The 72,089-nt window shown below is 41.4% G+C and overlaps 1 protein-coding gene and 1 long non-coding RNA gene across 2 annotated transcripts; one reads left to right on the top strand and one right to left on the bottom strand.

Annotated features, from left to right (window-relative positions):
* Positions 1 to 18,994: 18,994 nt before the first annotated feature.
* LOC134643519 (uncharacterized) lies at positions 18,995 to 26,646 on the bottom strand. Its single transcript, XR_010096377.1, has 3 exons — positions 26,426 to 26,646; positions 26,163 to 26,293; positions 18,995 to 19,382 (listed from the first exon to the last, which is right to left on the bottom strand). It is a non-coding gene; the product is annotated as an uncharacterized LOC134643519 (long non-coding RNA).
* A 12,774-nt stretch (positions 26,647 to 39,420) lies between these two features.
* Positions 39,421 to 67,528, top strand: hsf2 (heat shock transcription factor 2). The gene is made up of 12 exons (XM_063494973.1): positions 39,421 to 39,630; positions 40,023 to 40,131; positions 42,741 to 42,868; positions 44,974 to 45,098; positions 45,848 to 45,923; positions 46,265 to 46,326; positions 48,835 to 48,913; positions 50,264 to 50,394; positions 53,360 to 53,647; positions 56,771 to 56,873; positions 65,446 to 65,512; positions 66,188 to 67,528. The coding sequence occupies exons 1-12, from the start codon at positions 39,538 to 39,540 to the stop codon at positions 66,511 to 66,513; spliced, it is 1,587 nt and encodes a 528-aa protein (XP_063351043.1). The 5' UTR covers positions 39,421 to 39,537; the 3' UTR covers positions 66,514 to 67,528.
* Positions 67,529 to 72,089: the final 4,561 nt, after the last annotated feature.

Below are 72,089 nucleotides of genomic sequence, written 5' to 3'. Positions count from 1 at the left end.
ATTCTCTAGCCATCGATCACTGCAAAAGCAGCAGGGAACCCTTGTGACTTCAGGATGTCAGTTCTCTGCCATCTATCATTTGTAAATATAAAAAAATAAATACATAAAAAATTGCTCAACTACGCCACCTTTGCAATTTGTAGAAGCAATTTTCTGGCACTGGGATGCCAGGTTCTCTTCCCTGTATCCCTCTTTCAGAAATGTACCAGAAAGCTTTCACCACTGGAATGCCAGTTTCCCTGCATCTAACCATCTTTCACAAAATGTAACAGTGCAAATTCAGACAAAAAACATGAAATCTGAGTAGAAAAAAAGTCATATTTTTTACTCTAAAACCACAAACATGTTTAACAAATCAATTTCATAACTTCAAATGCAAATATAAATTGTTAATTTTAAAAACCTACATATCTCCAACCCTTCTGCCTCAGTGTTGCTGACAGCAACAAACCCTGCTACAGTCCTGTCTCAGAGAGATGCTGAAAAACTAGCTTATGCATTTTTTGCTTCTTGGCTGGACTGCTGTAATTCGTTATTATCAGATGTCCTACTACCCAAAGAGAGCCTCATTCACCTGCACAAACACCACCTGGCAAAGCTCCGTCCCCTGGACCAGATGTGGGCTACCCTTTTTGGCTGAGATCCTTTTTGGCTGACCAACTCAGTGGAGTTGGTCAGCTGTGCAAAACCAGGCAGATGGTTTTAACCACCTTGAACTGCAAAGCCAGATACCACACTGGGTGATCCAGGCACTGGTATCCTTCATGGTGTAGAGCCACTGCAGCAGGGCGTGGTCTGAGCATAGAGTGAATAAGCAGCCCAGAAGATAATAACGAAGAGACTAAACTGCTACAGCCACACACTCCTTTTCATCATGCTCTATCTGGTCTCTGTGTTCGACAGCTTCTGGCTGATGTACACAACAGGGCAGTCCCCCCATTACACTTCTTCAGGTTGGCCATGAACCCTGCTTGCCTCAGGGACTCCAGGACTGTGGCCACCTGCTACATATGCTCTGCCCACACATCACTGTGGATGATGACAACATCCAAGTAGGCAGCAGCATATGCAGCGCATGGGCACAGCACCTGGTCCATGAGGCACTGGAAAGTGGCCACGGCTCCATACAAGCTGCATGGAAGCATGACAAACTGTATAGAGTGCAGAAAGCTGTTTTTGCCTTGGTCTCTGCAGACGAGGGAATCTGCCAGTAGCCCTTGGTTAAGTCCAGTGTCGTAAAAAAGCAAGAAGTGCCTAACCGGTCCAAGAGCTTGGCAACCAGGGGCACGGGATAAGCATCAAACTGTGACACTTCATTTACCTTGCGTCAGTACAGAACTCTATAGACCCATGTTTCTTCACTACAAGAACTATGGGGCTACACCACACACTGTGTGTTTCTTCTATTACTCATTGTAGTGGGGGTGTGGTCTGACTACGAAAGTTGAAGAACCTGATCGCTCGGTTTGGCTTTTCCCCAGCACCGACACTGCTCGCTTCTTGGCAAGTAACTTTGGGAGCAAGGGAGCAAATCCTGTGGAGGCCTGGCTACCTCCCGCACTGCAAGTTTCCAAGCTCACCAACCGGTGGCAGCGAACCCACCATGGCACTCCGACATGCCACTCCCTCCAGTTTGTGGAGGAAGCCCCTCCATAAACTGTTTCAAGACCACCTGCCCCAGCATCTGCAATTCCCACTCCTACGGCCCGGGGTGCAGCCACCTCACTGCATCCTCATGGAGCCTCCGTCACTGATGATGGCAGAGGGAGTTGTAGTCGCCCCAACCAGCCCCAAACACACAGGCTTTATTAAAGAAGGACATTCTTTTTTTCAAAATGGGGGGGGGCTTTTTTGCAGTTGGTGTGTGTGTGTGTGTGTGTGTGTGTGTGTGTGTGTGTGTGTGTGTGTGTGTGTGTTTTCTTTTATTGGGTTGGACCTTGGGATGCTTCCGTAGTTCTCAAAAAGTAGCTTCAAAATTGTTAAAGGCTTAAACTGTCTTGATGTATATCTTTGTATCACTTTGGTATTTGTTTTTTGAGCTTGATATGTCTATAAATTCTATATTTATAGACATATTCTATAAATAAAGAGGAAAAAAAGTTATTTATTTACTGAAGTCAGATGTAAAGCCATTAGTTTGTGGAGAAGACGTTGCTGTGTTTAACAATTACATTTGAACAGAGAAATAAAAAACTTATGCAGTAGAAACAGTGATCTGAACCAGACAAGCTTCAAAGCAACAAGGACTTTTTAACAAGCTTCACACATCCAGGAATGGAGCAGTCAAGTCAATTTTGTGATTTCCCACAAAAGACGTACTACTACTTCTACTACTAATAATACTAATAATTTAAAAATTAAAAAAAAAAATCTGCTGTACTCTTCAGCACTACGCCCTAAGAAGTCTGCTTTAAGTATTTCCTAGAAAGCCTTCCTAAGATCTTTCAGACTGTATGGAAGATTTGTTATACTACAAATTGACTTTAAAATTTCTCTGTTTTTCCCTTTTATTCTGTATTTATATGTATATATGCATGTTTCACTAAATACCTGCACTTTTCCCCCATTTACGTAGTAAAATATTCTTGAAACATAAGAGATGTCTCAAGACTTTTGCACAGTACTCTTCTGTCTTTACATATGGACAAGAAGAACTTTTTTTTTGCTCGCAACATCAAATATGTACACTTTCTTTCCTCCCTTCGTAGGTAGGTGTTATTGGGTGCAGGCTGTCGATTGGCCAACATTTCTATGCAGTGAAGGAAGTCTTGCCAGTTATTGCTTTGGCTTGCTGCTAAGTAACACCTGCTTATATTGTACTTCATGTGAATGGAGATATTTTTCAAAATGATTTGTGTGTGGATGTGTGGCTGTCTCGGCACAGAAAAACACAAACACGAGACAAGCTCATGATTAAAAACAGTCATATATGTGCAGACATGGATGCACATATAAGAATATCTAGGACTCTGTATAAATGTGCCCATAAATACCCTTTTGTTCAAATTGTGCAAATGATGCATGTATCCCATGGTGCTAACTGTCTGCCCAGGGTATCAAAATCACAGCCAGAAGGGCCCTTAGCCCCATTACAAATGCAAAACTGATTTATTTATGTTAAGGGAGCTGTCTTTTTGGCCAAATGTTTGGTGGGTTCCCATAGTCTATTATAAAATTATTATTATACTATATAATCAAATATTGATCTCTATTTGTTTTACAATTTAACCCAGATCTGATAACTGAAATTACAGATAAACAAGACAAGAACACATACTTTTCGAGGTATCACAAAGCCAAGAGAGGCCTGGATAGGGTGCAAGTGCCCAGGGCATCACCAGGGAAGTGGCACCGAAACAACCCAGCACAAACACTGCATTGCTTCTGCAGCAAACGATTCAGCTTAGCAACTGCTTTGTCTCTGTCTTGTTGGCCAAACTCAAATAGTACAAAGTGCACTGATCCACAGGGAATATGCACGCACGCACACACGGACAGAGTAATACACATACACACACTATCCATACTCTCAATGATGGGCTTTTCATGTATGCTGGGAAACTTGAGCTGAAAACATGAGGTTACCAAAGAGTGTTACATAACACCAGCTATTTAGAAGAATAAAAGCTCTTTAATAACACTGAATGTCTGCTGCATTCAAATTCAGTGGAGTCCTTTCTAGATATGTAATCATCATTTAACTATCCCAATTGTAACACTAACTGTCTCTCTGGAGTATCAGATTATGGTATTTTTGTTTGATTCTCCCTATCAGGAACGGGGTGTCTCAAAGTGGAGGACCCAAATGTAGACTGCTTAACAGAAAGCAAGCCTTTATTGTGCATTTTAAATGTCCAAAAATAACCTATCCCAAACAAAAGCCAAACAGAATTTTAAAAATGCAGCATAACAAGGATAGAAACATGCTAGGCTCTTGACAGGGCAAGAACACAGTATGGCATAACAAGTGACAAAGGAAGGCTGAGGCAACATATACATATGTTGCCATTTATCTTTTTAAGAGGGAAATAAATCTGGGAGTCATCGGCATAACAATGGAAAGAAATCCCATGTTTCCTGAAGACTGAGTCAAGGGGTAGCACATATAGGGAGAAAAGAAGGGGGCCAAAAACTGAACCCTTTTGGACCCCACATGGAGGAGAAGCAGCAGAGGATACAAAGTTTCACAGAGAAAGTTCACTCTGCCAAATAAGATCTGAACCACTGCACTGCAGTACTCCTAACACCCACCAACTGCTCTAAACGAGAAATTAAAATTTTATGATCCACTGTATCAAAGGCAGCAGTTAAATCTAAAAGCACAATAATAACAGACACCTGAGTCAGTTGCTAAAAACACATCATTAAAAACTCTTAAAAGGGCAGATTCAGCACTGTCTAAAGCTTTAAAACCAGATTGAAAAACCTCTAACATACCATGTTCTTCTAAAAATGACATTAATTGCTCGTAAACTACCTTTTCAAGAATTTTTGAGATAAAAGGCAGTTTGAAAATAGGCCTGTAATTTGCAATAATATCAGGAGTAAAAGCAGGTTGAATTACTACAATACTAGAGGAAAAATACTATTTACAATGGAATGTACAAATGGTGCTATAGTTAGGAAAACTTTGAAAAGTTGAGGAGGAAGAGCATGAGCATGATATGGGGAACCTGAGGGCTTCAGGTGAGAAACCAAGTCCTGCAGGCAGAGCAAAGAAACTGGCTCAAACTTGTCAAAGACAGCAGAGTAATCCATTATTGTAAATTTAATTGTTATTAGGAAATGATCAGAAAAAAGAGGGTTTTCAGAAAATACTGGTAAATGTTCAGTTTCTATGTTATATAGGTGGTTGCTTTTACATTTTGAAAGAAGCCAATTCAGACAGAGGAGTGAAAAGAATTATTAGAAGAGTTTTCCAAGAGCCAAGGACCCCCTGTGGAGAGCTAAATGAAAGGCCTGGAAGAAACAGGTACAATTGTTTCAAAGAAAGCAATAAGTAGTGCACTCGACCGCCATGGCTTGTATGTACACTCACCAGGATTATATCGCTGAAGAAAATGATTGTTGAAGTGCGTTTAGAGTTTGCTGATCAACATTTAGACAAGCCTGTGAAATACTGAGAGAATATATCCTGCTCAGATGACACCAAAATGGAAGTCTTCGGGTGCCATAACTCACACCATGTTTGGAGGGCAAAAGGCACTGCATATCATCTCAAAACAACCATAACAAGAGTGATATCTGAAGGTGAAGTTGTGGGGCTGCTTTTTAGCATACAGCATACACTAGCACACTTCATATAATTGAAGGAAGAATGGATGGCAACATGTAAGAAGCAATTCTTGAAAAAAATCAGCTGACATCCTCCAGGATGATGAAAGTGAAATGAGGATGAATATTTCAGGAAGACAATGACCCCAAACACACACCCAAGTAAACTAGTTGGTTTCAGAGAAAGAACATAAAGCTACTAGACTGGCTGGTCCAATCACCTGACCTGAATCCAAGTGAAAATCTATGGATAAAGAATTGAACCTCAGAGTTCAAAGAAGGGGCCCATGGAACCTTCAAGATCTGAAGAGTCTTCGGGTGGAAGAATAAGCCACAATCACACCTGTGCAATGCGTGTGACTTGACTGTCTCCATACAGGAGGTGTCTTGAAGCTGTAAATGGAAAACAGACAAGCTTTTCTACCCTACCTGAGCACTCAGAGCTCTTTATGTAACGCGCCTCGTTTACTCATTCATACAAGCACTTTTCTTGCCCAAGGAAACTTGGTATGCAGACTGCGAATAGCCAGGGATTGTCATGTTCTCCTTTTGCTGAGAGAAGTTAAGAAGACAATCTACCAGTTCACACTATTTTATTATCAGGCAGTTAAAGATTCGCCTTCCACAGCTGTGGACTTACAAGCACTCAATGTCAGACAGCCTGCGCATGAAGAAGTGAAGTATAATTCATACTTCAAAGTATATATTAGACACAATGAAACAGGAAATATTTGTGACTGGCTATTGATTGAGACATGCTGTGGTTTAGAGTTAGCGCTCTCTGATTTGTTCTGCTTGGGGTCGTTCTGCATGGCAACAGTCATTAACCTCCAGTCAGGGATCTTGTCCTGTGTGAGAAAACTCCTCCCTGCTTACAGTTGTTATCATGATTTTATTTTCATGCTAAAGTCAGCTTTATCTGACACAATGAAGTCTCTATTTCTTGTTGACTAGAGCACCCTGTTATCATACACCAAGGCCAAGCAGCCTGTCCTGTCTGATGCTGTGTTGTGTAAGCATGCAGCAATTTACCTTTTAATGAGCAGTGCATCAACTCTTTTATGAGCATAAATTGCAATCAATGTTGAAAAGAAACTTTAGTTTTTGAAAAAAAAAAAACAACTAAAGTCTAACAGGATCGAACCACCAACCTTGCAGCTCGTGGATGACTTGCTCTACCTACTGAGCTAGAGCCACCCTGTCAACAAAGGCTTTTGTATGAAATGTTTAAAAATGATCAACCTATCTGTAATAATCAGCTATGTACCCCAGGCCTTCAACCGTTGCTTAAAAAGCCATTCCTTGAGCTAGCAGTCTTAGCTAATTATAGGCCAATCTCTAACCTTCCTTTCATATCAAAAATGATTGAAAGAGTAGCTGTTAAACAGCTAACAGATCATCTGCAGAGGAATGGCTTATTTGAAGAGTTTCAGTCAGGTTTCAGAGCTCATCACAGCACAGAAACAGCTTTAGTGAAGGTTACAAATGATCTTCTTATGGCCTCTGACAGTGGACTCATCTCTGTGCTTGTCCTGCTAGACCTCAGTGCTGCGTTCGATACTGTTGATCATAATATCCTATTAGAGCGATTAGAACATGCTGTAGGTATTACAGGTACTGCGCTGCAGTGGTTTGTATCATATCTATCTAATAGATTAGGTTAATTAATTACTCCACAGGATTCAGTGCTAGGACCAGTTCTCTTTACATTATACATTCTTCCCTTAGGCAGTATCATTAGAAGGCATAGCATAAATTTTCACTGCTATGGAGATGACACCCAACTTTATCTATCCATGAAGCCAGGTAACACACACCAATTAGTTAAACTGCAGGAATGTCTTAAAGACATAAAGACTTGGATGGCCACTAACTTTCTGCTTCTTAATTCAGATAAAACTGAGGTTATTGTACTCGGCCCTGAAAATCTTAGAAATATGGTATCTAACCAGATTCTTACTCTGGATGGCATTACCTTGGCCTCCAGTAACACTATGAGGAACCTTGGAGTCATTTTTGACCAGGATATGTCCTTCAATGCACATATTAAACAGGACTGCTTTCTTCCATTTGTGCAAAATTCTAAAATTAGAAATATCCTGTCTCAGAGTGATGCTAGAAAATGAGTTGATGCTTTTATTACTTCTAGGCTGGACTACTGTAATTCATTATTATCAGCATATAGTTAGGGCTGGATCAGGTGAGCCCAAATCCTCCCTTAGTTATGCTGCAATAGGTGTGGGCTGCTGGGGCATTCCCATGATGCATTGAGTATTTCTTCTTCAGTAACCTTTTTCACTCACTATATGTTTATACACCTCTCTGCATTTAATTATTAGTTATTATTAATATGTGGCTCTCTACCAGAGCATGTCTTTTATCCTGTTGTGGTATCGCAAGAAATTAGTTTTTTATATAAATATATTGGTATGCATAATAGTTATTATTCATAGATACATCCATCCTAAGTTCCTGTTATTCATCTGAAGAAACAGATAGAATGAGTGTGTTGTTACACTGGTAATGCCAGGAGAGGCAGTATCGGTTCTGTGTTACATTAATGCTTTGTGAGAAAGTGGAAGAAGAGAGTGTCCTGTAGGAGGCAGTGAACGGGCACTGATATTATGTACATGTGACTAAAAAAGAAGGTTCAGTAAACAAGTCGCAACGATATTCCTGTGTGAGGCTCAGTCATTTCGTTTTTATTTTTTGAAGATGCAACACCTGTCTTCCTTCTCTTTCCCCAAATAGTCGCAGCAGATGGCCGCCCCTCCCTGAGCCTGGTTCTGCCGGAAGTTTCTTCCAGTTAAAAGGGAGTTTTTCCTTCCCACTGTTGCCAAAGTGCTTGCTTATAGGGGGTTATATGATTGTCAAGTTTTTCCTCTGTATGTCAGGATCCTGGGTCATTTGACCCAGCGTTCTTAGTTTTCCTGTGTTCCTGTGTCATGTTAAGTTCATTTGTTATTCTATGGGTCCTAAGTTGTTCAGGTTAATTTACTGGATTTCCCCTCGTGTCTTTATCCCCCTTGTCTCCCTCTGTGTGACCGTGTATATAGTGGTGTGAGTTATTGTGCTTGGTTCATACTCCTTGTGTTCTGTGTTTTCCTCTTTCCGTCATGTTCTCTCTACCTCTCTCTGTGTAATGTTTAAGGTCCGCGTCTTGGTGTCAGCATTTTCAGTTTTATGTCCTCCCCGTGCTGTCATGTGTAATTGTCCTCAGCTGTGTTCCCCGTGTGTTTCCACTTCCCTTATTACCTTCTGTGTATTTATATCAGTCTCCCTTTGTTCCATGTTGCGTTGTCCCTCATGCTGTGTGTTCCCTTGTGTGCCTCACTGTGAAGTTTAGTTTGTATTTTCCCAGTTTAGTTTTGTATCTTTTCCTCGAGCCTGCAATAAAGCAGTGCTTTTGAGTTTATTCCCCGTGTCCCCGTGAATTTGTGTTTGGGTCCTCTCCTGCCTGCACACAGCCGAAACATGACACTGTATGTATTATTGTAGGGTCTACCTTACAATATAAAATGCCTTGAGGCAACTGTTGTTGAGATTTGGTGCTATATAAATAAAATTGAATTAAAGGTAAAATGCCTGAGTCAAATGTACAGGATATTTTTTTTATTCTTTTATTAAAGTTGTCTTTAGAATGTGCAGCCTTAGGGCCCAAGGAAATGAAAGCAATCATGAGATCAAGAGTACATCTTTAAATTACTTTAACATTCCAAAGACTCTGAAATGTTAGTACTGCAGAGTTAAAAGACTAGCATTTTTGGGAGTCTGAGGATGTTTGTCACTGTAGTAAAATTGAACAGTTACCCGTTTTGTTTTGTTTTTTTCTTGTTTGAAATTTAGATTTTTATGGACCAGATTAGGACACACATATCTTAAAAAAAACAATGTCTCATTGCCTTTTCTTTTTTACATGCAATACATATTTTCTTCTGGATCTCCGCCAGCTAACTGTGGCAGAGACAGCCCCGAGCTGATGACAGAGGAGGCTGGGTTGGCTTGCCTGAGCTCCCAGCAACAGTACCAGAAAAAAGATTTCAAAAAACAGGCCTGTCAAAAGGTTTTATCACCTGTTCACAGGTCTCTGTCTTTGCATTTTCTTTGCATTTCTAGCCTTGGAAGAAGGGTCAGGCTTGGAAAACAGCCTTTTTCAAACACAGGCCCGAAAACAAGTAACAGTCTTTGAAGTAATAATTCCAGGCTTGAAAAGAAAAGAGTCTTTCAAATCCACCAACCTGGAATAAAAGGCCTCAGTGTTTTTATCTCCAAGCTCTGAAGGAGTTTGATAAAGTCACTCACCACGGCCAGTTGCTTTGAGGAAGTCCTAAGTTCCGGCCATGGTGATGAGCGTGGGTGGCGCTGATGTCACTTCTTCCTGGAAAACGGTGCAGGGAAACAGGCAATGACAGAGAGGAGGTGAATGGTTCCTCATCCTCTGACCATATTCTTGACAGCAGTGAGGCAGGGGAGGAGTAGATAGAACATGGCGAGAGAGAGCGGACTCACTCATGTGGCAAAGTGATGGCTGAAGGACTGCGTAGCAGTGACGAGGCTGGAGCTGCAGTGAACCTTAGTGAGGTGACCACCTCATGCAACACCAGAACAGTTGCTGAGCACCGCGGCAGTGAAGGTGAAAATTGCACACAGGGTTGCTGCTACTGTACCGGTGGATGCATGGCTAAGGAGGAAGTCCTGATGGCCTGAGCCAGGGCTTGGGCGCGATTCCCTGCTCCCCTGCGAGTCCCTCTTGCAGATGAACCAGACAGTTAAGTGCCTTCACAACAGTCAGAAGTTGAAGAAGGTGCAGCTCCCTCCCGGTTATCGCGTCTATGGCTGCCATGGATCCTCAGGAATGTCTGCTGGGTGTAATTCATGCTCACGCCATTCTGTCAAGTAGCACTGTGTGGCAGGGAGAGGTAGGACCTAAAGGCAAGACTCTTAACTCAAAGGGATGAACAAAAGAAGGCAGCTTTATTGCGGTTAGAAAACTCGAACATTACATACAAGGAAAAACTAAACCAAAAACAAGGAAGTGGAAAAACAGGGAAACTAAGACTGGAAATTGAGTGCACAGAAAATCTTGGAACACAGAGAACAACACAGCAATGAGGGATGAGAACTAAATACACAGAGGATAACAAGGGGATAACTGGAGGGGGACACAGCTGGGACTAATCGGACATAACGAGACGGGGAGGAAGCAAACCAGTGAACGCAAAACAAGGGACTATCAAACTAAAACCAGAAATATGAGACACACTACTTGGTATTAGTGGTCCTGAACAAATACAATTTTAATAACTAGAGAAAAAAATAATAACAACTCACAGACATATCATTACGTACACCTACTCTTGATACTATTAACATTTATTTGGGTTCTTTCTAAACTATTACTTACAAAGCCATCTTTTGACGCAGCTGTTTCAACTAATTACAACTTTCCTTTTATTTCAAAAATTCTTGAAATTCTTGAAAGAGTAGTTGTCAAACAGCTAACAGATCATCTGTTAACTGAGGAGACTGTTGTTGTGATTTGGAGCTGTATAAATAAAATTGAATTGAATTGAAAATGGAGAACTCAGATATTTGTTCACAGAGATTCTCAGTGCTGAAGTTTTAAGAATCATGATATGGGTTCTATTTTAGTGACAATCACTTTCTCTGCTATCCTTTGAATTCCCATGTCAGACATTGAATTTCCTTATGGTTTGTACAAAGCACCACCATTTTTAGCAATAGGAATAGAAATAGCTAATGTGCATGTAAAATGAAATTGTGCGTGTGCCACCCGACTGTTCAAATAAATAGCAAGACAACAGGGACAAATAACAAAGCAAGAAGAACACATACAAATCAAGAGGAAGGCACACAACAAAAGTGCACACATTAAAAAGGACAAGTTAGAACATATTTGTTGTAGTGTAGTGCTAGTGTTGTAGTGTAATGTAGTGCTCAGTACTTGGTCTGTGTACCAGGTCTGACTAAATGCACGGCTAAATCATCTTTACACTTTTGTCTAAACTTCAGGTCTCTAAACGTTCCATTAAATCTATATAGTCTGTACAGTGTGGTTTCTACAGTGACCTCTGGCTGAGGTCCTAAATTTATTAAACATTTCAGACCATTTTAACCTGTCAGTGCTCAGTAGAATACTACATAATACACTGATAGAAGCACTTTGCTTTCAACAAAGTTGCAGTGTACTGAACTGTTTGAGGTTTCCCTGTCCCCTGAGCATAATTATCCACTGAATCTGTTTGGTTTTGTGAGAGGCTTAATTAACATTCCCTGAGTGTTTACAGTCAGTTATTCAACACAGTAGCTTTCTGTGGGAGCTACTCATTACCAACACTGTCACAGAAAGAAAAAATCCTTTAAAGGTAAGGGACTCCCTGTTTTAAATGTTTGTAAGTTAAAGACATTTTCTGTATCGTAAGAACTAACCCTCAAAATATATTGTAGCAAAAGCAGAAAAAGAAATCAAGACACTTGAATGTGTATGTTTCAATGGATCACAGCTTTGAAATGCTGCTCTTTAGCATTTAGAGCTTATAACTATATACAAACCGTTCAAGTACTAATCTTTTTCCCAAGGAATAAAACATCCCTTCAATCCCAGGTCTACAGTTCTCCTCATCTAGTCCCCGCTTTGCTCATCTGCAGTTAGTGATGGTGTGATGAAGCCTTCACCAAAAGGCCCCGTTTAACAGCTCATTTGGAAGTACTGACATCTGCTGGTTATTTGATGTACAGCATCCCTGCTGGGACAATACATGTGGGATACATACCAGTGGATATGTAAACGTAATGACATACAAATCGCAGAATACACATACGAGGTCCTGTTTTATATATATACACACACCCCTAACTAACCATCCTCTCTGAGACTGATTTAAGATCTGTTAAATATTGGGAGAGATAATGTCAACATGCTCACTAACTCCTGATATTTTTCACCTTTTTAGTGGCTCCACAATGTGCTTACAATCTCCATGCAAGCTTGTGATGATACTCAGAATCACCTCAGATCCAGTATACACGAAAAACCAAACCCCTGCGTCTTTTCAACAGCTTGAACCACATAATGAGGCAGCGATGTCACTTCAAAGAAACACGGCCAAGGTCAGGTGATATTCTGAAGAATAGGCAGGCCTCAAAACAGACTTCATTTGGACACGACCCCTTTACTCGATACAGGGCTATAGTGTCAGACGTAACATCACTACCTGCAGTTAAACCTTGCCCCAGTCTAATCCTTGGAATTTTCACTCGCCTGTCCTCATGCCCACTGTCTTCTCTGAATCATCTGGAACCTCATACACTCACTCACCTGTCAGACGCTCACTTGGCTGCCTGCCCCAGAGCTTCAATGACTCCACCTGCAAGTAAGCCACTAAATTCATTATTCTTCTCACCTTCTGGTACTCACTCCTCATTCCCTAAATCTAACTACATTCTTGCTCACGTTAGTGATTCTCCACCCCCTAACCTCGTCTGATTTTACACACCCACGCCTTGTCATTGTTATCCTTGTGTTCACAATCAAAGTTTTTTGCTTGGTGTCTGTGCTTGGGTCCACTTCCATATACTGGCCTCTGGTGCCCCTTGATATGCACGCTCACTACGCATGCCTGCCTGTTTTCGACAGAACAGGGATACTTCTTTTCCACTCATACAGACATGAGCCACATTTAACACACACATAGGCATGGACACAATTTCTCTTCTCACTAATAAACAACAAAGCCATCATCTAACTGCTGAGCAACATCAAATTACACCAGTTTATCCATTGCACATATATTTTTTTATGCATTTTCCTATTGTGTATATGACCACTATGTTACATGTTTGGAGTGTTCAACGTTCTCACTGTAGTCTCCTAAGTGGATCCTTTGGTGTGAAATGAGTGCAGCGAAACATGTTTAACAAGTGTCTGCACTGCATCAAACCAAAGCTGAGGAACAAGTATGAATCTGGGCCAAAATGTCCTTTAGCTGGATGAGCTGGATGTCTCAGAGTTTAGGGAAGTCAGTATGGCAGTAGTGACACAACTGCCGAATTCCATCCACAGAAGAGATGTATTTGTAGTTTCCAAAAAGCATATCAACTCACTTGACATTGCTGTTAAAGCCTTTGCAAGTGCTGTTACTGATCCAGGAAATCTGTCTAGAGTCCACCTCTGACAACTGATGTCTTCAAGGGTCAGACATCAGGCATCACTGAATGTCTCGATGCTTTTAAGAGATTAAAAAAAGATTAATCTTAAAAAGATTGTTGCATATACTTCATATTAGGAACACTGTTATTTTTTTTTTACTGTATTTTCATCCAGAAGAGAAAAATAAATACATTTGCCATCATCATAGAGCATTTTTGAAAAAAAAAAATGTGATTTGACTCTCTTGAGTAGCTCTTGTGTCAGCACATCCAAATCACATGATCTATTTAAGACAGCAGCAAGACGCAGCCTCTCTGACTCTCCATTTCAACTTGTGTCTAGAGTGCAGATTTCAAACGACCAGTTTTTAAATTGAGCTGACAGGCCAAGTAAAACCAGAGCTATGATAAATATTTTGCACTACACTTTTTCTGAATACTGTTGTCACATTTGGTGCAGGAAGAAAAGGTAGAAACTGGATTTTCCAAGGAAAACACACAAGCTCAAAGTATTGCAAGCCAAAAAAAAAACTCTCCTATTGGTGGAAAAGTGCACCATGTGTCATGGTTCTGGGTCATTTGACCCAGCTTTTGAGTTCATGGTGTTTTTGAAATTTCTTTGTGTTGTAATGTATTATTTGGTATGAAGTTATTCTTAGCATTTATGTTTGTTGTATGTATGTTTGGTTATATTTGTTTCCTCTACAGAGGAGAGTTCGTCCGCTAGTCGACCCTCAGATACAGGAGGAACAATGAGGTTTTCGTCCTGGTCGCGGAACACTGGACCAGCTCTTTATCCTCTCAAGGATACTTGAGGGCGCATGGGAGTTTACCCAACCAGTCTACATGTGTTTTGTTGACTTGGAGAAGGCATTCGACCGTGTACCTCGGGGGGTCCTGTGGGAGGTGCTACGGGAGTATGGGGTGTCTGGCCCATTGCTACGGGCCATTCGATCCCTATACAACCGTTGCAAGAGGTTGGTCCTCATAGCCGGCAATAAGTCGGACTCATTCCCGGTGGGTGATGGGCTCCGCCAGGGCTGCCCTTTGTCACCGATTCTGTTCATAATTTTTATGGACAGGATTTCTAGGCGCAGCCAAGTGGCGGAGGGCTTTCACTTCGGTGGCCTCAGAATCTCATCTCTGCTTTTCGCGGATGATGTGGTTCTGTTGGCTTCATAAGCTAGAGGAGGTGGCTGGGGAGAGGGAGGTCTGGGCTTCTCTGCTTAGGCTGCTGCCCCCGCGACCCGGCCCTGGATAAAGCGGAAGAAGATGGATACATGTTTTGCTCCTCTACATGTTTTGCTCCCTATGTCTGTTCCACGTCTCCCCTGTCATATGTATCCAAGTAAGTTTCTTCAGCCCGTCATGTGTCTCTCTCTCTCTCTCTCTCTCTCTCTCTCTCTCTCTCTCTCTCTCTCTCGTCTGCTTTCCCTCGAACCTTGTGTCCAGCGTGCGCGCCCCAGCTTATGTCCCAACATGTTTCCTGTTTTATTTTGACAGTCTTGTGTTCCATGTTCAGTGTGTTTAGTTTTGCTTCCCTTGTGGCCTCATGTTCATTTGTGTCAGCTGTGTTCCCCGTGTGTTTCTACTAATTTGGTTAACCCTTCAGTGTATTTAAGTTCTCTGTCTCCTTTTTTTATTATCAGGTTGTTTGTCTTCCTCACCTCATGTTCCTGGAATTCATGTTTTCTCAGGTTCACGTTAGAGGTTTACCATGTCTAGCTTTAGTTTTCAGGTTATGGTTTAGTTTTTTGCCTTTGCTATTTGAATAAATGGTTGCCTTTTTGTTAAAGTTCAGTTCTGTTACTTGTGTTTATGCTTTTGGGTCCGCTCCTCAATCACACCAGCCATTTGGCCTTGTGACATCATGCCAATCGATCAAAAAAATTGTGGCAACACGTGGCATTTGGTTGATTAGGAAGAGGGGAAAGTTGTGGGAGTGGGGAGAGAGAACAACAGTATAGTTAGTGTGATCGGAAGGTTGGCTGGATTCCCCTGCTGCTATAGTCTACATAAGTATCCTAAGGAAATATCCAAACTAACTCAGGGTTCAGTATAAGTTAATCGGAGTGTGAATATGCAAGAATGTTAGAAAGCACTTACGTGTATAAAAAAAAAAGTTGAATGAGTGAATGAGACATGTTTGTATAAAGTGCTCTGAGTCCTCGAGTAGAGTAGAAAAGCATGAAATAAGAACCAGTCCATTTACAAAGACAAATCTACCAGAGCTCACAGGACAAATGATATGTACAATAAGTTGTGTGTGGCAAGCAGATTCAGGACCCAAAGTGCAAGATTCAGAGAGAATTCCTAAACACAACGGTGTCATGGTCTGGATGAGCTGCCGGTAGTTTTCCACTGTGTTTCATGCATGTATGTTTCATGTAGAGCAGGGATGGGAACTCCAGGCCTCAAGGGCCGATGTCAAGGTTCAAGGTTCAAGGTTCTTTATTTGTCACATGCATAGTTATACAAGTATAACACACAGTGAAATGTATCCTGACACGCTCCTCGACATGTGCAAAAAAAAAAGGGGGGGGGGGGGGTAGAGGGATAACATTATAAATATAAATATATATATATATATATATATATATATATAGTATATACATTGGGTGAATGTGCAGTAGTAGCAGCAAGCAGGTGAATTCTGTACATTAATATGAATCGACCTCTGACTATTTTACAGAAAAATGTCCTGGAGGTTTTAGATCTCACCCTGGGTCAGCACACCTGAATCAAATGATTAGTTCATTATCAGGCCTCGGGAGAACTTCAAGACATGTTTAGGAGGTAATTTAGCCATCAGCTCTGTTGGATCAAGGACACATCTAAAACCTGCAGTACACCGGCCCTTGAGGCCAGGAGTTACCCCACTCCTGATGAAGAGTATTGCTTACCAAGTTCTCCTTCTCTCTGAATACTGGTCAACACAGCAAGAATTCACTCTCCCTCTGCTTGGCACTTCGCCGCTTTTTCCATCACACACGCCTGCCTGCTCTCCTGCCACCATCTCTCTTGAAATCCCTTCACCTGGACCCTTACCTCCCCCTCTGAGCCTGCTGTGCTCTGCCTGCCAACTAAGCCACTCTAAACCGAATAATTTCCTCTGGCTAGTTTGTATTGTAGTTGTGAAGGAGAACATAGTATTGCTTTTTGGGGATGTGAAGTGCTGAGGCAGCAGACAGTTGTTCATTAAACAAGGGTACTACGGAAAGTGACCAGTGCAGAGGTGTGTAAAATTTTTGAGCAAGAGAGACAGAATGGAAAAACCCATGACAGGGCTGAAACAAGTAATTATGGAAATAGTTAAAGGAAAAATAAAGGAAGAGAAGAAGAAGATGGTGACATTTAATTGCAGAAGTAATAAATGCAACACGAGAAGTCCACGACGGAGAATCCTACAGTGGAGTGTTTTGTCAAATGGTAAAGATTTTAAACAGTTTATATACGATCAGACAGAAAAACCTGAGATAATTTGTATACAGGAAACATTGTGGAAGCCTTTTTTGGACTTTAGAGTATATGAATATATTGCAGTTAGACATGATAGGAAAGAAGGGAATGGAATTGGTGTCTTACATTGATTAAGGAAGGTATTCCATATAAAATAATTGACAGGGAAGGGGATTTAGAGTATGTAGGAATTGAGGTATGGATAGGAGGGAAGGTAATTATGGTTATTAATTTTTACAATCCTTGTATAAAGCTTGAGTTAAGTAAGCTGGAGGAAATAGATATGAAAGGAAATATTTTATGGTGTGGAGATTTTACTACACATCATTCATTATGGGGGAGTGAGAAAACAGACTATAATGGCAAAGTGTCAGAGGAATTCCTGGATGACAAAAATCTTGTATGTTTGAATGATGGGAAGTCGACAATAATTGATGTTAATTCTGGCAAAGAATCTATAGTAAGTTTAAAATTTGTTTCTAGTTTTTTGGCTCCATTATGTGAGTGGCAAGTAAGAAATAAGTCATTTGGTAGTGATCATTATATTGTAGTCAGTAAAGTAAGGATGGGTCAAATACAGATTCCTGAAACATCAGGAGGAAAGTGGATGTTTTGGAAGAAGAATTGGGGACAAATTAATAGTTTATGTGAAAGGAAGCTCTTACGGGTTCAAGATCATTTGAGTGTTGCAGGAATGCATTAAGAGATTAGTCAAAGCATTTTAATAGCTGCTGAGGAGGCTATTCCAAAGACATCAGGAAAAGTTAGGGAGAGATCAGTTCTGTGGTGGAAGGATGAGTATAAGTTAGTAGTAAGAGAAAGAAATAGAGCATTTAAGTTGGTCAAAAGGTCTCATCATTTTTAACATTTAATTGAATACAAAAAAATACAGGAGTACAATAAGAAGTACAAAGAGAACATATTAGAGAGATTTCTATAATATAATTGGTCGTAATAGATAACTAGGGGAAGTTTGGGGGATGATCTGGAAAATGGGGGAGACAGAAGAGAATAGAGTTATCCAATACCTATAAGAATAATCAAGTAGCAGGGAAAAGTCAATTTATTAGCAAGTACTTTTGTTGAAATACATAGTGGGAGAAATTTATCAGATGAGGCTAAATGACAAAGGGAGAGAACTAAAAGAAGAAATCTTGAAGATTTAAGAAGGAAAGAGAATACTGAAGATATAATGAATTACTCCTTCTCTATTGGAGAAATGAAAAGAGCTCTGGGTAGAACCAGGAATAGTGCTCCAGGGAAAGATGAAGCATGTTATATTATGCTGAAACATTTAAGTGATGTAGCGTGGAATAAGTTGTTCGTGTTATTTAATAAGATATGGAAAGTAGCAATAATTATCCCAATTAAGAAACCTGGAAAAGACCATAGTAATCCTGGGAATTATAGACCCATTACTTTGACTTCCAATATGTGTAAATTGATGGAAAGTGTGGTGAATTAGTGGTTGGTATCATTTTTAGAGTCAAGAAATATAATGGCAGCAGGACAGTAGCTCTCGAGGATTGGAGTTGGAGACCGCTGATTTAAAGTATATGGCAAAGAATTTAGTCAGACAGTGTTGTGGCCTTTAAGGCCTACATAGACATGGAAATACATTAATGTAGACACATCACTATCAGATATTAAGAAAAGGAAATTTACAACAGATATCACATTTTTTTTAGGTTGGGAAAACATCTAACTGGTTTATGTAATTGGTGTAATGCTATAGAAACGATAGAACATATGCTACAACATACAATCATGGGTCAGACTATTGAGGTTTGTGATGAATCTCAAGGCTCGGGATAGACTGTCACAAGAGAATTTCAGCACTTTGACAAAGCATAAATATAAATTACATCTCAATAGTCAAGCAATCCAATCCAACTTTATTTATAAAGCACTTTAAAACAGCCAGCACAGGATCAAAGTACCACACAGTAAATAAGTTAAGAACAATGGATAAAACAAAACAGCAACAAATAAAAAATAAATAAAACACGTAATAGATAAATATTAAAACAGCCCCATATTAAAAACAACATAAAACCACATCCAATCAACTTAATGTGACCAAGTGGTCGGCGGGGTTAGATAAAAGGAAATAAAATGACAACGCCACCTAGGGGATTTTCACCCCTAGGAAATATATTTAAGAAAAATAGATAAAAGGAATAAAAAGAGGCCGCACAGATTCAAGGATGCACTCCGAGGCAGGTTGGCTCCAATATTAAAACAGTTTATTTATAATAAGAATAAATAAAATATTAGAAACCAAAATGTAGCGTCATTGTTGACAGTGTCTTAAAGCGAAAATAAAACAACCATGGAACTTGGACTTACCAGCAGCCGTGGACCCAAAAGAAAATCACACAAAACGAAAATCACTGCAGCCCACCCGGTGCTGTACAAAAGAAAGTGTGAAAACGACCCACCACCTGAGGTCCCAGGGCCACTGGCACGTCCTTCATCCACTGAAATAAAACACAGAAGTATGTTAACAGGATAAAAGGGACACTGAGCGTCTGGCTCGCTACAGATAATAAAAAAAACTAAAACACACTTTAATAACTTTAATAAAAGAAACCACACACACGCACACACACCACAATGGAAGGCTTATGCCCCACGGGTCCACTCGTACTGGTAATAGTCGTCCCAGACTCAATTGCCAGCTGGTCTGGCTCCCCACAGGCTAAGACCAGCAACGGAGGCAATTTAAAATTCCCGGCACGACACTCGGGCAAAGGATTGCTTCAGCCCGATCACAGAAGCGTGGGCACACGCCACAGTTCAGAAATAAAATAAAACCAGGCGAACCAGGAAATGGTAGGCCTACTTAATAAAACCAAATAAGACACGATAAAACAATTCAAAACCAGGCAAGACAAGACAGCAGGCTCCACTGAGGAGGAGCCCTCACAACAACGGCTAGGCAGGTGTCTTGATTCTTCACTTAAGGCTGTGTGAGTTGCCACGGAGGTGAAGGCAGCGATCACACCCTAAAACAGACAAATATAACCTTAGCCTCTTGTAGTGGTGAACATTAATAAAAATAGTTTGAACAGCTTACCCCAGAACCGGAGGCGTTATACTCTCACTGGCGGGGGAAATCACACAAGCACCTCTCTTCGCAACGCCGGAATAAAACAACCTGCCGCGCTACAACAGGCCGCAAAACTATTACTGTGCATTCCAATACTGAGAGGGAATCTGAGGTTAAGCGAGAGCATACCTGTGGCTGTCATATGATCTACTCTTGCCGATCAGTCCGTCGCAGAGTATCAGCATTTACTGCTGCTTTGCGCTGAATGCATGGGAGGAATAATCCAAAGAAGCACCGGCTTAGCTTTATACCTGGTGCCAGCCTGCAATCAATATGCAGGTGGGTTCCCAATTGACCTAGTTTTGCAGTAAGAGCGAGCGCAGGAGAGAGCGAGAGCAGTAGAGCGAGCGAGCGAGAGAGAGAAAAGAAAGGCGAGTAGCCCATCCGGCTACATCTACCCCCCCTTTTTGTATTGGCGCCCCGACAATAACTCAAGAAAGCTAACACCATGGCCTGAATACGGCAAGCTGCGCATTAGCGACTGGTGCAGATTCAACAGGACGTGGCAAGTGATGTACATTCGAGTGCTGACCAGCTGTTGAACGTGCTGTTCTCCGCAAGTGTGACCCACTCACCTCAGACTGTTCAACAGAGCCTGAGGAAGAACCTGGGGGAGCAGAGGTCGAGGGTGCTACAATCACACTGGGAGTAGACCTGAGCTCCACCGATGGAACTCTAGAGGCATCAGAAGATGACGCCACAGGTTGTGAAGGTACCTCAGGGACAAGGAGCCACAACTCATCATCACTCAGAGAGGTCCGCTCTGAGTCAGCAGGCACAGGCGGGGGTGGAGCCTGTGGACCAGGTGCAGGAGGCCCCGGGCTGACCTGTGCCTTCAACATGTCGCGATGGACATGTCGAACCTTCTCCAAATCTCCCACGGGGGCAATGGTATAAACAGCCCCATTCTCTTGGGGTGCCCTCAACACCTGATAGACCACAGAGCTCCATAGGTCCTGGATCTTGTGCCGACCCCGGGCGCTGTGATCTCGAAGATACACCAGCTGACCGACCTTTAAAGGAACAGGGTGGACTCTCTGGTCATGGCGCTCCTTGCGACGGTCAGCAGCCAACGACAACCGTGACCGAGCTCCCTCAAAAGCCACCATTAACCTGGCTTGATGCTCGGCCACCCAGTCCTGAACCTCTCCAGGCACTGGGTCCTGAACCCGGCCTAGAAGAAAATCAATAGGCAGCCTAGGATCCCTGCCAAACATCAGGAAAAAGGGCGACTCTCCAGTGCCCTGATGGGGCGTGCTATTATAGCAAAAGAGCACGTGTGGTAAGCATGCAGCCCAGTCGCGTTTCCGAGATGATGGCAGGGTCCGAAGGAGGTTATGGAGGGTTCGGTTAAACCGTTCACACTGCCCATTACCCGCTGGGTGGTAAGGGGTTGTACGGGACTTGGCTACCCGATACAACTCACATAGCTGTTGCATCACCAAACTCTCAAAGTTTCTACCCTGGTCAGAGTGGAGGCGGCTAGGAACGCCAAACTTGAAAAACCACTCTGTTAATAGGGCCTGGGCCACAGTAGAGGCCCGCTGGTCCCGGGTAGGGACTGCAACAGTGTATTTGCTAAAAACGTCAGTCATAACCAAGACGTTTTCAACTCCACTACGGGAAGGTTCCAACACGGTGAAGTCTATGGCCAGGATCTCATTTGGCCTAGACGCCAACAGGTGACCCATATAACTATGAGACCCCAACTCTGAGTCCTTTGCGACCTGACAGCGTTCACAACGCTGGACCCATTGCTTGATGTCAGACGACATCCCGGGCCAATAGCAACGCTGCCTGACCAGTTCGGTGGTACGCTCAATACCTTGGTGCCCATGGTCCTGGTGCAGCTGCCTCAAGGTCTCAGGCTTCAGAGCCTCTGGAAGAACAAGTTGGAGGGCTTCCTCACCTCCACCCGGACGCAAAATACGGCGATAAAGGATGCCATCCTTCTCCACCAGACGATCCCACTGAAGCAGCAGAACCATGACTGGTTTGGGGAGCTGACTCCTTTCCACCGAAGAGGGCGGGGACTGCCTCCTCCAGTATACCAAGAAATCCTTGAGGAGGGGATCAGCCTCCTGCAAAGCACGAATATCCCCTGGAGAATGAGACGGAAAGGCCCCAATCTCCGACTGAGTAACAGCGGGCAGCACTGCTGGACACGGAGCCTGCTGAAGCGAAGTGGGGATGGGAGTCCCAGGCAACACGCCCTCGGCCAGGCTGGAGCTCGTCTCATACTGTCGGGAGAGAGCATCAGCATTCCTATTACTGCGGCCTGAGCGATACTTAATCTCAAAGTCGAATGCCGCCAGCTGGGAGGCCCACCTCTGCTCGGTGGCACCCAGCTTAGCTGAAGAGAGGTAACTGAGTGGATTGTTATCAGTGTAAACCACACACTTGTGCCCCAGCAAGTACTCCCGGAACTTCTCGGCCATGGCCCACTTGAGCGCAAGAAACTCCAGCTTCATAGAGCTGTAATTGTCCATATTGCGCTCATGGGGCCGGAGACCTCGACTGGCATAAGCCACTGGCCGGACAACACCCTCTACTTCTTGGGAGAGGACTGCACCCAAGCCACTGTGACTGGCGTCAATCTCCAATATGAATGGACGTGTGAAATCAGCATACGCCAGCACAGGGGCAGACACAAGTTTGGCTTTCAGGGCCTCAAAACTCTCCTCACACTGAGGTGTCCAGATAGCACTCAAACTCTGTCCCGAGCCCTTCTTTGTCTTGGTGCCAGCCAATTTAGCCACCACTTGATGCAGGGGAGCCGCCAATGTGGCAAACCCCTCCACAAAGCGCCGATAATAGCTGGCGAAACCCAAAAAGGATCGCAACTCTGACACGGAACGAGGACACTGCCACTTGGCTACTGCGTCAACCTTGGCTGGATCTGTGGAGACACCCTCACAAGAGATTACATGGCCCAAGTAGTTAACCTTCTGCTGGAAAAAGGCACACTTTTCTAGCTTAGCCTTGAGCCCCTCTTGCTGCAGCCTTTTCATCACCATCTCTAGCCGTTGCAGATGCTGAGAAACGGACGAGGAAAACACAATGATGTCGTCCAGGTACAGCAGTAGCGACTGACACTGCTGATCCCCGAACATCCGCTGCATTAGGCGCTGAAAAGTACCAGGAGCATTGCACAGCCCGAATGGCATTCGATTCCATTCGAACAGGCCAAACGGCGTGCAAAAAGCGGTCTTAGGCTTATCCTGCTCAGAGACTGGCACCTGGTTGTACCCACTGGCCAGGTCGATGGTAGAAAACCAGCGTGCGCCAGCAAGGGCATCCAGACTTTCCTCAATGCGAGGTAGCGGGAAGGCGTCCTTCCTCGTTTTGCTATTCAGCAAACGATAGTCAACGCACAAACGGAGACTTCCATCCTTCTTGCGGACCAACACGATGGGGGAGGCATACGGACTGCTACTCTCCCTAATTACCTGGGCCTCCAATAGCTGATTGATATGGGCCCTGACGGCCTCATAATCAGAAGGAGGAATCCGCCTATACCTCTGCCGGACGGGTACGTCATCAAGCAGAGGTATATCGTGCGAGATAAGGTTCGTGCAGCCCAAGTCTCCCTCATGAGTGGAGAAAACAGAGCGGTACTTCTGCAAAAGTAACCGTACCTCATGTTGCTCTGACTCAGTGAGAGCAGACAGGTCAATCGCATCCACCATGTCTTGAGCAGGGCTGCTGGTTGTATGGGAGGAAACTGTAATGGGAAAAGAGTGTTCCTCGCTAACACCAGCAGGGAGGCTAACAACAGTAGCTTGGCTGATCACTCCTAAATGGGTCCGTGGGTGGAGGACAGCTTCAGCTGTTCCCACATTAGTGACTGGGATATAGGCAACACCCTTATCCACCTGGACCAAACACGGAGAGGCCAGCAACCCAACTGGCAGCCCGGACTCAGGAGGCTCGAAAAGCACAGACTGGCCTGACAACTGTTGTGAACAAGTGGTGGCCACCAGCTGCATGACACCACCAGGTATCCGCACGGCCCGCGGGCCCTGTACCTTGACGGTACCAGCACGGTCCTCTGGGGCTTGGGCTGCAGACTGGTGACACTGATGTAAGGCCTCCAAAACTGGTCTCGGTGCTTGTGACACAGAAGGAGAATTAAACAAGGAGCCACCGAAAGCCCCGAACAGCTCTTGATAACAGCGACGGATGACATTCATTCCTAAAATACCAGGAACAGAGGGCGTGGCACCAGGAGGGTCCTTCACTATGAGGATCCCACAAGAGGGCATTTCCTTGCCACACAGGAGTACACTGAGCTCCAAATAGCCAATGTAAGGAATGGCAAGCCCATTGGCAGCCCGAAGCTGTAACCAATGGCATGACTGAAGGCGTTCTTGTCCCCAAGGGGCAAAATGCGTCAAAAAGAAGCTCTCTGTAATGGTGGAAACCATGGAACCAGTATCCACCAAACAAGGGACAGTCACCCCACTAATCAGCACATCCATCTTTGGACACGATGAAATTAACCTGCCAATCCTATCTTTCTGTGAGCCAGTGAACTCCCCACCTGAACTGTGGCTCTGCAGCTCAGAGGGTTTTAGTTTCCCGACTGGGTAGCGGAAAGGTGATTGCCAACTGCCGTACGAGGAGGGCCTGAATCAGAACCTGCTCTGGTGCGGCGTGAAACCCGCTCCCCAGTGCACTCCCTAGCAAAGTGTCCTGGCTGCTGACACCGGCGACAAATCACCGAGCCAGCCCGTGAAGGCCGAACACCTCTTCGGGGGTTCTGTAAAGAAACCACTGTCTCAGTGAGCTGATTTAACTGCTCTTGCTGGCGCTTTAGGAGTTCCTTTAGCTCATGCCACTCAGACTCGGGCATACCAACAGGAGCAGACCTAGGGCTAGTGCGCACCCCACACTGGAAACCATACGCTGATGGGTGGGAATAGCCGCGGTCGCGAACACCGCCTGAAAACCCTTCTCTTTCCCATCTAATTGCTTCCCCACGCACCTCTAACAAGGTGGCAGTAGGCACACGGCGAACATATTGTTTAAGCTCTCTGCGGAGAGCACTGTCAGCAACATGTTCTACAAACTGGTCTCGGAGCAACACCTCTGCATTACGCATGCCATCAGGTGCACTTTGTTTCACTTGCTCCATCAAAGCCATTAGCGCTAAGGAAAACTCCTGCAAAGTCTCTCCCTCCCGCTGTCTCCTCGAAAAGAAAGCCTGCTGCAGAGTGACATAGGACTGCGCATTACCATACAGTTCCTTTAAAATAGTCAACACCCGAGCAGGATCCCCTCGCTCTGAATTAGGGCGAAATTTGATCTCCTCCCTTGCTTCTCCCTCTAAATGGTCAAAAATAAAGAAGGCTTGATCAGCAACAGACAGGTGCCGGGCACGCATGCACGCTTGAACCTCTTCAACCCATTCAGATATATTGATGCCTGTTCTGCCATTAAACATGGGACATTTACGGTCCCTAGGCACCACCACCAAACGCTCTGTGACAGCGGCCTGGCTACCAACATTTGGTATGCAACCAGCTGGTGCGAAGGAGGCCGACGCAGCACCACCACCAGACTCCAGCACAGCGCCTCTATCCCGGCGCAATTGCTCATTATCTGCTTTTAACTGTGCTACCAAGTCTCTAAGTTGCTGCAATTCTTCCTCCATAATAAATTTTAGACCAAAACAGGGAAAATTACATCAGCAAGGTGCTAAAATCCTATTACTCTTCCTCCTAAACCTGGATACTGCTGTCTTGTCTATAATCACACTTAAAAAGAAATAGAGCCTTCAAACAGGTAAACTATGCTCTCTACAAAAATAAAACAATTTACAAAACCAAACATCTACCTCAAATGTGCATCCTGTCGACCAACGCCAAGTATGTGACCAAGTGGTCGGCGGGGTTAGATAAAAGGAAATAAAATGACAACGCCACCTAGGGGATTTTCACCCCTAGGAAATATATTTAAGAAAAATAGATAAAAGGAATAAAAAGAGGCCGCACAGATTCAAGGATGCACTCCGAGGCAGGTTGGCTCCAATATTAAAACAGTTTATTTATAATAAGAATAAATAAAATATTAGAAACCAAAATGTAGCGTCATTGTTGACAGTGTCTTAAAGCGAAAATAAAACAACCATGGAACTTGGACTTACCAGCAGCCGTGGACCCAAAAGAAAATCACACAAAACGAAAATCACTGCAGCCCACCCGGTGCTGTACAAAAGAAAGTGTGAAAACGACCCACCACCTGAGGTCCCAGGGCCACTGGCACGTCCTTCATCCACTGAAATAAAACACAGAAGTATGTTAACAGGATAAAAGGGACACTGAGCGTCTGGCTCGCTACAGATAATAAAAAAAACTAAAACACACTTTAATAACTTTAATAAAAGAAACCACACACACGCACACACACCACAATGGAAGGCTTATGCCCCACGGGTCCACTCGTACTGGTAATAGTCGTCCCAGACTCAATTGCCAGCTGGTCTGGCTCCCCACAGGCTAAGACCAGCAACGGAGGCAATTTAAAATTCCCGGCACGACACTCGGGCAAAGGATTGCTTCAGCCCGATCACAGAAGCGTGGGCACACGCCACAGTTCAGAAATAAAATAAAACCAGGCGAACCAGGAAATGGTAGGCCTACTTAATAAAACCAAATAAGACACGATAAAACAATTCAAAACCAGGCAAGACAAGACAGCAGGCTCCACTGAGGAGGAGCCCTCACAACAACGGCTAGGCAGGTGTCTTGATTCTTCACTTAAGGCTGTGTGAGTTGCCACGGAGGTGAAGGCAGCGATCACACCCTAAAACAGACAAATATAACCTTAGCCTCTTGTAGTGGTGAACATTAATAAAAATAGTTTGAACAGCTTACCCCAGAACCGGAGGCGTTATACTCTCACTGGCGGGGGAAATCACACAAGCACCTCTCTTCGCAACGCCGGAATAAAACAACCTGCCGCGCTACAACAGGCCGCAAAACTATTACTGTGCATTCCAATACTGAGAGGGAATCTGAGGTTAAGCGAGAGCATACCTGTGGCTGTCATATGATCTACTCTTGCCGATCAGTCCGTCGCAGAGTATCAGCATTTACTGCTGCTTTGCGCTGAATGCATGGGAGGAATAATCCAAAGAAGCACCGGCTTAGCTTTATACCTGGTGCCAGCCTGCAATCAATATGCAGGTGGGTTCCCAATTGACCTAGTTTTGCAGTAAGAGCGAGCGCAGGAGAGAGCGAGAGCAGTAGAGCGAGCGAGCGAGAGAGAGAAAAGAAAGGCGAGTAGCCCATCCGGCTACATTAATAACAACTAAAATAAAAACCAACATCTCACAAGGTGTGTAAGACCAGGGTGACGAGATGGGTTTTCAGAAGTGATTTAAAAACCATGTGAGAAGAGGCCTGTCTAATCTCTAAAGGCAGACCGTTTCACACTTTGGGAGCTGCTACAGTGAAAGCACAGTCTCCTTTAAGTTTATACTCAGCCCTGGGTACATTCAGGAACAGCTGATCAGCTGACCTGAGAGAGCGGGTCGGTGTATAAGGCTGTAGCAGCTCAGAGAGATAAGATGGGGTTAGGCCATGGAGGGCATTAAAGTGCATTCCAGTAATCCAGCCAAGTGGTAACAAAGGCATGGATAACTGTCTTAAAGTGCTGCCATAAAAGAATTGGCTTTATTTGGCTTTATTTTAGCCAGCTGAGAAGCTTGACTTTACCATTGCCTTAATGTGACTGTCAAGCTTCAGTTCAGAGTCCACTGTGACCCCCAGGTTTGTGACAGGAGAAATGAGGAGTTGCGGTAAGATCTCAGTTTGGTTCGGGCCTGGTCCCAGTATGCACACTTATTGCCGGCTTGGCTAAAAGACTTTCTCCAAATCCTTGGACCTCCACCTTCGCATAGGGAGCACCACGGAGACCTCTCTCCAGACTGGATGCCTCCGCTATGCACGTTGGAGGCTTCACTGCCCGGTCCGCTGGAGATTTCGCAGCCCGGCCCGCCGCTTCCCTCCTCCCAGTGGAAGCAGCACGCCAGTGTTCGTGCCACAGTCTGATTATGGTGGTCTCACTGCAGGACAATCCTGTTGTCAATTCCTCGGATACCGAGTTCCACCTGCTACTTCATCATCCAAGACAGCCACCACAGTGAGTACAATGGAATCTGTTTCAAACACCCCACTTTCTATTGAGTCAGTTCCTTGTGCCAGCTGGGGGTTCAGGAAATCCCATTCAGCTGCCACCTGTCTTGCCTGGAGACTCAGGAGAACCCGTCCAGCTATCTTCCTCATCAGCTGGAGGCTCTGGAAAGCCTTTGCCTGTTCCCGCTGGGGGGCTTAGGAAAGTCTGCCTAGCCACCGTCATCCTTCCCGGCGGATTGAGTGGAGTCTATGCAGACCCCACCTGTCTCCACTAGGGGCTCTGGTGACTTCACCCACGGTTCCCACACCGCCACAAATCTCCACTAGGGGCTCGGGAAAGTCTGTCCAGCCACGCACAGCTCCCATGCCACCGTCTGAAGCTCAACCCCTTACTCACCCGCCTGCGGCTTCGATCCCACCGTCTGGCCTAGCCACATCTCCACCAGAGGTCAGCAGGCCCTCTGTTCCAGCTCCATCTCCGCCAAAAGCACATCATCTGGTCCTGCTCTGCCTCCACCAGAAGTCAGCATGCCGGCACATCCTGCTTGGCCTCCGGACCTGCTTTGCCTGCACCGCCGCCCCTTCCCATGCGTTCAACCTCCATAGTGATTCACCTGCATTGCTGCCGCTTCCCACATGGTTGGCCCCCTGAACTGCTCCGTCACTAATATTGGCATGCAAACTGGAGAAGCCAGGAATAACTATTGTGGCGGGGCGTGGTCAGTGGCACGGCTGCAGCGAGATGGACGCGCCTGAGCGGCATCAACGATCATGCTGCACTTGCATTAAAAGGGTGAACTAGGTCCTGTCTTAGTTGTTGTTGTTGGGGAAGTGTTCAGCTGGAAAGCTGCAGCTGTGTGTGTGTGTGTGTGTGTGTGTGTGTGTGTGTGTGTGTGTGTGTGTGTGTGTGTGTAACTTGACAGCAACCGAAAGTAATAAAAGAATGCTGAAAAGCATTGAAATGTGGTCACCTCCGCCATCTGTTTATTACACTATGGATCAAGGGCTGACATTAGGACCCAGATGACATAATTACTAGCAGGACTGGTCAGACTGAATTGACCATTTGACAAAGTGATTTCAGATGCTGAGATAAAAGTCCCTGAGTGGATGAATATCATAAGTGTTTGACGAAAAAAAAAAATTCCATGTTTCTTTCAATGTTTGGATACCATCATATCTAAATTATTTTCTAAATAATAAAGAGAATTATTATTAGCATGTTCATTAATAGAAATATAAGGCTTTGTTTATATGGTGATCTTTTTTTTCTATCAGATAACAGTCACTACCATTCCACAATATCTTAGCTGAAACATTCAGCAATATAAACTCCAGGTGGCAAATGCAAATACAGTGAAAATTAGTTTACAATTAATATATTAACAGGTTTATACATAGTAATATAGAAACTTTAGGATGTGAAGAAATGATCTGGAGATTACTTTTTAAAAAGCCAGTGTTTAGTAAGAAAACATTGCCTGTTGTGTGCATTTATACCATATTAGGATTCATATCTGTTATGATCATTATGTACCTTTGTTAAAAATAAAAGAAAAAAAAAAGACTTTGCAGTTGAGAGCCTGTAGTTGCTCTATTATTGTTTTTATATACTTTGTGTCATGACAGGCGTGACAGACTCGAGCGCAGACTGGAAATAGCTGTGAAACAGTTCTTTATTTAAACACCAAGTGCTCTATATACAAGTTGGGGGAAATGCCAGGATTCCAGGGATCCATGGGGGGTTCAGAAAAGCGGGATCTTTACACTTGCACTCATCTCCACATGTTCCACCGCCAGCTCGCTTGCTCCTCACAGAGAATCCCTCCTCACACACACACAACACGCCAAACTGCCAGCACTCACGCTCAGGGTTCAAGATGAAATCTATGTACAGAAACAAACAGTTGCAACCAAATAAAATATGAAGATACACAGAAGTTTTACAGAGCCGGGATTAACCTAACATGGGTTACTCAATAGTCCAGCGATGAGTAGATCAGAGCCACTGCCTTATGAAGTGGCCAGCCAACAGAGTGATGAACCACAGGTGAGTTAATTAGCTGCAGGTGTGTGGGCCGTAAGGCAGGAGCCGGTGATGAGCTCTGCACAGGCAGAGTGATGCAAGCGAGAGAGAGAAAGGCAAAATCAAAACAATAACATTTATGGCCACGCTGAGCCAACCAGGGAGGCACAGCGACCATGACGCTTTGATGATTTTGGCCCATTTGTTCTCTTAGAAAGAAGAAGAGCAAGCAATTAAGAGCAAGTTGTTCTTTATCTCTTTCATAATGCATAAGGGGTCACTGAATGGAAATCAAAATGAGGCCTTCTTCAGTTTCTGTAAGAAGTACAGTTAGGAGGTTATTTTTGGCTTTCTTTACTCGGTTGGAAACATGTGACAGGTTATTTATGGTTCTGACTCCCATGAACCTCAAACTGTTAAATTATTCTGCCTCCTTTTGGTCTCCTAAATTAAGAAAGTTGCCCTATTCCATTACTGTTCTTCTACATCTTTATCTTCAGGGCAGCTATCAAGTCATGAAGTCCAGTATCCAAAAAAGAAAAAGAAACAAATAAAATTGGATTTTTTATTGCTGTGGCTTGGCCATATTAATTTTCTAATAGCAAAAACAACAGTGCCATCATGAGGTCAGAGAAAAAGCAGCCTTTCAACACTCAAAGGTTGCTAGCAGCATGTTTCCTTTTTGCCTAATTACCACTGTATATCTATAGCGCTGTCTTCCCCTCAATCTTTATTCAGTGTCTTTAACGCTTTTGACCATGGCATTTTATGTCAGAGGCTATTGGAAATAGGCCTGTCAAATCAAGCAGCTGGCTGGTTTTCTAATGACCTTTCAGACCGCAAACAGTTCATAACATTGAAAAGAAAAAACTGGAAGAGAGACCAATGGTTCCTTTTTCCAAAACAGATTGTGTATTTCTTTCACTGCAAGGGAAAGGGTTGCTGCTACCACCTTCTTACCTCTCCTGGATTACGGTGATATAATTTATATGAATGCCTCTGCCCATCTCCCTATCTGTTAGAATCTGTTTATTACAAGGTATTAAGAGTTACCTTAACTGGCTTTAAACCATTAACACACCATTGTACTCTATATTCTCTGGTTGACTGGTCCTCATTGGCCTTACATAGACAGTTAATTGGTATCATTTTTATCTTCAAATCGCTTTCTGGTTTACTCCCCTTTTATTTATCAGAATACATGTTAAGCAAACAATTTAGTCATAGTCTGTGGTCTTAGGACATCATTACATTTACTATTTCATTATTCATACAGAGCTCGCAAAGAAGGCGTTCTTATCTGCCCCATCTTCATGAAATGCATTACAGAAGGGCTTGTGGATGTTGATCCTGCTGCCTCTGGAGGCATGCCTGCCAGTATGGCTCTTTGGTCAAGCCAGGGGTGCCCAATCCCAGTCCCCGAGAGCTACCGTCCTGCAGCTTTTAGACGCATCCTTCTTCCAACACACTTGAATCAAATGAATGGCTTGTTATCAGGCCTTTGCCAAACTTGATGGCATGCTGAAGAGGTAATCAAACCATTTGATTCAGCTGTGTTGGAGTAGGGATGCATCTAAAAGCTGCAGGATAGTAGATCTCGAGGACTGGGATTGGGCACCCTTGGGTCAAGCCCTCCCCCTCAGTCACATCCATTATCAGCAGCTCTAAATCCTCTAAACACCCGCAAATTTAGTGGCCTGGAAAAGATGGCCCTGAGGATCTGTTAATTTTTAAGACTAGAGTAAACTGTAAGAACCCTCTGAATAATACACAGATTTTTTACTATTTCACCTTGGGTTATACAGGAGAATGTTCATAATTTAAACTTTTAGGAGATTTTATTTGAGCAACTGAAACAAGAGCAAAGCAAAAGCCAGCTCAAATAATAATAATCACATAATCAAATCACTTCAATTGTACTTATCTAATTAACCTACTCTGAGATAATACTATTTTCCAATGCTAATCTTCAAAGAAGAGAGGTTGAGGAGAGAATGGGCACATCCAGGCCTGAAGGTGCACTTATCTCTGTTCTGTGTAGATATAGTCAAACAGGAAAGCGGCATCCCTTGGATATTCAGTTCTCCAGGAATGCAGTTGCAATCCCAATCCTCTCAAAGTTATAATCCACAGGATAACAATTGAAATCCTTGAAAGTTGTAATCCAGCAGGAACACATGTTTGTTTTTTGTATTTTATTAAATTGTAAGTCCACAATTCGGCAGCACTTGGTCCCTCTGACATCTGTGCTGAAATTTCTAACGGTGAACTCTTTGATCCAATCTTCTGCTCTGGAAGACCTCACAGGAGACGAAGGGAAGAACACTGAATGCTGCTAGGAACCCTCTTTTATAATCATATATGCTCTGTTTCTCCTTTTTACATATATTTCTTTTTTATGTTGTACTTTAACATGATCTATCATTACATATGAATATTCAGTCACATTTGAATATACTTTTCTTCATGTCTCATTCATCTTAAGCTATTTTACTTCAATAGGATTTATCATTAGCTCAATTTTTATGTGAGTATCATGACTGTGTATGATTCCAACATGTGTTTTTAACTGAATTACACAGAAATACTTTTTCTCACTTTTTCTCTTCATAACTCTGTGTTTGTCAGTCATGGTATACTTTTTCAAATTCTCAAATTATTCATGTTAAAGTCAGAAATTCTTTTGCGATTAATGTCTCCTCAATGTCTCAGACCCCCTCCCATCCTTTTCACACACAGCCTCCGAGGTCATATTTAGCACAAACAAGCCACTCCATACAGAATCTCAGTGAGAAGCCTTTTGAATCATCAAAAAAATCCAGACATTGTCATTATTTCATTATTTCATTACTCAAAACTGCATTTCTCACTCATCATATTAAGTAGACTTCTAATTTGATTACAATTACAGATAAGTTAGGAAACGCCTATAAGGAATAACTGCTTAATGTAATGAGAGATAAGCTAGAAGGTAAGCTGGGAGAACTTGTCAGTGATCATGGGTAAAATAACACCTGGTTTCTCTATACATGAGACGTTTTGAAGCTGTCATCACTAACAAATACATTTCAATAAGCATGTTTAATACTTGTTTACCTGTTTCATTTCTCATTATTACACATAATTTATGGACATCTATGGTTTTATTTCTTTGCAAGTGTGGATTGGATGGGTTGTTACAAATATATGGTAAGTATTCCATGTCAATAGCATCTCAGAAAGCTGTTAAAAAAAACTAACTAACCGTAGAAATACTAAGTAAAAGATAAAGGGAAAAAGGAGGAAAGGTTAAAGTAAGGAGAAAAAGCAGGAGAAACTGAAACAGGCAGTATGTTGGTTGACACATGCACACTTAAGTATTTATATTGATTTGGTGACATGTTCAATATTTATTTTACCCACTCTATCTGTATATATAGATGTAGACAGAGAGAGATATAGCATTAGGAATAACTGCAGTGTGAAGTGAAACTCCCTTCTATGGATCACCTGGGTGGTTCTAATACATTCTGATTCCTGCCCTGCCATAATCTCCCCTGTGTCTGAGTTAAAGAATGTACTAATTACTGCCATTTTACAGGAGCGGGTGACATCTTTTGATGTAACATTACCCTCCAATCCAATTAGCCCAACACTTGTCAACTTTACTCAACACTGATGAGCAGTTTATGCTAACCTGGAAGTTAGTCCCAGGCAGCAACTGGTTCTTTCAAATTCACATTGGCCTACCTCTACTGATTAACTGCACCAATCAAACCCTACCTAGTTTTGTATTTATATTCAGTGTGTGTTACTCTGTATGGTTTATCAGACACTAGGGATTACATGTCATACAGATTAAATGACGCAATAAATGCACTATATTTATATTTAGTTCTATAGTTAGCATGTTGTTCTTTCTCTAAGTCTAATAAAGATCAGAGGAATGGAACATATATAAATTCAAATTTAAAAATATAATATATACAGAGCCTCTGACCAACAGATTGTAAGCACAAAAAAATGAAAGCAAGGAATTACATATTTACTTATAGCAGAGGGACTCTATAAAACACTAAAAAAATCTGTACATTAAATACAGCAATTCTGGCTGTTGTGTTCAGTCTTGTTTTTAAATGAACAAATTATTCCATCTAGTGGCCAAGTGATCGCATACATTTTTTAAATGTTTTGATATCAGTAAAAATCCTTCCTGTCTCCATAGCACATTACTTTATTTGTTAGATTTCACTTGTAATGTTCCCATTCGGGGTGGCTGTAGCTCAGGTGGTAAAGCAGGTCTACTGATCGTAAGGTTGGTGGTTCAATCCCCGTCTGCCACGGGGAGTATCCTTGGGCAAGATATTAACCCCAAGTATGAATGTGTGCTTAGACAGAAAGCACTTAAAAGCGTAGAAGAAAGTACTTGTGGCAACATGTGGCATGTTGGGAGTTTTTTTGGTTCTTTTTTACTTTCTTCATTTGTATAATTTTCTGAACTGTTTTGTTCTTTGATATTATATGTATTTTACTGAACTAGGTCATTTTGTGTGTTTTCCCTGTTGTAACAGTGGGGATGGAAAGCTCGAAAGAAACACCGTGTCAAGCTGTTGAAGGGCAGATGTTTTCGAAAAACTGCTCCAAAGCGTTGTTCAAAACACCCAGATCAAGTGACCACGACTAAAGGAGGTTTTAGTGCGCTTCATACCAGTTTCAACAGATGGCGCACCTGCTGCTTCTACGCAGTGCCAGGTGCAGGGATTACATTTTTTTATGAGCCAGAGTCATTTGTAATTACTGAATTAATGTTTGTTGGCACTAACGTTTGGATTTCTCACATGCACATGTGTAAAATAAAACAATACCCCATCTTTCATTATCTGACCAATACTGGCCATCCACTGGAATGAAGAGTGTAATTAAATAAATATGACATATTTATATACCTATCTTATTCAATGATTACTGTCACATAGACAAGAGAAATTGAGAAAAAGGAGACTGGTGGGTGAGCTACATTAACTCACATCAGCAGAGAGAGATTGGCACGCTGTGGTGTAAACTCATTAAAATATCTTAATGAAAATGCCCCTGTGTTCAAGGAGAAAATAAAACAGGAGGAGTTTCCAGCTCTGACTCCGTCTCTTTTCTGCCTTCAACAGAAAATGTTATTTGCAGCATTAAGTGACTTCATCCTCACTATAGTCTGTTGCTTAGTTTTTCTTTTCCCTTTTTTATTCCCACTGACGTTTCTGGTGCAAATATCTCATAAACAACAAGAGGCTGCAGGTTCACTATAACCAAAACTGCAGATTCAAACAACATGCCAGTGTTACAAGATAGTAACAGTAGTTTCCGAGCTTTGGAGACAAAGTATTGTTTTATCTTGTCTTTCTGTTCAGTTATTTTGTAGAAATGCAAACCAAAAAAAGTTATCTCGTTTGTTCTCCACACATACTGTTTCCCTTCTGTCATAATCACAAGGAGAACTGACAGTAAATACACAGACAGGTAAGACAAGTGAAATATGTGACCGTGAATTAAGCATCCTGAAGTAACTGGCTCTATATGAAACCAAGCAATGATGGATTACTAGGGGAATTTCACAAAACATTCATCACAGAGTTGGCTTCTTTTCTGCTTGCTGTATTCCAAGAACTAATTGGTGAAAGTTAACTTCCAGTATAAACAAGGAGTGATCACACTTACTCCATATATACCAAAGAAATATACCGTACCTGGATAACTGAAGGCCAGTTATTTTACAAAATAAATGATGGAAAAAATATTATATCAGAGGCTTTTTCAATTGCTGCTGTATCCACAGTGTTTGTTCTACACCCATCATTTTACACTCAAAACGTAGCCATTGTTGCCCTCTTTCCAACGATGCATCTCTTAAAGTTAAGAGATGTAAACTTTTTGAACTGTGTGGATCCAAGTGAAGGGAGTACCTTCTAACCGACCCATAGAAATACATTGGATTTTCAGTCAGGAGTTTGGCTCAACAGCATGAAAGACCCCACTTTTTAAAGTGATGACCCCATTTTTTGACACCAGGAATATAAAAAAAAACATACTATTGTTTAAAACAAGTCCTCTGGATCCTGATGGTTCAAAAATCATCTTAATAGGAGTTACCGTCTCGGAATTAGAAGCACTTTTTCAACAGGTGTACCGAGGCAGATTTGACAGGCATTTGCCACAGAGTAGGCCACAACTAGACACAGCATTCTGATTGGCCAGTTAAATTCACGCTCATTTTTTATTGTGGATTTGTCTTCAGCAGATAATTAGTTCAAATCTGGGCAGTTTGAGACAGTTGATGACTTTTAGAATAATCTTTTCTGACTCGACGGTCTCTGTTATTAGTCTGTATAGTTTATCCCCCACTAACACTCAGTGTGAAAATAAAACCCACAAAACTGTTAAAATCAAAAAATTATTTTACCTGCAAAAACACGCAGATACACACACACAAACACAAATGCATACACACACAGATACACACTCAGCAGGTTAGTCAGTGTCAGTTGATGTCTTTCCAAAGATTTGGTAGAGCTCTTTTCTGACAGAGAATCTGGACTCTGCAGGAACTTATGTCAGGCTACTGTTTGTGGACTTCCACTTTCAGGTGGATCACTGACTTCCTGTTTGAGAGGAAGCAACAAAAGCTGATGACGCCTCACATGAACTGTTTGTCACACTGTCCTCTGGCAAGAGGCTGCTGTCCACCACTTCAGCCTTATTTTACTGACTTCCTGTTTGAGAGGAAGTCACTGATCTACACATAGCAGATTATAGTAGACAAGCAAATATTCTGGTTTTACTTTTGTAACATTAAGATTCCTGAGTTTAGACATTTAAAATTCCACTCTTCTAGTGATTAAAAGAATATTCATTCAGATGTTTTCCAACTCTAATTATTCTTTTGTCATTAGTCAGCTTTTTCTACTGAACATTTTAAAGATGTTCAGCTACTTTCCAACTTCTATGTGAACTTCAGCTTTCTACAGTTCTGCACTTTGGCTTTGAGGTGAAAGATTCAGTGTGTTTCAGCTCATTCAACATTTTTGTCATGTGCGGCTGTGTAGCAGCCAGGATGAGGACCCAAACGCAGGACTCAAACAAAAGGTTGAACTCAACACAGCAGCTTTATTTGCTGGAAAAACACTCAGATATTGAATACAAAACCTAACTGGGAACTAGAAATGCGAAACTCAAAATTAGGAAACAAACCAGGCGCACAAAGGAGACACACAGCAATGAAGGTGTACGACACAACAAAGTGCAGAGGAAAACACAGGGCTTAAATACACAAGGGAGTAATGAGGAAATGGGAAACAGGAGGGAAACACAGCTGGGACTAATCTGACATAATGAGACAAGGTGGAGGCAAAATCTGAAAACACTGAATACAACACTATCAAAGTAGAACAGGAAACACAAGACAGGCACGGAGACGCAGAATTGACAAGGAAACCACGAGAAGCACAGACATGAAAACATAACTTGATTAAGACGTGACACATGGCGCACAAGAAAGGCACAATGACACAACCTAAGATCTAAAAATCATTAAAGAAAACCAGAAACTAACTAAACTGAAGAATATTAATAATCAAAAACACAAACATTTGACATGTTTTTTTCACCACAGATTCAGCAGTTATTCGATTTCAGTTCAAGCAATTCATCTATCAGCGTTCACGTTGCATTTTCTTCAGGAAATGCATTCTTTAGTAAAAATTCAAGCAAAAATTCAAGGTGCATTTATTTCTATTTCATATCACTTTATATCTTCATCTCAAAGATAAATGCATCCATACACAATATGTTTGGATGTATTGCATGTAAAAGAGACAAATGTTGTTATTTTAATATATTGGCTCCACTACATTTGTCTGAAAGTAAGAAGACAAGGTGTGCTCGATTGCATGTTTCTGATAAATGAAGACTAGGCAGAGCAGAATTTATTTTAACTTACTTCATTCATCCACATACATGACCAAACATAAAGAAAGTGCAAAACATGAAAATAAACATATACAACCCTTAAAACACTTCTCAACTTAATTTCTTGGTTAGAAAACCAAGCCTTCTATATTATATCAATTTATTTATAAATTATTGATTCCTATTTGTATAGATAATGTTTTTTTTTTTCATGAGTACCATCACCAGTGGAGGACAGGAAAGGAAAAAAATACAAACAAACAAGAAAGTACAAACAAAGAACTATAAGAGGCATCTGCTATTCTTATATAGTTTTATCACTGGTGACCATTCATCTGTAAATCTGTCTGTTTTTAACTGTATTCTTGCAGTAATTATGTTCCAACAAAGACAGCCTTGAGCCAGTTTTTACACTCCTTTACACTGGGAGAAAAAAAACAGGAACCAACCGGGCAAAGATGAGACAGGCACATAACGTTCTTATAAAATATGATGTAATGCTGTAGATCAATCAAGTATATAACTTCCATCCATCCATTCTCTTCCACTTATCCATTTCAGGGTCACAACTGGAGCCTATCCCAGCTGCCATAAGGTCAGAGGTGGGGTACACCCTGGACAGGTCGCCGTATAAACATCTATTCCAATAATATGCAATAACCACAGTAGTACTATTAATCAAAATACACCATGTTTCATGACACTTATTCATTTATTCTCAGGTACATTCTGGTACTGATACCAGAATGTACTTTGATTTTCTTTTTTTTTCTTTTTTTTTGTGAATGAATGATTAACTTTTCATTGCTCTTTAAGGAAATCTCCTCTCAGCACAGTAGTGACACACACACACTACAACTGTCTGTAAATTGTGCTACGTTTGTATAGTGCATGGTTCTTTGTTATTTTATCTGCACGATATAAGTGCAACAGTTATTTGATCTTTTTCACCACTACCTGCATTCCAAATATTGCAGGTGTGTGGTGGTTGTGAAACATGTATGCCAGCGATCCATCCTGGCCACCCCACTGAGAATTTCCTGGCTCCGCCGCTGGATTGCACGTGAGCACGGGGTGGGTGATCCCCGCACCCTCCACGTCCTATCGGAAACGTGTACATGGACGGACACGGGACCAATCGAGATTTCCGAGTTCAGTCTGGAACCCCCCCTAAAAAGTAAACGAGGGCATTGACAGAGGCCGATGTGCAAAGCCTCTCTTTTGTTTGCATGAAACTCCACGTGAGAAGGCTTACGTAAAATCGTTTTTGACCAATCAGCTCCTGCTTACTAGAACCGGAAGTTGTATGCCATTGGCATTTTCCTTAAAGCAAGACTTGACCAGCGTTTTTATAGGCTACAAAACAAACCGTATATTACCGTTTTTAAATTTCGAAGTGTACCTGTCGTTAAATTGGCAAGATGAAACACAACTCGAATGTCCCAGCTTTCCTCACTAAATTGTGGACGTTGGTCGAGGACACAGACACCAATGAATTTATTTGCTGGAGTCAGGTAAAGTTAAAGCTGCATACAGCTAGCATGCTAGTTTTAAATTCCAAAGCAAACAAAACATTTAGCTAGCGAGAATAACCTTAATTTAAAAATCGGTAATCAAAATTAACAACAGGATGTGATCATCCTTGATTTTCATAACATGTATTCGACAAATTGCATTGTGCAAAGCTAAAAACAAACTATTAGCTAGCCAGTAATTTTTCTTTGCTGCGTGTCTGCTGCTTAGCTAGCCTACGCATACAGAACCAGTCCCTGCATGCGAGGATCAGTTTCAAATTTTGGCCTCTACAGGCCGATAATTGTGTTTGTGTGTAATTACGTACACGCTAAAATAGTTCCAGTTGTCCTTGAAGGTGCGTTCTCACTGTCGTAGTGTTGATTTTTTCCAGGAGGGCAACAGCTTTCTAGTTTTGGACGAGCAGCGCTTCGCCAAAGAGATCCTCCCCAAGTTTTTCAAGCACAATAACATGGCCAGTTTCATCAGGCAGCTCAACATGTGTAAGAATGCTTTCGTTACCTAATCTTAGTCCCGTAGCTGTCAAAGCAAACGCATTCTGCTTCTGAAAAGTGTCCTTTTTTCTGCTGAATAAGTTTGTTTGAAGTTGGCTTTTTGTGTATTAGACAGCAGCTACGCAGGTGCTTGGTAAGTACCGTAGTAACACACATGTCAGTTCACTTCATTCATTTCTGTGCAAAGATCACAATCAGGTTATTGTTTAAAAACCCATCCACTGGACCACCTAGCAAAAATGCATGGACAATATCAAGACCATCATTGATTACAACTAATTTGTAGGTTACTTTCACAGTTGTTTGTTATATGCCTTTGTTTTTTTCACATTTTAAGTTATTATAGTCAGATTTAGAGGTGGGAACCATGGAGTAGGCTGCGATACATCAATTCATGTCCTGTGGCATTTATCAGAGTCACATGCCATGGTCGTAATAAAGCTGTTAGCTTCACTACAAGTGTAGAGTGAGCTTCAGTCTTTCAGATACTCCATGCACCTTGTTGGTGAAGTTGTCCCTGAAACTCATGTTGTTCTGTGACATATCACAATAGCTTTATGACGCCATTCCGTTTGTCCTCCTTTTTTGTAGGTACCCCCTTATAAAGGTTAATGAAGTGTTAAGTGAAACTGATAGGGTAGTGTGTTTAGAGCAGTTGCATTTAAAAAAACAAAACAAAACATATTTTGCTTTATCTTATCCATGATCCTATTGCAAAAGCAATCAGTATGATGTATTATTTCACTCATAGTCTCATTTCCTTATCACTTGGGATAATTTTAGAGACTGCTGGATAGTATAGTAACCACATGGCATACTGCAAGTATTACCTGCTTCTTAGGAGACAGTCTATTCAGTGCCGTGCTCGGTCACTGGCTAGGCAGTGTTCTGTAGTTAACAAAAAGAATGTGCTTTATGTACTTCTAGAATATTTACACTATAATTAATAATATAAGAGACACATGGTTCAGCAGTCTTTCCTGGATAAATATGGGCAAATATATATTTTTCCTTAAGATTTTCAATATTATAATAAAGTAATATTAAACTATCCTGGGATGTTTGCATTGTGTTTATAGAAGTTAACATTGGACATAAACCATAAAATAACATTCAAGCAACTGGTGGGTGAAAGTAGAAAGAATTTAAGATAAGTGAGGGGAAATGTAACTCTGTTTACGCTCAGTTGGAAAATTGGACAGTGATTGAATAACCATAAAAATCCCTAATCCTTTGAGGTGAGCATCAGACTGTGACACCTCGTTCACCTTGCGGTAGTCTACACTGAACCGTATAGACCCATCTTTCTTCCCTAGAAGAACTACGGGGCTACAGCAGGCACTATGTGACAGTTCTGTGACTCCCATTTTCAGCATTTCTACCAATTCTTTCTGAACAGTTTTGTCTTTTATGTTCAGGTAACCTGTAGGGCAGTGAACGCACTGTTAGGGCAGGGCATGTGTCTAAATGCCATTGTATTCAGGGTTAGGCCATAGTACCTGGTACCAGGTACTAAAATGGTACCTCCAAAGTGATCTGAGAAGGTAATGAAATCTGGTGTAAAAAGACTCCATGCCACCCATTGGCTAGTCAGTGGCGTCACTCGATGAGTCATGAGAGAGTCTTGTTCCCAAAAATCAAAGCTGCCATTTTTTGAAACCCAGCAACAAGGAAAATGGCTAGAAAAAACAATGCTGTGGTCGTCGAATCTGATGAAAAGCCACATAGCGAGCAGCAGGTAACTCGTCGCCTCGACGTCCACCTTTGTTGTAGCGTTTCTGTCGCATACTAATAACGTCAAGGGACGATTGGGTGTTGCCGTAATGACAACCAGCCATTGGGTTGTAATGTGCCATATGGAAAATAATTTCCCAGCTGCTTTTCAGTACCAACAACTGGTTGTGTTCTTCTGCGTGCGCATGTCACGTCTCACTCGATATAATCTGTCCCTAGTCATTACAAAATGTGAAGTTGTCAGCGTTCCATCAGGGCGCACCGTTTGACCATCAGTTTTCATCACGTGGTCAAAGGCTGAGTGTATCATCCATGGAGTGAATTATTGGAACTGGGCGGGTCTCCTGTGGGTCTCAGTGGTGGCTCTTCCCCTGAGCGAGTGTCCTCGGGTCACTTGTCCAGTTTTTTCAAATTTAGTTATTTTGTTATTCTTACAAGAAATGCTGCACCCGATCCTGCCAACTTTTCAGCTCATAGCTCTTTGAGAATCACCTTCATATTGCAAAAATATTGACAATATTTCAAACTGTTAACTTTTAATAAATTCAACAAAATTTTGTTTTATTTCTATCGTCCCAAATCACAGCAGCACTTGCTTTTGTTTTTATACTGTAAGGTAAATACCTTAGAATAATAGGGTAATTAGTGGAGCTCCCGCCAGGCATCGAGTCAGTCACGTGACTACAAACTATGGACTTAGAAGGGGCAAAAATCACATAAAACACTGAAATCTATGATATAATTTTAAGTTTTTGGTTTTTGATCGTATGACTGTACAAGTGTCAGTATACTGTATATATACTTGAAATCCAGGGTCAATTGATTGTTTGTTTGTTTTCCCTGTTCTTTGTGTCTGTGTAAAGATGGATTCCGTAAGGTGATGCACATTGATACAGGCATTGTGAAACAGGAGAGAGACGGTCCAGTGGAATTTCAGCACCCCTACTTCAGACAAGGACAGGATGATCTGTTGGAGAACATCAAGAGGAAGGTGGCGTCTTCCACCATTGTGTCATGTAAAAATTTAGCTAAAGTTACCCCCATGATTCAGACAGCTGCCAGTATCTAAGAGTCCCAAACCTTGATGACTTAAAAAATTGATTGTTGTTTGTCAAAAACATCCTCCTGCTCCTTGATAACCTCCTGACCTTCACTGTCATATTTTTCAGATGTATACAATTTCATTAGGAGTCTAAATGTAGGATGCAAATGACAGCTTCCATTGTCTTCTAGTTAGGCTTAGAGAAGATACTTTCAAGTTTGTCAGGGAATTTGTTTTAGTCCATTTGAAATTGTGTGCTTCTTGCTGATAAACTGAGGCTGCTGAACTAAAGTTCCATGATATGAGAGTTCTGACATTTTACCACTAACTGTAAAACAGTTAAGAGTAACATAAGAGGGTATAATCCTTAGTAGCATAAGGAACAAATGTTTTTACCCTTCAGCTGTGAAAAGCTCATGTGGTATTGTCACCCTGCGGGGCGGGTTGGCAACATGGACACGCCAATTTGTGAATGCGATAACTCAAGAAGAAAGTCACCTAGGGTTTTGAAATTGATGCCATAGATGCATCTACTAAAAATCATGGAGTTAAAATCTTAGTGACCTCGACCTTAAGGTCAAGGTCAGAATTCAAGTTTTCTGAAAATCTGGTGATTGCTAACAAGGCGATGTAAGATTTTGAAATTGATACCATAGGTGCATCTACTAGGAGGCTGAGGAGTACCGCTGGCCAGCACCCATGTTTTGTTTTTTTTTTTCTTATCTCTGGGGGATTTCCAGAAAATGCTAATGCAATGTGCAGCCAGACTCTGATTGTACAATCAAGCTCAAAACTTTGAAATGGATAAAATACTGCTACTACCTTTTACTAATGCAAAGGTAGAGGATTACTCTGGACAATAATAGAGCTATATACTGGAGCATTCAGGTCCTGTCTAAACAATGCAAGTTAAGTTTACATGCCTTTTTAATCTCAATTCTTATTTTTGTGTTAGTGAGTTTTCGTTTGTGGTGGTTAAAACTGCTTAAGCGATTTTTCCCAAAAAGAAACTCTGCATAAAGTCTGAAACCCATAGAGGTTACAAAAAACTGGTATATTTTCTCTCTTGTCATTCTCTGCTAGGCTTTCATTGCGGCAACTTCAGCTACTGTTTGTGGGTCTTTTTACCTTCAGTTTTGTTTTTATTAAGCATATTGGTCAGACATGTGACTGACTTGGCCAATTAAAACTCTATTTCTTCTCCTTGGAACCTCTTGGATCGCTTTAGTTGAGTGTTTCTGCATTCATTTAAATCTGTATTTAAAAGCTTTTCCAGCATATGACTGAATTAGAGCAGAAAGTATAGGTCTTTATGTTTCATATCCTACTATATGTTGGCTATATAATCATCACTAAAGAGAAGTGGGTTGTGGGATGGCTGTAGCTCAGGTGGTAGAACAGGTCACCTACTAACCAGAAGGATGGTTGGATCCCAATCTGCTCCATTCGCATGCCAAGTATCCTTGGGCAAGATACTAACCCCATGTTGCTCTCCGATGCATCGATCAGAGTATGCCTGTGAATGTTAGACCGAAAGCACCTAGAGACAGTGTAGAAAGAAGCGCTGGTGTGAATGAGGCAAGTTGTGTCAAGTGTTTTTGAGTGTTCAGGGTAGAAAAGCGCTATATAAGAACCAGTCCATTTCCATTTATCATACACACCCATGTGTTAAGAAGCTCCAGTCGATTGAAATGCTGCCTTTGTATGAATGTTTTAGGAAGGAAATATTGAACAATGTAGTTTGCAAACCATTTCCTTTTTTTCTGAATCAAAAAATGATTTTCAGTCAGAAAATTCAAATGTCATTCCAAAATATATATATTTTTTTTACATTTAGCCTGTACCACAGTCACATTTGGACCCCTTTATTTGTTTAGTGTCATTACAAGGACAACAGTAACAACTGTTACTTCGCAAATAGTCTCAGCTGTGCTAAATCATCTCAGAGAGAGTTTGTTGATGAAACCATCTGCTCAGTCTTCTGATCCATTGTGACAGATCACAACTTTGCTGTCCTTTAAGCACAAGACTTAGTCATGCTTTATGTATTTCAGGTTTCTAATGCTCGACCAGAGGACAATAAGATTCGACAAGAAGACCTGACCAAGATTTTGGCAAGTGTTCAAAGTGTTCACAGCAAACAGGAGAACATCGATGCCCGGTTGGCAACACTCAAGAGGTGAGTGTAGAGGGCTTTAAACCAACAGATGTAAACCAACACATCTGGAGAAGTTGCATGTAAAGGTTTTGGTCAGTAAATAGTCATTCTTATTGTTATTGGTATCATTTTTTTAACACAACAAAAATACAGAAACCTATCACACCTGACACTATGTACGTCCTGAACAGGTCACCGTCAATCACAGAGCTGGGTCGTGTAGCCTGCTGGATGAAGTGGTAGTTACATGTTAAAGTAACACCCACCTAAATAACAGGTTTCTCACCAGAAAGTTAAATTGTTCCATCCACTTTTAGAACATTGTTTCTTTTTTGCACATTGGCAGTGTTTCAAAGTGAATATCTCAAAGGTCATTGCGCATAAAAGCCTGTAATTTTCACTCGTCTTTCCTGCTATCAAAATGCACCAGGACCTGTAATTTAGGAGAAATGCGTCAAAAAATATAGCTTTGAGATATTCCCGTTTGTGCCAGAACAAAGGCATGAAAATACATCTCTTAAAGTATTTTATATTTGAAGCTAAAATAGATAAAATATATATGTTCCATTAAAATTGTTATGCAGATCAGAGACAGTTGAGCAGTAAGCTCGTGTTGATTTGAGATGTAATAACCCGATTGTGTTTGGTCAGTGTATCAGGAAAGAATTCTTACATGAATGCAAGACTGTATAATCGAATACTGAATCTTACAGGTGACAGCTGGTCCTGTAGTCCAATCTGTTGATTGCAAAAATCCTCTTATTTTTCAGAGAGAACGAGTCTCTGTGGCGAGAGTTATCAGATCTGAGACAGAAACATGCCCACCAACAACAGCTCATCAAAAAGGTCAGCATTCATATGATTTGGAACTGTATTCATAAGTTATGATTGCATCTTCACTAGATTATACTGAATTTAAAGTTGAACTTCTTTTGTAATAAATGTCATAATATTATGCCTTATTATTCATGTTATGTTGTTGATATGTTATTAAAGGAGTTTTTCTAATTACTTGGTACATTGAAAGCTAAACTGAGTTTTTTAGTGATTTATCCAGTTTCTTTTACCACCTAATATTTCAGCAGCCAGACGTAAAGCCTTTATCAGCATGTATTAAAAATACAGAGATGAAAAGCGATGAAGTGTTCATGTCAGGCTTGAATTTTTCATACTGCTCTTTTTTTCAGTTGATCCATTTTATTGTCACATTGGTACAGAACAACCGCATCCTGAATTTAAAACGTAAAAGGTGAGTTTACAGTGTTAATTCTTTACAGTAAGTAGCTATACATAGTAAATGGACTGGTTCTGATATAATGCATTTCTGCTCTGCTGTAAGTGCTTACTTGGGATTAGTATCTTGCCCATGCAGACTGGTACAGTAAGGAATCAAACCACAAACCTTCTGATTAGTAGATGACCACCCCTATACTAATAAGTTGCCAAAAACCTTATGTGTGTTAAAGATAAATAAATAGTAACAAAAGTAACGGTCAGAATGTAATTTAGGGAGAAAAAAAACTGTGTGGTAAGCGGTAAGTAAGACTGCTCGTGGATACAGGGCGTCTGTTTCCAGTAAGGGTCCCCAGGCTAGACCACCCCCCCATGCTGCTTAAAGCCCTCCTCCAATATGAGCAAGGTGTAAATGAAGCCAGACTGGCTTGGACATCACCTGAATTAACAAAGTCTGCATCACGTGTTGAGGGACCAAGACCCTAGGTGCAGGCTGTGCAAAGATGCACCGAGACAATCCAGCACATAACAGCAGGCTGCAAGATGCTAGCAGACAGGACATACACGAAACGCCATAACCAAATGACTGGCATAGTATACAGAAACATCTGTGCCGAGTATAGCATGGAAGTCCCGAGGTCAAAATGGGAGACACCCCCTAGGGTGGTGGAGAATGACCAAGCTAAGATCCTGTGGGTACTTCCAGATACAGACAGACTGGTGATGGCTAACCAACTGGAGACACCAGTGGTGGGCAAGCAGACGACTAATCCTGTAGTGATGTTGACTACTGAGGACAGACACCCTCTCTACTTTTAGTATTAGGCTTAAAACTTTCCGTTTTGACAATATATAATAGTAAGGGCTGGATCAGGTGACCCTGATTCCTTCCTAAGTTAAGCTGCTATAGGTCTAGGCTGCTGGGGGATTCCCATGATGCAGGGTGAGGGTTTCTTTTTGACTAACCTTTTCACTCACTATGTGTTTATTAGGGGTGCAACGATACACAAAATTCACGGTTCGGTTCGGTTCGATACTTTGGTGTCACGGTTCGATATTTTTTCGATACAAAAAATGTTCATGCTTTTTTAATTTGTCATTTATTAAAATTATATATATATATTTTAACTCAAAAGTACAGTTTTTAAATTTAATGTTGCTGAAACGACAAAGTAATAAAAACATAAATATCTCATGGAGAAATCCCTCATCTTTGGAAAAGAGAGTTTATTACAGAGAAATGGCTCTTTCCAAAATAAAAGCTATACTATACGCTTCTTCTGGGCTATATTCTCAGCAGCATATTAAACATATCAGGTCCCCATAAGGAGAATCATGTGCTAACGGCTGTCTAAATGACTCGGATAAAGTCTGTAGCATGCGTGCTTGTTGTTTTTGTCTGCTTCCACTTGTCTTTGCACTAGGATGATGTCGGAGTAAATGTGCAGTCATATTCGTTGTGTTCCCACTAGTGCTGTCAGCGTTAATCTGAAATGACATTAATGCCACAACACAGCAAATCTCCGTTAACGAGCTACCGCGGATCGCCCCGTGCGTGGGGCTGGACGGCGTCAACACGTTAACGAGCAAACTGCGCTAAGCACTAGTTCCCACCCATGTAATTGAGCATTGCGTGGCACATCCGACACACTGTTTTACTTTTGTCCATGATGCGCTTACCTTCAGGCTCATACTTCACATGAAGACCAAAACAGTTCCAAAGGCCAGATCTGAATTAGGGTGGGGGAGGTTCAATTTGCCATGTTGCAACGAGCTAAGCTGTCTTGCTAGCTTGCGCTGAGCTCAGTGGATCTGCGCTCGACAGTGCAGCCTAGGCGGAGTAGTCGAACGCAGATCCACTGAGCTCTCAACACAGACAGCATCGTCAGAGGAAAAGTTGATAAAATAAATTAAAAATTTTGTATTGTTCGATACACATGCGTACCGAACCGAAAGCACTGTATCGAACGGTTCAATATCGATACGAGTATCGTTGCACCCCTAGTGTTTATACACCTCTACATTTAATTATTAGTTATATTCATCTTTGGTTTTTGTATTGTCTTCATCCCCTCATCCCCAACTGGTCGCAGCAGATGGCCACACCTCCCTGAGCCTGGTTTTGCTGGAGGTTTCTGCCTGTTAATAGGGAGTTTTTTTTTTTTTCCCACTGTTTCAAAAGGCTTTGCTCAAAGGGGGTTATATGATTGTTCGGGTTTTCTTTGTATTATTTTAGGGCATTTACCTTACTGTATAAGGCGCCTCGAGGCAACTGTTGTTGTGATTTACAGTACAAAGAAAATTGAATTACATTTTGGAAGTGGGGTAACTTTTTGTGAGTTTAAATTATACAAATGATAAAGCTGCTTTTTTATTGATTACTAGTGACATAAAATATTAGAGTTTGGTTTTTAACAAAGGGTTGGCCATTAAATACAATGGTACAACAAATAAGAACTTTTAACAATAAAGATGTTTTCCAAAGAACTACCATATCACAGTTTTTGCTTTTGTTTTTAAACAGGCCCATTCTTATGAATGGCAATGGGAAGAAGCCCAAATTCATTCACCAGATCTATGATGACAAAGTGTGTGTTGAACAGGTCAGTAAATAATGGTTACTGTTCACATTATGCTTTTCAAAAGTATTGTTTTTAAGTGCTGCCTAAAATAAATTGGAAGTCTAGTGATTGAGAAATTTTTCCTGTATGATTACCAATACAGTAACTCTGAACTCAATACCCAACTTTGTACCACAGCAGAAAAATGAAAATTTCTATAATGTTAGCCATTGCAAACATTTTAGCTAACTGAACATAGTTAATTTTACAATCACAATGGTAACGTGTATTTCAGGATAACAACACCAAGTACTATCTCATTAACAAGTCAATCACGAGCTGCTGCTCTTGTGGGTCTCTTTAATATGTAGTTTTTTATGTGGCTGGCCTTAGTCTTCAGCATGTAAGGAGGTAGGCCAAATGTTGCTGTAGTTGACTTGCAGCAACTAACCAAAGCAATACAAGACAAGCGACTGACTTCCTGTGTTGACACGGGTTCTTGGCATTTAGTTTGAAAGGTCCTGATTGTAATTCAATTAATCTGATGGTCTGATTAATTTAGAGAGGTACTAAGTTTTTCCATGTAAGAATGAATGTATTTATTAACTTTTTGGTCAAATTAGAGTAAGAGAAGTATATTTATAACTACAAGCCTCATTCATCCATTCACAAATCCTGTCATACAGGCACTTCATTCTCTAAGTACTTTGCCAAGCACACAAACACTCACTATAAACTGATGCTTTGGGGCAGTTCAGGGACTCAAACTAGAGGAGCCAGATTGAATCACTCACCTTCTAATTTAATAGAAAGTGTGCTGGACGTCCTAAACCATAGCCCACCTAAATTATCGAATACAAATACAAGACAGTTTGTTTAATTTTAATTTTTTTTTGGATGGATTCCAGTTTTGTTTTTATTTGCATACTAAGGTTTTAAGTTGTATTTGTAGATGTAGTGAAGAACTCTGCCCCTGACCGTTGGTCACAGATGTGCTTGTACAGGCAGTGATTGCCACAGCAGAACTGTCTACTCTTGAGGCTGTGGCTCTAAGTGCCTAAAGTTATTGACTATTCAAAATTTGCTTTTATCTTTTTCTCTGCGTACAGATTTCATTCATCTAAGACTATGAACAACAGATGATGATATTCCCAAATTCTTTGCAATTTAAAGTTGAAATGTTCCACTTTAAGTGTTTTGTTCACCTTGTCCCAATATCTTTTTTTATTGTGTGTGTGTGTGTGTGTGTGTGTGTGTGTGTGTGTGTGTGTGTGTGTGTGTGTGTGTGTGTTGTCCTAAAGTTGAGCATTGGCATGTTGATTATATCATGTTGTAAGAGCTCTGTAAACAATCTTTTCTAAAGTCATGAATCTCTCTGTGCCCCGTGTTAAGTCCTCTGTCAGTAGTATCAATGGCGTAAAGGGTTCCGAGCTGTCCGATGAGGTCATTATCTGTGACTTGACTGAGAATGATGGAGAGGTAACATCAGAGATCACAGAGGAGTCACAAGCCTACGAGCAAGGGTAAGACGATTTACCTAAGACTTCTTGAAAGGCATTGGCATTCTGCCCTTTTAACATCAGATGGTAACATCTTAATAGCTGTAGTAGAGGTGTGCTTTGCTCTACCAAGTGCCTTTGAAGATATTGGAATTGGTATTCCAACCTGCTACACTGAACAATCGAATAGTAAGTTTGCATCAGCAGTGTCTTCACTTGGCTCACACTACAACCCATCAGCCTGATGGCTTCTTTTTATTAATAGTAAATTTAAAGAGTAAGGGGAAAAATATGTACCTGACTTGGCACATGTTTAAAGGCGCTCACCTCAAGGATAATGTTTATTTTTATTCAATTTTAAATACAGTCTGACAGCTCATTTTTTCATGTATAACTCATGTAATTCTTTTTGCATGTTTAGGAACTGATATGAAATTTGATAGACCCGCAAACTGTGTTGCAGGATATACTAGTTAATGCTATAAATACCAACTTTAATGGGGGGGGTTTCACTGTTTTCACTTTATTTTTCACATTCACTGATCTGACTTTTCTCTTTCCATATTTGATGAAACAGGTACTTAAGTATTCCATTGTTCTAATGCAATAATAGATAGATAGATAGATAGATAGATAGATAGATAGATAGATAGATAGATAGCTGAACGGGCTGGCTATCTATCTTAGTGAGGACCTTCATTGACATAATGGTTTCCCTAGCCCCTTACCCTAAACCTAACCATTAAAAATGAATGCCTAACTCTTACCCTAAACCTAACCATAACCTAATTGTAACCCTGACACTAAAACCACATTTTGAGCCTCAAAAAGGCCTTCAAACTTGTGAGGACCGGTGAGTGACTGTTGGTTCTCACAAGTATAGTAGAATGCAGATTTCGGTCCTCACAAAGATAGCTAGACAGGAACACACACACACACACACACACAATAGAAGAATAAAAATTGTATTTTAAAAACATGTTCATTTTAAACCAGCACTTCACTTATAGTTGTCTTCCTAACACCAATCAACTAATCAAAACTTGGAGTACTAAAGCTTAATTTATTGTACTGTACTGAATACCTGTCGCAGCTGAAACCGTCATTGTTTGCATTTATACTTGTGAGCTTGTGTGTCTGTATTGATCTGTCATTGCAATTAAAACTGAGTTCATGTTGGATTTGGAGGCTAATAGATATCGAAGGAACTTGGACTTTTTGCTCACATCCAGACAAAAAGAGTAGAGTGCACAACTGATTGAGTTGTCAAAGCTATGAAACAAGTCAGTTTGTGAAATGTCTTCCTTCTTAGATATTCAAGAGTCAAGTGCAAGTGGTAGTATTGCTGAGTGTAAACATTTAGGAACCACAGTAACTCGGCTGCAAAGTGGCATACCAAGTAAAGTTACAGAGCTGGGTTCGCTGAGTGCTGAGATCTGTAGGGAGTAAGAGTCACCAGCACACTTCTGATTCAGTAACTGTAGAGTTCCAAACCTGTCATCAACATCATTATAAAAAATGTTTCCTTGGCTGAGCAGTTCCTGTAGGTGAAGTTTGTAGGTGGCTGAGTACTTTTGTCCACATGTTGTAGTTACAGCCTGTTACATTTTGTTTAAATGTAATTATGTCATCATTACAATCAATATAGTGTCACATGACATATTGCTACCAAACAGACCCATCATACTTGCTGAGCTCTTTGTAGCTGTGAAGTAGTTACAGTGGTGTGAAAAAGTGTTTGATTCCACCCCCCCCCCCCCGGCCTTTTTTTTTTTTTTTTTTTTTTTTTTTTAAATACGTTTGTCACGCTTAAAACAAGTGTAAAAAGTGATGCACCACTCTCCCAACCCTTTTGAACACTGTTGTTTGCATCAATTACATCCTTTGTGGACATAAATGATTCCCCAAATACTTATTTGGGAAACTAAAAAAGCAGTTCTGCATGGCATGATCGCTTCATATGCATCAAATAAAAAATACACCGAACAGGAAATCAAAAGTGAAGCAAAAAATGACAGAATTATAAATCTATTTGCAACCAATCAGTTTGAAAAAGCTTCGTGAAATAAGGAAAAATAATATGGAATTAACCTCATTGTTAAAAATGAGGTCCACAGATTCCAGTACAATTAGGAAAAACGGGTAAATACCTAGCAAATCTTATCTTTCTGATGTATTTCTATTCCCTCGCGGGCCCTTATATCAGTCGACCAGCTGCTTTTGGTTGTCCCAAAAAACGAGCTTTTTCACTTGTGGCTCCCACACTTTGGAATACGCTGCCTTTAAATATTAGACAGGCATGTTCGCTTCCTGCTTTTAAGTCTCTTTTGAAAACACACTTTTTTCCAGTACCGAGTTGATGTGCTTTTTATGCTTTTATGCGAGTGTTTTAATGTGAGTGGTTTTATCTTTTGTTTTATTTCTTGTTTTGTTTTTTGTACAGCACTTTGGGCAAACTTTCTTCTTTTTTAAATGTGCTCTATAAATGATTTGGATTTTGGACAATGCAACCTCAAGCTGCTCTTCTTCTGTGGGCCCTTCTCCCCTATCTCATTTTGGTACATCCCAGTGCCTGACTTCCTGTCCCCCCCAACCCTGTCGTTTTCACCTTGTCCTGTTTTCCTTGTTGTATGTCCTTGTCTTGTCCTTGTGTTATTGCTACTTTGCTAAAAAAAAAAAAAAAAGTTTTTAAATAATGATAATAAATTTTAAAAAGCGTAAAACAACACACTTCACTGTCAACATTTGTTTTTTTGTTCATTTTTCAATTCAATACAGGTTTGAAATTATTTGCATATTATTGCAACATTGTGTTGTTAATTTTCCCACTAAATATTTTACTTTAAAGACTGGTAATGTATGGCAACCAGTGCCATAAATTCTTTGCCAGTTAAGTAAAATGACAATACATAACCTAAACACAACTTTCTAAAGTTTAAGTTTTAAATATAGAATATATTTAACTATATGAATATATGTTTTCCTTCAGCGATGTCGAAATTGTGGAAGTAGAGCTCGAGAACTGTGCGGTGCTTCCAGCTGAAACAGAGGTGTGCACCACCATTACAGAAGGCCTCAAACACACTGAAGCTGTGTCGGCAGCCGCAGAAGATGACAGTCAGAGGAGCAGCACTCTAGACAGCAGTGGAACAACTAGTAGTGTCCTACAGCTTAATAAACCCTCAGTGCTGAGTCTTGAGGACCCCGTGAAAATGATGGATTCCATCTTGAATGAGAATGGAGCAGCAATATCACAGAACATCAACCTGTTGGGGAAGTAAGTTTGAACCGAAATTCTCACAGAATTTTGATGCTTCATTGGTTGTTTAGATTGTTTAGACTTTTATTTTTAAATAAGACTATCGATCCCTTTCAGATGTTTACAAAACATTTAAATGGAGCACTGAGCTGATGTGGAACTGATGGCTGACTGGTTACACTGAGGTCATCCCTTGGTTATAAGATACTCTGTGACCCAGATCGTTCTGTGTGAAAACTGAATGAAAAACTGTGATCTTCCAAACTACGCAGGGGATCATCGTAGTGTAATACATAGTCAGTTAAACTGGTGTGTGAATACGGGTCACTCTAATGTTGTTGGACCCTTGTGGTACCCTTATGGAGTCTTTTACTGATGATTTGGTAAGAAACATGAATGTTAGTAGCCAGGTAGAGGTCATTTTGTCGGCCTCTGGCAGTGCTCCTCCAGTTCTTTGCACAAAGAAGCAGACATTGGTCTTGCCGTTGGGTAGATGCTCTTTTTTGGGGGGGGCCTGTCTTTTGTTATCTTGTGCACATTCTTGAGACTAGGCTGGGAGACATCAAAACGTCTTGTGATGGTGTATATAAAGATGAGACAGCACTTTTACTGGGCTGCAGGTACCGCCTCATGCTACAAGCAGTGAAATGGACACTTAACAAGAAGCAGAACTCAAGTAAAATTAGTTGGGAGGGATGGTCTGTGTCTACCACCTGTAAAACCACCTTGTTGGGGTTGTCTTGTGTACTTGTTAAGAAGTACAGCAAGCTGTCTATACCTGAGGACTTGGAAGCTGCCAAGCAAACACTCACAGGCTTTGCCAGCTGCTTGAAGAAGCAGAGAGATGGTCACCAGGAGAATAAACCAGATATTCTCCACTGGCCATCCAGTACCTGGCATTTTGGCTAAGTCTCAAATATGTTCAAAGGATGGCTGGAGGGCAAAGGAGCACGATACTGTTTTTTCTCACCAGTAGCTCTGACGTCACATGTAAACTGTGGATAGAGGCTGGGGTCAACCACACCAGGCAAGACCCCAGGAGCAGGCTGTGAAAAAATGCACTTGAGACAATCCAGCACATAACAGCAGGGCGCAAGATGCTAGCAAGCAGGGCATACATGGAACCCCATAACCAAGAGACTGGCATAGTATACAGGGACATTTGTGAAAAGTATGGCCTGGATGCGGCCGTAGTGATGGATGTAGCTATACCGAGTGATTGTAACATGAAAGAAGAAGGAACACGAGAAGTATCAAGGCCTGAGAGAGGAGCCAAAGAAGTCCCCGTGGTAATTGGAGCACTTTGGGGCAGTGACCTCCAGAATGGCTCCAGCCAATCCCGGCGACAGCCTCCAAGATCTCTGTCTGGATCAGTTCATACTTTACACTACTGATGCTCATTTGCCAAGTGCACAAACAGTTTTGGTGTGCGCCTGCTGGTCAAAGGTTTTACTGCCAGACCAGACAAAAATTGGGCTTTTTGGCTACAGTGACACGTATGTTTGGAGGAACAAAGGTGAGGTTTTCAAACCTAAGAGCACTGTGTCAAGTCAAGGATGTGGTTGCAGCACCATGCCGTGGGACTGTTATAATACCACAGGTCCTGGTACATTGTAAGCGGCCCCCAGATTCTTCAGTTTCACAATATCAACAGCTAAATAGTTGACACACAGCTGGATGTTTCCACGGGACAGTGATCGCTACATTTCTGAAATATGTAAACTACGCTTAAAAGCTAGGTCTGCCCCAGGTAATCAAATAATTTAAATGAACTCTACCAATTCTGCTAGCCAAATATCGAGTAGCCTAATATCAAGTGAGAACTACACGAGAAGTTAAATTTAAAAGCTATCATTGGATTACATGTGCAGTATCAAATGCATCCTTCCCATGTTTGTAACATGTAATGTCTTAGCTTTAACAAGGCGTTATAGAAATGTCCATGTGGAGGCCAAAAAAAGTCTTTCCTTTTCTGCCTGCTAGTTATTTATACTGGGTTTCTTTAGCTGTTTACCCAGGTCAGTGGGTAAACAGCTAAAGTTCCCACAGCACATTGTAAAAGCATCCCTCTGGCCAGACATGATCATTATTTCTGATGCCTCAAAACATGTGATCATGCTGGAACTCACAGTGCCCTTGTAAGAGCGGATCCAGGAGGCCAACGAGAGAAAACGCGCAAAGTACCAGGAACTAGTGCAGGAATCCAGGGGAAGGGGCTGGAAGACTTTCTATGAGCGCATAGAAGTGGGTTGTAGGGGCTTTGCAGGACAATCACTCTGCAAAGTCCTGGGCCGACTGGGAGTGGCTGGGGCAGCCAAGAAGAGGGCTATCCAGGCTGTGAACAAAGCGGCAGAGAAAGCCACAAGGTGGCTGTGGATTAAGAGGGCTGATCCATGGGTAGCTACTGGTACCAAGTTGGGGCCTGATCACCCCCGGCTGGGTCGCCTGGGCGAGGGTGTATGATGTTGCGAGACCTGAAACACCTGATGATCCCAGGATACATCACAGAAGATGCGTACCAGTGCATCCAGGAGATGTGTCTTGCATAGCCAGCCTGTCCTTGGAATAGTCACATAGTTCTCCAAACCTTTTCACTACAACAGTACCACTTTCTGCAAGGTAGCACAAATCACAGATTGTTTTTGGCAAGCCATATAAACTTTCACTGGAAATCAGTTATGGTTAATGTCATGTGTTAGACTGGTCAGGCACAGTTTCCCAAGAACACTGATTACACTGAACCTTATCTTAGCTAATTAGCACATACCCTTGCTCTGACCTTCCAAGCTGGATTGACCCAGCCATACTGACAGCATATGTTGCTGTGTTTATGCTGTCTGTACAGAGTCATGGAAGCAACATTGTGCATAATCACCCCCCTTACAATCTGCATATGTAACATTGTTAAAGCATCACATGTGCTTTGCTGTTTTTAGTATTTTAAATACTTTGCTGTGTGCAGTATGTGAACCACAAATTCCCCGAATTCTAGACAGCTGAACAGGCATGTACTACATTTAAGTGTCTAGTGTTGTCACATTTTAACTCTACAACTCCATGTTGGTCATGTGATCATGTTAATATGGTGTTCCATTTCATTCATTTTATTTAACATGTGTGTGAATTTGTCTTTTTTGTTAGGGTGGAACTCATGGACTATCTGGATAGTATTGACTGCAGTCTAGAGGACTTCCAGGCCATGCTTTATGGAAAACAGTGTGGCATTGATTTTGATACTCAAGAGGTAACATAGCATTATACACACACACATCATAAACACCCACTTAGGTCATTGGTGGTTTCTAGCCTTAACACATCTGATCAGTTTGACTATCCAAAATTGGATAAGCTGACCATTGGTACTTCCACTGCTATAAAGTTAATGTAATGGGAGTATTTTGAGGTAAAAATATGGAAGGACCCATCCATTCATTTTCTGCTGCCTGTCCGTCTCTGGGTCGCAGGAAAGCCAAACTGTCAAGAGATTTATTCTAAATGACACTTCTTCAGCTAAGATTCTAAGAGGAGAAACACACACAGATGCTGCAGCATTTACTTGTATACAAGGGCGATCACAGAACGCTCACATCAGAGTGGGGGCCCTGCGATGCGCGCTCTGCTCTTGCACTTGTCTTTATTTATACACAAGAAAAATGAATACATTTGACGTGAGCATGTGCGTATGTGATTGTGTGTGTGCGTGTGTGTGTGTGTGTTCGAGGTCAGAACTGCTTGTTTGTCTTCTTACTATCGCTGTGAGAAGACTCAGATACAAATATCAGAACACGTGTTATGAAGAAGAATCAGTCCTGAACAATGAAAAGAACAATCAGTTCTAAGCAAGGAAATGATCATCATGCAGCATTCTATCACAAGCAAACTTATATCATTAAAAGCTTATACTGACTAAAAAATACAATTTTCTATTGACATTCCCTCCTGTTGTCAGTATAACCTTTAAGTGAGATATCAGTATGTAACATCTTGTTGCACATTTTCTGTCACATCATCATTAATCACGCAAAGTCTTCACATTCCAACAGGTCGGAGTCATCATCATCATCATTTGTCACGGCTATGTATGCAGCTACAGTGGAAATGATTATGCGGTTAATCATGAGTTTTAGACATGGCAGGATACATGTTACAAAAACACAAAATAAAAGTAAAAATACTCCAACTCCGATGAGTAGTCTCTTTAGCACCTGTAGCCAGGAGCCAGTGTAAAACCAAGAAAACCAGTCACTTGTATTACTCACATAGTCCTGACTTTGGGCCTGCTGGATCTGTCTCAAGGCGTTCAGGGCATCAGTCATGTTTGATGAGTGTACATTGTCTGGTATGTAAGTGCAGCAGGTGTTGTTGAAGAGGACGCAAAGTCCTCCTTTTTCAGCCAGAATCATGTCCAGTGCGACTTGGTGTTGCATCACAGTTATGCGCAGGGCATCAATCTCTTCATTTTGTTGATTGTTGATTTTGCACGAGGCATTCAGGAACAGTCCAAAGCGGTAGTCCAAAGTTTCAATTCTTAACATGTTCTTTCCGGTGCCCACCCATGGAAACAGTGAGTGGAGGACCTTTTGTCCGGTGGTCCAAAGCTTAAATTCCTCTGGCACATCACTGCCATAGATGGGGTCATGTGGTTGTAGTGTGGAGACGTCTCGTCGTCGTCTTGTAGTCTGAGAGTCATTTACAGCTGACATCCTGAAGGTGTGGTCTGAGATGAAGATTGGGGCACAGGTGCCCGTCCATCCGGGTGGCAGTATGAAGTAGGCACGTTGTCCACACAGCCAGGCCATTCCCTGCACCCAGTAGGTGCCGTTGCTGGGCGCGGACGTGTTTACAGGTGCGCCCTCTCCATTGGCTGCGGTTTGGTTACAGTTGGTGGTGTTGCCTAGGGGTCTGTTACCGTTGTCTTGTTGGTAGCACATGGAGTGGTTCTTCCCTGGGGTTTGGTCCAAGAACACTGGGAAGTGAATGGACGTGTTCCGATTCGTCACGTTGAAGTTGATCCAGAAGAGCCGGTCACACGTTCCGTTGTCAAGTCCAGCGTTTTCGACGATGATTACCTCGTGTCGGGGTGGTCCCTGAAAGATACTAAGAAGGTTAAGCGAATAGATGATAGAGCTTGTCTCATCAATGATGATTTTCTTATGTTGATAGCCAATGCCCGCAAAGCTGGCAGCGCACTTGGCTTGTGTTTTATTCATGTAGTTTCCATAAAAAGTGGGATGTGTTGATGTGCTGGGCATATAAGAGCAGACATAACAGTCTGTATTTTCCGATTCTGCTCTGGTCCTGTCGTGGATGTAGCGGTACCAGGCATTGTTCATCCAAGGGTGTATGTGGTCTTGCGTCATATCTCTTGGGTGAGAGTTGTCGTGCGTCCATCTTCTCTGTCTGCCTTGTGGTTCAGCTGTTGTTGGCGTCAGCTGGGGTCCTGTAAGGGTGAGCGTCGTAGTCAAGGTAACCAAGAGGGTCCACATTCCCATGGTTGCACACAGGTACGTCACACCTCGCACTTGGTTGCCCTAGAGTTGATCAGAGGCTGGAGGTTGAAGTGCGAGCTTACCCGACGGGGGCCCAATCAGCACTCCCCCCTCACCACTGAAGCAACCAAGTGTGGGCGAGATTTCCCTAATGTGCTGTCTTGGGGGTGCCGGGGTTTCCTGGGACCTCAACCTTCTTGCAGTGGCTCTGATGTATCCAGGAGGGTCTCTCTGCTATTTTGCAGGCAGTTGGAGTGGTGATGAGCACTTGGTAGGGACCTTCCCAGCGGGGCGAGCTCCAATTTTTCCTTTGGAGTACTCGGACAAGGATCCAATCACCTGGCTTCAACCTGCAGGAAATAGATGAAAAAGAGTCTTGCGGCAGTTTATTGTTCAAAACGACTTCTCTGTTTGTCAACAATTGAGTCATCCAATCTGCCAGAGTGGTTTCACGGATTGACTTATCTAGTGGCTCGCTAATAACTGGCAATGGAAAAGGTCGCCCATGTATGATTTCAAATGGGGACAGTTTGTTATTTCCTTGTGTTATTCTCATCCACATTTTGACTAGGCCTACACATTCTGGCCATGGTCTGCCAGTTTCTTCCATTGTTTTCTGAGCCTTTGTTTTATAGTGCCATTTGTTTTCTCCACTAATCCTGCACTTTTTGGATGTTTCAAAATTAATAGTGTAAAATTGTCGGTTTCTAATAAGGACCATTCCTTGGATCACCCCTCCTGATGAGCCATGGCTCAAAACTAGGACTCACTAGAGCGGCTGTTTTGTGTAATGATTTGGGAAGAATGGGCTTTCCTGCTATTTTCAATATGTCATCAGTGTCTAGTACTGCTCTGTGTTCTAGCCATTGTTTTCTGTTCTTTAGGTGGTGCTGCTTTTTGTTCGTCCTGCAGTACAGACAGTCGAATGGTCTGATTTTCACGAGTTGTTAATAAAACTGTGTTTTGTTTTTTTTTTTGTTTTTTTTTTGGCTGCTGCTGTTTTTTCAGCTTTGTCAGCAAAATTGTTTCCCTTTCTAATTTCAGAGTCATCCTTCTGATGTGCTGAACATCAGAAGCATATTGCTAAACGTCGTATCACATGACGAGTGTTCTCCCATGTAAACAGATGTGTGCCATGATAAAATCTTCCTCCACACACTAGAAATAAGAAACTAATTTCAACCGTTGTTACATTTTATTAATTTATTTATAATCCAGTCATTCCTTCGAATCTAGTATCAATCAACTAATTTGCATATCAGCTCATAATGCACTAAGTTGATAGGTCAACAGAAATGCACGTTCAAAGTATTATCACAAAAGAGAATTTCCTTCATACATTAAATTACTTGTTTTGCATCAATCAAACAGAAAGCATTCCACAATTTATTGTATTACCAACTAAATTTATTGTCTGATTACTGCTTGGTCATACCAGACTCTCTCTCTGTCTTTATTTCCTCTTCTCAGTTTTCACAAAGGTGTCACCTATTGTCCAGCAAGCTGGAGAGTTAAATGTCAGCAGTAGATAAATTCAGCATTTGATAACAAAACTCTGTTAAGCTTTTCCTGCTTTAACACCAATGAGAGATATAGAGGCGCATGTATATAGTTTGTGCTATAGTGTAAGCTGTTCTTCATGTGTGTTAGTACGCTTGCATGCAGGGCCTCTGGGCCTATTTCACCCATAAGGGCATTTTCTTAACAGTTGCCTTTCTCTCGCATGTGTTAAAAAAGGCAAATGTGCTATTAGCAGCTGTGATATTAATATGCTGCTATATATTACATTATACCTGTAATCAAAATGAGTGAATCATGACACTGCTGTAGGCCACATCATACTTCTTGTGTAATCAGTATGTAGTTTTAGTTCGCATCATACTTTTGAGTCAACAGAATGTGAAAATCATTAGATTAACTAGATAGGTTGGTATTATCCTATACTGCTGATTTACTGTGAGTGAGTTAGACTATTTCGTGACATTTCATACTGCTGAGTTATAAAGAGACTATTGTGTTCAGAGAGTCAGGGCCCTTTTTTTTTTTTTTGTTTGTTTTTTTTCCCATTGTAGAGACAACAGAGCACATTGCACGGGAGCAGAAAAACAGTGGGCCAAGGTCATAACTCAGGCTCACTGGGAGTTAGAAAGAATGTAAATGCTTAGTTTTGTGGCTGTGGCGCATTTTGTATGGCTTCTTTTCTTTTGTTTAGTATATTTCTGCCTTCACCTGAGAGGGTGTACCCTAAGTATGTGACTTCAGGTCTCCATAATTGGAGTTTATTCAGAGACACTTTGTGGCCTTGTCCTGCTAGGTGACGTAACACAGCCATAGTATTTTGTTTACACCCTTCCTCTGTGTGGCCAGTCACTAAAATGTCATCTACGTAAAGTAGAAACTGTCCTCCTGCTGGCAGGAGGCAGGACATCATTGATTTCTTTAAAGCTTCTGCATAGAGAGTGGGGCTGTTTTGAAAACCCTGAGGTAACCTAGTGTAGGTGTATCTCCGTCCCTCAAAAGTGAAGCCAAACAGATGCTCTGAGTTAGGATGTAAAGGCACTGAGAAAAAGGCGTTTGATAAATCTATAACTGAGAACCATTGTTCTTTTGGGGTGACTTGATTTCATTTATTGCTCGTAGATCATGTACCAAATGATACTTTCCAGTATTAGCTTTATTCACCACTTAAACAAAACATCACTCCTTGTTTGCTCATTATTATTATTATTATTATTATTATTATTATTATTATTATTATTATTATTATTATTATTATTTTAAATTCTCCTTTCTCAAAAACAGAAAATGAAATTGTAGTTGTTCTTGGCTGAGAAACTCAAACCCCCTTTGTTTTTGTATTTTTATTGTTTTTTTCAGGACAAGAAACTAAGTTTGAACTTTTCTGCCTTATCACCTAAAACAAAGTAAACAACCCAGCTCTCAGCTGGCTCTGAACTTATCATCATCAAGGTCGCATGGTGAGAGCTACTACAGAAGTCACAGTACTCCTCACTCAAGCAACACGTCAAAACAAAAAACAAAAAACAAAATGCAGCACATTACACAGAGAACAACTGAAGATGTTGTTCTTGTTTGTTCTCCTTGGATTTTAGAATAAACTTATTACATCTGCATTAGTAAATTATATGCCTAATCATTATGTGTCACTGTGATCCCTGAGTGTGATCACAAATTTAATTAATTTTCAAACCAACAAAACAAAACAAAAAACAAAACAAAACAAAAACAAGTTGCTGATGGTATCAACGTTTTACACACGAGTCAGGATGCAAAAAGGCTGCTGCCAAAGACAAATCAGAAGTGTGAGGGGAAAAAAACTGAGCCCACAGACAGCTGCATGTTTGAGCCTTAATAGCTGTTTCCCTCCCTCTGATGTGTTCTTATGTAGCTCCTGCTGTAAAAAATGTGTAACCTGCTCATTAGCTTAGCAGTGACCACATATTTAATTCAGCTTCTCAATTTTGTAGCTTTAGCTATTGTATACAGGTTTTGGCTTATTAGTTGTTAGTATAGGTGTGCTCTATATTTCAGCAATATCTCATCTAGGATGACAGGTTTTCAATCAGGTCAAGTGCCTCTATGCACTTAATTAGTTTAGATATTTTCTTTATTTTCCTCATCTCATATGTCATTGTACTGAATTTGAGCAACCTTAAGCTTGATGCAGACTACTTCTAACAATTATCCACCTCACATCATAACTGACTGAGGTGCCTCTTCATATTAATATTATTTCATTATCAATGCTATTATCTTTATATAACAGCAATAGCATATTACAATATTTTATTTATATTTTATTTTGTATCCACCATGGGCTGGGGGTGATCTGCAGTTTCACCCCCTCCCAAGCTGGAGACATTTACCTTTTCACACACTGGCTGAGCAATGACACAACCTTAATATACCTTATGCATCTCTCTATTTCATTTAATATGTGTTTGTGTGAATTATCTGCTTTCATTCATTACATTCATGAATGCTATTCATGCTGGGCATGGTCTTCGTCCTAACTATGTGTCATTGTTAATACCAGTTTACAGGTTGTTATCCTTGCTATTATCAGTTTGAATACATTACAGTTAGGCTCCAATTTAATTTAGCCTTTTGTTTATTTTACTTTATTCCTCTTGTATCTATATGCATTCAGTCGGGTCTGTTTCCAGCACTTTTTAAACTTCTACTTTGATCTTGAAGTTTTCACTTGGTGAGGGATTATTATGTTCTTCCTGATCTGAACTATTCTCTTCACCTGAGCTGCTATCCTGTTCTGAGTCACTGTCTTCTTTGTTTGTTAATGCTTTTACTCTTTGTCGCCTGTCTTCCTCTCCATTCCTCTCTCCTTCTTTTGGATTATTCCTGCTCCGGCTTGTTGTTTGTCTAACCATCCCTCATCAGGTGTTAATTTTGCTTGTTTATTCCCCATTTTTAAAGATTTTGCTGGGCCGTCACTGGCACGCTCGACTTCAGAGTGGTTACTGATACGGCCTTCGACTTGACCCTAAAGGTCAAGCGGTATCAGTGTTACGAGACGAAGCCCAACCGTTCTCCAATGTCACCAGTACGTGAGCCTCAGCAAAGAAAACAAAATAAAATAGAAGTAGTTCAGCAGCGTATTGTGCTGTAAAATCAACTTACTTCTAGACACATACACACATAGACATTTGCGCGCTAATTTGTCACGAAGTATTTCACGGCTACCTCTAAAACCAGTCTAAACACAGTTCCTTATGGCGAACTTAAACCTATTTTAATTTCTTTGTCTCAACGTGCTTTAATTTGCCTAAACATATTTTAATTTGTCACGAGGTAATTTCGGCTACCTCTAAAACCAGTCTAAACACGGTTCCTTTTGGCGAACTTAAACCTATTTTGTGACGAAGTATTTAACGGCTACTTCTAAAACCAGTCTAAACACAGTTCTTTTGGCGAACTTAAACCTGTTTTATCACGTTTCTTTAAACCTTTGCGGCCGTTTTATATATCAAAATAGTGTTTCTCACCCTCAGATGTCTCACTGGTGGTTCGGATCGCCAGACTGAATCCCACCGCCGTGGACCAGAATAAAAACACCGGCCTGGACCCGAATTTTAGCGTCCCAGGTCTTTCGGCCTCGTCTAAGAGGGCTGTGCACAGACTTCGGTGCTGGCTTCCCACGGCGCCAGGAATCAGTGCTGGATTTTGGAACAGAGTCACAGATAACAGTTCTGATGTTTCTGCCTCGGCTTCGAAGGACCAAAATAAATGTCAAGAGATTTATTCTAAATGACACTTCTTCAGCTAAGATTCTAAGAGGAGAAACACACACAGATGCTGCAGCATTTACTTGTATACAAGGGCGATCACAGAACGCTCACATCAGAGTGGGGGCCCTGCGATGCGCGCTCTGCTCTTGCACTTGTCTTTATTTATACACAAGAAAAATGAATACATTTGACGTGAGCATGTGCGTATGTGATTGTGTGTGTGCGTGTGTGTGTGTGTGTTCGAGGTCAGAACTGCTTGTTTGTCTTCTTACTATCGCTGTGAGAAGACTCAGATACAAATATCAGAACACGTGTTATGAAGAAGAATCAGTCCTGAACAATGAAAAGAACAATCAGTTCTAAGCAAGGAAATGATCATCATGCAGCATTCTATCACAAGCAAACTTATATCATTAAAAGCTTATACTGACTAAAAAATACAATTTTCTATTGACACAAACCTACCTCTCCCCACCAACCTCCTCCAAGCTCTTCTGGTGGAGGGGGTGCTGAGGCGTTCCCAAGTTGACTGAGACATAGTCTTGCCAGTGTGTCTCCTCTTAGTTTCGACATGCCTAAATCACCTCACCTAAGAGGTAGTTCTAGTCGAGTGTCTGACTCTGACATCACAGGGCTTTCGATTTGAGGGAGGACTTTTGTTTTAAGTCCTTCCTGAATGACCAAGCTGCTAACCTCTTCACGCTCTGGCCTAGATACTCTACAGAGCAAGCTTCTTTTTCTCTGCTTGTATCAACAATCTCATTCTTTTAGTCACTACCAAAAAGCCATGGCCATAGATGAGAGTGGTAACATAGATTGACTGGTAAACTAGCGTCGATTGCACACTCGGCAAGAAGAGACAGCAGCTGCACCAGTCTGCACGTGCCAGTTTTCTTCTCAGAGACACTTGCAAGTGTTCCACATATGGCAGCAGCTCATTCCCTGTCTGTAAGAATATTTGTTCTTGAACATGTAAATCTGTTCTCTAACTTCTAATTTACGTCTATGCTGTTAGCTTTTGGCTGTTTTAAAGCTTCTGACTTGTGATGTCACCCTTCAGGAGAATGTGCCCTCCAAAGGGAGCACAGCAGAGGTGAGCAAAGGGAGGAGTGAGGAAGATAACACAGGTAAGGATAAAATACGCAATTAACCAAAGATAGTTTTAAATTAGCCATTGGATATATTGCAAATCCAAAAGGTACTGCTGAAATGAGTTAGATGCATATGGATGTCATTATTTTCTAAATTACAATACAACAACAGATGTACACTAACTATGTACTTTCAGTATCCTGTAGGCAATTACTGATTATTAATGCTATAAAGTTGTCACTGTTTTGTGCTGTAAATCTGTAATACAGACTGTTACAAGCAAAACAATCTTCCTAAGATTAGTACTTAATTTGATATGATACTAATGAAACATTACACTTTATTAGGGTTAATGATACTTCATATAATGCCATTTAAGCTTTTATTTCCCACACTGTAGTGTGAACTTGCTGGTTTTATTTAATAAGCAGCTGATAAAGTTATGGAGTAATATCTAAAATTACAATTAATTAACAGCTCTCTCTACCTGCAACATTGTGTCTCCAAATCGGCGTCAGAGAGCAGACATTCAAATATTTCACAAGTTTAGTTAGTGTTGATTGTTTGAAGCTCTTTTCTTTATGACGTGAGCAGATGATCATTAATGTTATGTTGTTAATAAAGTTAGGAAAAGTAAAGGATGTTTCACGTGTTTTTCTTCATTGAACCAGATATATTTAAAGTTTGTTTTTTGTTGCTCCCCCCACAAGATAAGCAGCTGATCCAGTACACCACCTGCCCTCTGTTTGCTTTCCTCGATGGCTGTATTCCTCCTCCAGACCTGGATCTAGCCATAGACGGCAGCAGCGCAGGCTCCTCAAGCACCCAACATGAGCCTTCTTCCAGCTCTGTTGATGCTGAGAAGTCATCAGAGATACTGGACACCAGCTTGGAGTCGAAGCAGGCACATCGCAGCTCGCTGATTCGCCTGGAGCCCTTGACGGAGGCAGAAGCTAGTGAGGAGACCCTCTTCTACCTATGTGAACTGAGTCCTGCTGGGCCTGAAGCTGATTCAGTCCAGCTTAGCAGAGTGTGAACACCGAGACTGCTTCAATCACAGACTGTATCCCTCAGTTATGTTAATACTTCCTCTCATCTCTGGAGTTGTTTTAAACAGCAGAAAATGAAGCGAAAATCCTCGCGGCTGCAGTTTGGACACATTTTTAGATTTATGACTTTTGCTTTGGGTTTAGGTAATAGTCAGTCAATCAAAAGTCACATCTAATTACTCCATACTCATTCTCTTTGTGTTCTGTAAGGAAAACAATCCAGGAAAATCCTGGAAGGTGTGTGTTCGTCATCTGTGGGAGGGGCACAAAGAGCTAAATGAACTTCCACATTTCTGAAACTTGATCATTTTACTTTCAAGTTCTAGAACTTGAATTTATTTAATTTTTTTTAAAAATCAAAGGTCTCAAATGTAAAAATAAGGCACAAAGTGGAGGCATTGTAATCACTTGTGTATAAGCTCGGTTCATCTCTGTGCTGCTGGATCCGCAGACAGAAGAATACATTGGCTTTCGTTCCATCTCCTCTTCAGCGTCTTTGTAGTCTAAAGAGAACTGCTTCAGTTTTGGTTCTACAACTTTAGTGAGGATGAACAGTGAACCGTTGTATATAATTTAATAATCTATTTATTCTAATTTTTGTTTATATTTGGCTTAATGTTTGTGCACAGAGCTTAGACTTTTTATAAAGCAACATTCCTGCAGATTGTGTTTTGTTTAGGGAACACCTCGGAAAATAACTTGTACATTTACATTCAGTTGAATTCTGGAGGACTGTGGCAAACACTGATTTAAAAACGGAAACAGAAGATAATATTCAATCCTTCAGTCAGCTCATAGTTTTCATTCTCAGAACTGCAGACAGAAAAAATCTTGATGATAATATGTGAGTGGCTTTAGCATGTGTGCATGCTACAGATATGATAGATGTGGAAAGAATGCGCTGTGTCCACCCGACTACACACAAGGCATACAAAACATATATTGTGAAATCTGTCCTGCATTCCTTTAGCGGTATATAACAATAAAGTTGAGTTGTTGTAAGTGTCAGTGTGTTTTTTGGAATGGTGGTCATAGATTATAGAAAGTTTAATTTCTGTTTTATTATCATCACCCTGCTGGGCAGACAGTAGCTGCGAAATGAGGCAACGCTGGTGCAGCTACTACAAATCTCAGGTGAGCTTTAAATTCAGTGACCTCAAGGTCAGAGGTCAAGTTTTCTGAACATTTTGTGAACGTACTAACTCAAGAAGGAAGCCATCTACCATTTTTTAATTTATACCATACATATTGGGAGACTAAGGGGTAGCACTAAGGGCCAGCAGCATTTTAACCTTTTAGCATTTTGTACGCAAGAGGTCAAATAAGAATATGAGAAAAGTAGAACTGATCATTGATTTTAGGAAGAAATCAATTATATCCTGGCATTCACTATCAAGGGGTTTTCTGTTGAGAGGGTCTCAGACTTAAGCTTTTTGGGAGTTAACGTCAGGGAGGACCTAAACTGGGAAATGCATACTGCTTGGGTAGGGAAGAAGGCCCAAAAGAGACTACTTTCTGAGGGTTCCCTCAAAAAGCTGCACAGCGCCCATTGTTTCAAGAACATTAATGAAGTCCTTAAAGACCCATCTCACCCTGGTCATGTACAGTTTGAATGTCTAGCTTCAGGCAGATGTTTCAGAACAGCTTTTATCCCTCAGCCAACATCATGCTTTTGTTGTTCTGAGAATTGCACCTAAGTTTTATTGTTCAGTGTTTCATTGCTACAATAACAACTTCTGTATTCTGATTCTGAAAGAGTGTAGGTGTGTTCAATAGCACCATCTGCTGGATTAAATATTAATTGCAGGCAACCTGGATAAAGCTTAGAGAGAGACTGAACTAGGGCATCTGGACTAAATGAGTGATGAATGGTCTTTACATAACCAGCAGATGATGGAGCGCAAACTGAATGAAAGAGAAGTGTATATATTCCCATTAATTAGATGAGAACTACATATGATTGACTAATAGTCTGTCAAATGCTAAATTTAATAATCTTTTTTGTAAGCAAGTATAAGTGGGAACACAGGAAATAAAAGCCAAGGTTTTGTTTAGGAAATAGAAGTGCTTGTGACAGTGGGCATGTTTGTGTATTTGTATCTGAGGGCAGAAGGCACGGTTCACAAATTTTTCTAAAGAATGAGAGACTTTAGTAACATCAAAATTTAAAGCAAATTTGTAGAGGTACAGGTAAGTGTTTCTGGTACTCCCAGTATTCCAGAGGATCCTGTGTTCTGGATATGTTGCTCTCTGAGAGATATTGCTGGACTTTGGTGATGGCATTAGTGGTTGCTTTGGAGTTCTTGCACAACAAGCTAAAAAGTAAACAAACAGCACTAAAGGCTGTCGCCTATCATCCTCTTAGTTGTGCTTCCTACACAATTCTTATACAATTTGGCGCCTCACTGCAGTATGACACAGCAGCTGCACCAGTCTCATGGTTTTTCTTAAAGCGATACACGCAGTGATACGGGGAGTCACTGTTTTCTGCTTCATACACTACTGGCCTCTACAGTCACCATCACTACTGATGACTGTAGAGCTCATTTGAGTACAGTGAACTCATTGTCATGTTCAAGAAACTAGTTTGAGATGATTTAAGGTTTTGTGACATGGCGTGTTATCCAGCTGGAGACAGTCTTTTGAAATGGATACACTGCAATCATGAAAGGAGGGACATGTTCAGCAACAATACTCAGGCTGTGACATTTAAATTATACTCAGTTGGTATGTGCCAAAAAATATCCTCCACACCACACCAGATGAAGCAAGGCTTTAATGTTCAAGCCTAGAAGTTATAGATTTCGATATCACACTGTTTTGTCACATGATGTTAAACAAAAGCTGTCAACTCAGCTCTGTACAGTGGGCACCATAATGAAGCAGTTCAACTTGTAGATTCAAGCTGCTCTTCATATTTTCAGCCACCAGATGCCACCAAAGAGGACTGTGTTGAAACACTTCTAGTAACAAACCCTTTTTCAAGACGAGGTTCAGTGATTCAGAAAGCCTCATTTTGCTAATCTAAGGAGCTTGGAAAGAGAAGCGACTGGAAGGAAAACTTCCAGGACCTTCTTAATCCCAATGACGTCTTCTGTAGAGGAAGCAGAGTCTGGGTATGAGATTCTTGATAGGGAACCCTTCACCTTTGGGTGTCCACCATCTGGTGCATGGATTATCGCCATGTCAGGTACCATCTTACAACCACAGTGCCTTGCAGCAGCCTCAACAATGGAGGTTCCGAGCACGGTCCATTCATATCAATGTCCCCAGCCTCCTTCGAAATGATGTTAAAGTCATGCTGTTGAAATACTGTTGAAGGAACTGAGATCACCTTCTGTTGTAAGAGTGATCCAATGTTAGCATTCACAGTTTAGTGAGAGGTGAAACAGATTTGACCTAAGGGACAATCTGGGGGTTTTTATGTAACCAGTTAGAAGTTTTTGGCTTTTATGAATAATAGGATGAAATCTCTATCAGTCATCTGCCACCCAGATGATAGAGATTTCCTTTCCAGCAATAATAACACCTACAACTGAAATGGCTCTGACCCGTAAGGTTCAAAAGGGCATCGGAATCACTTTTACAGTGGAACAAAGAAATTTACCACAGTTGCGATAATAATATGCACATCCGCTGCAGCCACAGGTTTGGATGGTCGTTAAAATGGAGAGATATCTGATGAGAAACATGCGTTGCATCTGAGACAAACGAGGCAAATGCTGATAATAAGCCAAAAAGGAAATACGATGAAGCGTATCTTGCTCTTGGTTTCACGGTGAATGTGGTAGGAGATGAAAAGAGACCGGTGTGTATTTTATGTTTGAGAACTCTGGCAGTTGACAGTATGATGCCCAACAAATTAAGAAGATACTCAGAGACATTACACCCCAATGACATCCATAAGACACTTGACTTCTTTCAAAGAAAATTGGAGAATACCGTCAGCAGGAAAAAAATAAAAGCTCTAACCTGAGATTCTGGCGTTTCTGGCAAAATACATTTATATTTAAAAATCGACTCAGGATTTAATGAATCGATATCGCGTTATTCAAACTAAAATCGATTTTACTCAGAAAATCTATCATCGAAACCCGGTATGTCTGGGTTAGAGATTCATTTAATGCATCTGCACCTGCTGATTTTACTTCTGCTAAAGAAGACCAGCTCATCCAGATCACCTCTGATTCCACAGTCAGGCTGAGGGTGCAGCTCAAGCACTGAGTGAATCTGGCTGGTGTGGAGAGGGAGCATCCACTCATGGACAGAAAGCTGTGGGCATTCTGCTTCCATTTGGCACGTCCTACCTCTGTGAGATGGAGTGAGCCTCACTGAAAACAAAGTATAGATCTAGGTTGAACATTGAACATGACTTGACAATGGCGGTATCAAGCCTGCAACCACAGGCTCAGTGCAGCCACTAAGAGTGACAAGTATTAAACTCTCACTAAATTATATATTTTTTCATCTCTGTTGATGAGTTTCTGGATTTCTTTTTTTATAAGACTAAGACTGAACTTTATTTTTGCATTTCTGGCAAAGTTCACATTCTGTTTAACTTGCTGCTTTTTTGAAGACGTGGTGCAGACTAATGACACAGTCTAGTGTCAAAAGTTACAAAGTTGTTTGAAATGAAAGTTGTTGTAGTCTGAGGTGGTAGTCTGTAGCACGGGGGGCCCACAAGGAACAATACTTGCCCCTTTCCTCTTCAACCTGTACACTGTGGACTTCAGTTATAACAGAGACACTTGCCATCTCCAGAAGTTCTCAGATGACACCGCCATTGTGGACTAGGCTTCAGAGGGAAACGAACTGGAATACAGGGGGGTCATCATCAATGACTTTGTCAGCTGGTGTGAACAGAACCATCTTCATATCAATTCCAGCAAGACGAAAGAGCTGGTGATTGACTTCAGCAAGACGAAAGAGCTGGTGATTGACTTCAGCAAGAAGTCACCCCCTATTACACCAGTGAACATCCAGGGTTTGGACATTGAAATGGTGGAGGAGTACAAATACCTGGGTGTTCACCTCAGTAACAAACTGGATTGTTCCGCAAATACAAATCCCCTTTACAAAAAAGGTCTAAGTCGTCTTCACCTGTTACGGTGGCTGAGATACTTTGGGGTGAACAGGACTCTTTTAAAGGCGTGGTGGTGTCTGCTATCTTTTATGCTGTGGTCTGCTGGAGTGGTGGAATGGCAGAGAGGGACAGGGGGAAACTTAATAAACTGATCAAGAGGGCCAGCTCTGTCCTGGACTGTCCACTGAAGTCCATCAAGCAGGTTGGCGAGGAGAGAATGTTGTCTAAGCTAACATCCATCATGGACAACACCTGCCACCCCCTGTATGAGACTGTACTGAGCAGCCTCTACAGCAGACTCTATTACAGAGTTTAACATGGTTATCTTGCTCATCACCAGTTTAATTGACATATCATATGTTTTTAATTGCTGCTACTCATTAGCAGCTTGTTTGTACACTGTATATTTCACCAGGAGCATTTATACACCCCCCCCACACTTATGTACATATCTCTGTACATTTATATCTGTGCATACAA

This window comes from Pelmatolapia mariae, linkage group LG15 (assembly GCF_036321145.2).
Source record: "Pelmatolapia mariae isolate MD_Pm_ZW linkage group LG15, Pm_UMD_F_2, whole genome shotgun sequence".
Lineage (NCBI taxonomy): Eukaryota > Metazoa > Chordata > Actinopteri > Cichliformes > Cichlidae > Pelmatolapia > Pelmatolapia mariae.
The sequence above is the reverse complement of the archived record's forward strand: the minus strand, read 5'-3'. Positions and strand labels throughout refer to the sequence as shown.

Excerpts from the sequence above, each read along its gene's own strand:
- hsf2 (XM_063494973.1), top strand. The coding sequence starts at position 39,538 with ATGAAACACAACTCGAATGTCCCAGCTTTCCTCACTAAATTGTGGACG. Across the intron at positions 45,099-45,847 it reads CGGTTGGCAACACTCAAGAG|AGAGAACGAGTCTCTGTGGC; the intron begins GTGAGTGTAGAG and ends CTTATTTTTCAG. Across the intron at positions 65,513-66,187 it reads GAGTGAGGAAGATAACACAG|ATAAGCAGCTGATCCAGTAC; the intron begins GTAAGGATAAAA and ends TCCCCCCACAAG.